This window comes from Leopardus geoffroyi, chromosome A2 (assembly GCF_018350155.1).
Source record: "Leopardus geoffroyi isolate Oge1 chromosome A2, O.geoffroyi_Oge1_pat1.0, whole genome shotgun sequence".
Lineage (NCBI taxonomy): Eukaryota > Metazoa > Chordata > Mammalia > Carnivora > Felidae > Leopardus > Leopardus geoffroyi.
Genome location: NC_059331.1, coordinates 167,270,430 through 167,341,937, shown reverse-complemented (window position 1 = coordinate 167,341,937; position 71,508 = coordinate 167,270,430).

The window sequence follows — 71,508 nt, the reverse complement described above, 5'->3', positions numbered from 1 at the left end:
AACATTCTAGAATATATGTCCTTACATGCCAAATAATTTATTCCGTGAGAAGTTTTCAGGGGAGAATTTACAGGTTGAAGACTCAGTGTGTTTTTATATTTAAAAAAAATTATTTAATGTTTATTTATTTTTGACAGAGAGAGAGCGGGGGAGGGGCAGAGAGAGAGGGAGACACAGAATCCCAAGCAGGCTCCGGGCTCTGAGCTGTCAGCACAGAGCCTGACATGGGACTCAAACTCATGAACTGTGAGATCATGACCTGAGCCAAAGTCGGATGCTTAACCAACTGAGCCACTCAGGCACCCCAAAGAGTAAATGTGTTTTTAATTTTAATAGCTTTTGCCATAGTTTCTCCTCTTCCTCCCAAAATCTGTAACACTTTATAATAATCCCTCTAACAATGTATGAGTACTCTTTTTCACTGCTAATTCTTTTTAAGTTGGTGCTAGCCTAGTGGACATAAAGTAATATTTATTGTCATTTTAATCAATATTTTTTCACCATTGATAAATGTAGATATCTTTTCATATTTTTTGACCACTGTTCTGTGAATGGCCTATTTACACCTTTAAACATTTTTCCACTGGTTATTCTTTGTTATTTATTCAACTTTAAATTTTTATTTTTATTTAACTGTCTTCATCACCGTTTATTTTACCTTACAGGGATTACCTCATTGTCACCTGAGGCACAAATACATATGTTTTCAGATCTATCGCTTGTTCTGCATAGACTACATTTTGAGCTTGTGTTATTACGTATGTAATCAATTATGTGTATGTTTTCTTAAGTCTTGGATTTCCACTCTTTCCAATACGTTTCCAGGGCCCGAACCCTAGATGTTACGTGTTGTGGCCTGGATTTCCTAAGCAACTTATTTCCTACACTTCGTTTCCTGATTCTTCTAGAGTTTCTTTGTTGTAGGGGATGAAACTTCATTGTCTGATTCCTCCATCGGGAGGGCCAGCTGTGTCAGGATCACTTATTGGTCTCTTTGTCAATGGACATGAGCTGTCAACTCTGTCCTGCACTGAGTTCTTATGGGCACTGTGACGAGTTTCTGAGCTCGCCATTCACTCGGCTGTCCCCCTTGCCCATCACACACCGGTGTCTTGGTCGCTTCACGTCGGGGCCGTGGGTTACACTCTGATCCCTGCAATGAGAGCCGGTCCTTCTCCCCATCAGCTTCTTGACTCTTCTTGGCACTGGCTCTTTTATACAAATATTAACATCGTTTCAGCCTATTAAAAACTTGGCGTTCTATCTGCAGTTCCTTTAAATTTGCATTACATTAATTTGGGGAGAATTGCCACTTTGATGACAATAATTCTTTTCATCTGGGAACATGGCTGTTGTTTTATTGGTCCAGATTCTGTTTTATGTCCTTAGAAAAGATTTCCCAGATTTTATCTTGTAGATATTGTGCCTTTCGTATTAACTTTATTTCTACATATGTGACAGTGTTTGTCACTGTTGTGAATATAATTTTTTTTCTCTTATTCTCATTTTACATTCTTATTGTGAGGGTGGAGAAAGTTATTAATTTCATACATTTGCATAAATATGACAAGTTACTAAGCTTTCCAGTGAATTGTAGTTTTTTGTTTTGATATAAGTTCTTTGGGTTCCCATTACCCAATCAATCCTCAGCAACTGGATATGGTTTCACTTCTATTTTTTCTCTGTTTATACAAGTTAAGTCATTTTCTTGTCTTACTGAATTCACTAAAAATCTGAGACAGTGTCAAAGTATAATGCTATTATAGACCTCCCTTTCTAGTTCCTGATTTTAATTTAAATGATTGTAAGATTTTACCATTTAGGAAAATATTTGCCATTGGGTTTTGTTAAGTAACCTATATTTATTTTTCTCTCTTTTCTGTGTCACAGAAAGTTTTTATTAGGAAGTTTTGCTGCATTTCTCAAACACTTTTTAAATCTCCATTTATGATAATTTGTTGAAGCAATGGACTGTATTGAGAGCCTTCTCCATATTGATCAATTCTTGTGTTCTACATGGCCGTGCTGTGTTATTCTCTTAATTCAATGTTAATATTTTATTTATAATGTCTGCATTTATGTTTTTAAGTGAGATTAGCCCATAATTTTGTCTTATCTTTATTGAGTTTTTATATTAAAGTTATGTTGACTTTATGAGTTTTCTATGCTCTGAGTTTAAGTAACATTGATATCACACATTGGTCGGATCTTGATTCAACCCTTTATGGTAGTTTATTCCTGCTTCTTAATTCTGTAATGAAAATATGACCCGGAGTCAGCTAAGATGAAATTATAACCATTGGCACAAAGACAAATAATTTAATAGCCTCTGTCTTAAATTAGGCCTGATTTTTGCAATGGGATGCCTCGTTTAAAAAAATCATAACCCACTTCATAAACCATTTCTTCAGCCACTGTGCATTTTTCGTGTGTGGTCTGGAGCAGGGGACAGACGCTCTTTGCTGGCACCGACGTTCCCCGCCACAACATCGCGGCCTTCAGCCCTGGTCTTGCGGAAGTAAGAGGGGATGAGAAAGCCACCTTACACACCTCCTCCGAGGGCCACAGGAGGGAGTGCACAAGTGACTGTTAACTGTCCCCAAACACCATCATAAAACGAAGCAGAACTTGGGTCCAGTGAAACTTATTTTTTTTAAATGAGATTTCCCGGCACCCCCGGGAAAATGCTGTGAAGGCAACTGCTGGTTTGCAACCCAGGTGTCCATCCATGTCTCCTGGGAGTGTCACGTACTCAGGCCGCGTTCCCTGATGGTGATGTGCACAAGACAGGTAATCAGGGAGACAAGGAAAAGCATCTGTCCTTATTCCTGTTCCATGTCTAACATCTGCATTTTTAAGGTGGTTTTAAATCTGAAGGTCAGCTCCACAGCGATAGTCTTATTCAAATGTTCCCTAGTCTGTATTTCAATTCCAGAGATTCCTATTTTGCCTTCCCTTGGGTTTTAAGTGCTCTGGATCTCCTCTTCCGACTCAGCGGGGTGAGGGCGAGCGTCCTATAGACTTCCAGTGAGCTGCACTGTCTTTGTTGCATACACAGCGGACCCTGCCACTCCCTCAGCGGGGACCTGCCGCTCCCTCTAAGGACACTTTTCAACTCCACTCTGTCTCATGCTCACCCCAGCCCCGTCAAGGCTGGTGCTCCGAAAATGGCTCACTTAGAACCACCTCTCAGGGTCGTCAGTGGATGGAGAGGCTTTCTTCACCTCAACAAAGCTCACATATAATTGTGATGAGTGATTCTCTCTTAAAATTGGACACAAAGAAGGGATCCTAATGAGCTGCCAATGGTTAGGTATTGCCCTCGCTAAGGCAGAAGGGCATAACGACGCGGTAAAGAACAGACACAGAAATTCTGGAAACAGGCATGTGTTGTGCACTAAGCCGACTTTCCCTCTGGAGGAAACACACGGTCTGAGGTCACATGGTCAGAAGATGATGGGGAGCATTGGTGTAGAGGCATGGAATCGAGATTGGTGTCTGTGTGTGTTAAAACAGGTTATCTCTTTGGGGCGCCTGGGTGGCGCAGTCGGTTAAGCGTCCGACTTCAGCCAGGTCACGATCTCGCGGTCCGGGAGTTCGAGCCCCGCGTCAGGCTCTGGGCTGATGGCTCAGAGCCTGGAGCCGGTTTCGATTCTGTGTCTCCCTCTCTCTCTGCCCCTCCCCCATTCATGCTCTGTCTCTCTCTGTCCCAAAAATAAAAAAAAATAAACGTTAAAAAAACAAAACAAAACAAAACAGGTTATCTCTTTGGGGGACCCTGTCTTCTCACCTCCTAGCTCTAAATGCAAAATTTGTATTTAATCTATAAGCGCGATGCTCTGCGTCATGAATGGTGGGCCACTGACCGCCTTTCTCCACTGCACCGCCGGCCACCCCCAGCCTTCCTGGGCTGGGGGTAGGCGTGGATTCCAGTGAGGCTCTGGATCCAAGAGGCTGATCCCTCCCTCCTCACTGCCTGCCTGGGGATGGTCATGTCTGCCATTCAGATGCCCCCGCCTCTGTTCTGGGCCCCCGCGTCATTCTGAACCGCTCTGCATCTCCCACTGCCACCTGTGTCCTTCAAGTGACCTCCTGCCCCTTGTTTTCGCCCCGAGTGGACGTGTTCCGAGGCTAGGCAGAGCTGTCACCACCTCCAGGGACTATTTCCAAACAGGCTTGGACTGCAGGCTGTCCACCGGGCCGTGTGGTCCAGTCTTGGTGCCTCATAACCCCAAGAGCCCCATTCCACTGACCTGCATTGCACGCCGGACTATGTAGTAACAATGAGGGGGTTCTGGCCAACACACGAGAACCTTCCACCCCGGTGAGGACCCTGCCCGGCTGAGGGGCTGTCGCCTCACTCAAATACCGCTTCTCTGCTCACAGTACATTCTGCAAGTTTTTTTTTTTTTAACATTTATTCATTTTTGAGAGTGAGAGAGACAAAGCGTGAGCAGGAGGGGGTAGAGAGAGAGAGAGACAGAATCAGAAGCAGGCTTCAGGCTCCGAGCTGTCAGCACAGAGCCCGACGCGGAGCTCAAACTCACGGACCGCGAGATCATGACCTGAGCTGAAGTCGGACGCCCAACCGACTGAGCCCCCCAGGCGTCCCTGGATGCCTTTTTATGATGCCGGCCTCAGTGATAGCACCTTCTTTTGAATATCTTCATGGTGGTTGGGGCGCCTGGGGGCTCAGCAGGAGCCTGCTTCTGATTCTGTGCCTCCCTCTCTCTCTGCCCCTAACCCACTCGCATTCTGTCTCTGTCTCTCTCAAATATAAATAAACATTAAAAAAAAAAAACATTGAATATCTTCACGGTGGAAAATGTCAATTCTTTAAGCCCAGGTTTGACTTTGGAAAACAGTGAACAATCATTAAGAGACGAGTTTCATGAAGACGGTCAGTGAATGAGCTGTGGCTTTGTTTGGGTTAAAGGCTGGGCATTGGGGCGCCTGGGTGGCGCAGTCGGTTAAGCGTCCGACTTCAGCCAGGTCACGATCTCGAGGTCCGTGAGTTCGAGCCCCGCGTCGGGCTCTGGGCTGATGGCTCAGAGCCTGGAGCCTGTTTCCGATTCTGTGTCTCCCTCTCTCTCTGCCCCTCCCCCGTTCATGCTGTGTCTCTCTCTGTCCCAAAAATAAATAAACGTTGAAAAAAAAAAAATTAAAAAAAAAAAAAAAAAAGGCTGGGCACGACCGTAAACTGTCTCTGACGATGATCCTGGAGGGCGATTCCGACCACCGAGGAGGTCACTGAGACAAGAGCACCGCATTGTGGGGCACACTCCCTGTCGTTAAAAATTGAGATACTTTGGGCTAAAGCCTTGCCTGTCGAGCCGCCTCGTGACCAGGCCTGCCTGTCGTCACTCAAGGAAAGTGCGGGGTGTCGTGGGGGCTGGGGACTCTGCACGTCTGCCCGCGTCCCCTCTGGTGAAGACAGACAGACCCCAGGAGCAGCTCAGCCCCCTCGTGAGAGCGTTGTGCTCCTACCTGTGACGGAGCAAAGTCCTTGTGCCCAAACCAGGGGGCGAGCAGCGTCTCCTCTGAGGCTGACGTGACAAAACGCTGACTCCCGTGCCCGTAGAGGGAGGCCCAAGGATCAGCGCCCTTGGTGTTGCCAGCTGGCGACTTCAGGCATGCGGCTTGCCCGCTCGGATCGTCCATGCACCAGTCTCCTGCTACCCCTCCTTCCCTTGCCCTGCATGCCTGGCTGCGGTCTACACCCGAGGGAGCCACGCTACCCGGTGTCTTTGCCCCCTGGCCTCTGGCGGTGTGGCCAGCGGCTGGCACAGGTCAGGTGGAGAGCAGAGGTGAGGGTATGGGGAAGGTGGAGGCCTGTGCGCGCCCTCCTGTCTGCTCCCGCGGCTCCCCGGGCTCCCCTTCCTCCGGCCAACCCCGACTCTGGTCTCTGGGCCATCCTGCTGCATAAGCCTGGTGTTCAGGTTCCTGGTCTGGCACCAACTTCACAAACAGCTTTCTGTATTAAGGTGTTTTTGTTTTCGTGTTTATTTATTTTTGAGAGAGAGAGAAAGAGAGAGAGAGAGAGAGAGCATGAGCAAGGGAGGGTAAGAGAGAGAGACGGAGACACAGAATCCAAAGCAGGCTCCAGGCTCCGAGCTGTCAGCACAGAACCCGACGCGGGGCTCGAACTCACGAACTGCGAGATCATGACCTGAGCCGAAGTCGGACACTTAGCCGACTGAGCCATGCAGGTGCCCCCTACTTTCCGTGTTAAGTTCGTGTGTGTCGAAACACCTAGAATGCTTCTTGTGTGCAGAGGGGAGACCAAAACTGTCCTACTCCCAGGTTTTTACAGAGACCCACCAACTGAGGGATGTGAACACTTCTGCTGAGTAAAAACTCGTGTGAGGTGCGGACCACGAGAGACACCATGGGTGTTGCCCTCATTAGTTGAGATAGTCCTATGGCCGGGTTAGGTGTTCTGATGCTTCCGTCTTGAGGCTGGGCAGCATCCGTGGTGGGGGGGTGGGGGGGCGGAATGTAGAAGGAAGGGTCCACACGCCTGGTTTCCCTCTTGAGAATTCAGAACACTTGCCCAGCTGCCCAGAGGGACCTCAGCCTTTCTTCCACCCCTCCCTTCCCCTCCCACCCCTGCCTCCCCTTCCCGGAGGAGCTCCGGGTGGCCGGTGTGTAGGACGCGCTGAGGGCCAACAGAGGAAGGCGTGTCTTCACCGGCCAGGGCCCCGAGCTCACTGTTCGGCTCACGCACCTCCGGGCAGGGCCTTGCCCGTGAAATGCAGACATCCATTAACTGGCCTCCATGTATGCCTGGGTATACATGCATCCTCTTTCTCCCTCTTCTCTCTCTCCCTCTCTCTCTCTCTCTCTCTCTCTGCTTCTCTCCTCCTTCCTCCCCTCCTCTCCCGTGACCCCCGCATTCCAAACCAACACCAGTCGCGACAAGGAACAAAATGACTGCCGTCTCCCCAGCCCTTTCTCCAAGTGGGGATAAGGGCATGTCTGAAATCCCCTGTCTGCTAACAAAGGGAAAGGTAGTAACAGCTCTTCTCTTTCAAGAAACCTGGCCACCGCCGTCCTCCTCGTGTGTTGGAATTAGGCATCCCAAACAAAACCAGCAAATCCAGCGCCGTCCATGAAATACGCACTCCCTAATTGCTAATGTTTCCTTTTTGATAACTAAAAAGACTGCGCATTAAATAGAAGGAGATTTAATTTCTAGTTTAAATACAGCTGCTGTGATTCTTACGCTCCACACAGCTGTTCCGAGGCTGGCACGGGGCCACGGCGCAGAGGCTCCATCACGTCTGTCCTCATTGTCTTTCTGACACACGCACACAGAGCATCTTGGAGTGTTTGGGAAACATTGTATTCACTCGCAGGTCTGCTCTGCACAGCAGAGGGACGAGCCTCGCCGGCCGCACCTCCAAGCTCTTTGCACCTGCCAGGCCGTTTCTTCCCCCCCCTCTGGCAACGTCCTTTCTGTGGAGGAAAATAATCTGTTTTACCATCTTTCTTCCCATTCTGGGCAGGGACGGACCCAAAAGAGCACAGGATTTCTTAGACTTGCTAAAAAAAAAAAAAAAAAAAAAGGGACTGATCACATGTTTTTATTTTGAAACCCACGAGAGCAACGTTTCGGGTTGGAGTCTTAAAGGGACGTTGTCAATCTGTGTCTGCGTCTTGGGGGTGGAGAGGAAAAGAAATTGCTGCCAAATGCTGTGTCGTTCGCAATTCATTTCAGAAGGAAAATAATCTTAGAAGATATAGGAGGAAATTAGAAAGATTAAAGTCTTCAAGGACGTTCCGACCACTTGCTTCAGTTTCGGAGCTGCCCTCCGGGGGGGACTGGAGCGGCTCACGCTCGCTCGGTGCAGGGCAAGGATTGCGGTCAGGTTCACGCGGCGGGAGCCCAGCCCCGCCGCGTCCCGACGCCCCAACACTCTTCTTTCGGGGATTTACCCTTGGCAGTGCCCTCAGCTGCCCCGGGCTCACACGGCTGTGCACCACCACACCGGGGGGCACTCCCAGGCCCCAGGTGCAGCCCGCCGCCCTCCCGCCACGTTCTGCACACGCGTGCCGCTGGGGCGGGTCTCTGACCCGTCTCCTTGACCATGGATCGGCCCTCTCGAGGCTTGCAGGGTAGCGGACTGGGGACCGGCGGCCTGACCGGAAGCCAAGAGAACTGTCTGCGTCCGGTAAACATCCAGACCTGGCCTCGCTTCCTCTGAGGAAGGTCATCAGCCCCATCAAGTCCCCGCAGGCTAGTGCCCCAGCGTCCGGGATGGCCATCACCAGGGGCCACAGACGGGGTACGTTAAATAGCAGTTTATCTTCTCCCAGTTCTGGAGGCTGAGAGTCTGAGATCACAGTGTGGGCAGAGCTGCGTTCTCCCGGGGCCTCTCTCCCCGCCTCGTGGACACTGTCTTCTCCCCGTGTCCTCGCAGGGTTGTCCCTCTGTGTCTGCATCCTGACGTCCTCTTCTTCTAAGGACACTGGTCACACTGGATCAGGGCCACCTACCTGACTGCCTTAATGACCTCTTTAAAGCCTGTCCCAAACACAGTCACTTCCTGAGGTCCTGGGGTTAGGACTTCACTTAACCTAATGAATCTGGGGGGCACAGCCCAGCCCCTAACAAAGGCTGGGCCCATAGGGAGCTGAGTGGAATGGTAAGCCGCCAGCCAGAGTGTGGGTCCAGTCTCCCCAAGAGCAATAAACATGTGTGTCACTTGTCCCAGGTCATCAGGACATAGCTTCACTGACTCTCAGCGTGACCTGCTTTCCCGCTGACTGGATTTAACAAACGGCAAGAGGAGAGAGGAGGGAATGACTGAGGAGAGCCCTGCGCGTGTGTGTACCTTTGACCCAGAGCAGTCATTCACCAACTAATTGAGCCCTTGGGGAAATGACCGTCTCTCCATAAAAAGGAAGGGGTGGGCTGAGTGGCCTTGGAGGTCTTCAATACCCCCATGGTGACCAAGTCGACTACAAGTCAACTGTAGCAAACTACAGTCCGAGGGCCCTGGCCCCCCACTTGTCTTTGTAAATAAAGTTTTATTGGAAGACAGCCACACTTAAAGTCAACTGTAGCAAACTACAGTCCGAGGGCCCTGGCCCCCCACTTGTCTTTGTAAATAAAGTTTTATTGGAAGACAGCCACACTTAAAGTCAACTGTAGCAAACTACAGTCCGAGGGCCCTGGCCCCCCACTTGTCTTTGTAAATAAAGTTTTATTGGAAGACAGCCACACTTAAAGTCAACTGTAGCAAACTACAGTCCGAGGGCCCTGGCCCCCCACTTGTCTTTGTAAATAAAGTTTTATTGGAAGACAGCCACACTTAAAGTCAACTGTAGCAAACTACAGTCCGAGGGCCCTGGCCCCCCACTTGTCTTTGTAAATAAAGCTTTATGGGAATACAGCCACACTTAAAGTCAACTGTAGCAAACTACAGTCCGAGGGCCCTGGCCCCCCACTTGTCTTTATAAATAAAGTTTTATTGGAATACAGCCACACTTAAAGTCAACTGTAGCAAACTACAGTCCGAGGGCCCTGGCCCCCCACTTGTCTTTGTAAATAAAGCTTTATGGGAATACAGCCACACTTATTCACGTACAGACTATGTCCCTGCCGTCATGCAGACTTGAGTAACCAAACGGAGACCACATTGACCACAGAGCCTAAAACATGCACTACTGGCCCCTCACAGAAGCGTCTGGACTTCGAGCCCTGGGATCGGTCAATGACTGGTGTTTGTTGGGAGGGTGGCCGACAGCAAAACCAACTTACAAGTGTCAGCGGAATGTGCGTTCATTTGCTCCAACGTGCGGTATTTGTTTCCAGTCTGTGTGGGTGAAAGTTGAAACTTCGGGGCCACGGCCTACCGGGTGTGTGCTCAGAGATTCACAGCCATGCGTGACCTCCCCCGTCCGGGCCACCAGACCAGCCGTGGAGTCCCTGGAGCCTGGGTGCCTCTTCGGGAGGGACGTGAGCCCCCGCCCAGCCTCTGCCCAGCCTCTGCAGAGCTCGTCTCCCATGGAATCGCCAGCTGAATTCGGTGACCGCAGGGGGCAAAACCGAGCCTTTATTTTACTTCCTGTGTCATCAACAAGCTAAAACTTTTTAATAAAACCATCTGTTCTTCTGAAATACTAAATAAGAAAATGTCAACAAAAATTGCTGAATAGAGTTCCCCTTTCATTCCTGTCCTGGTCCCACGGCTGCATGTTGGGAAAGAGAAGCCCCAGGGGGCCGGGGCGGGGAGGGGGAGGGTCCGAGCTGTCCCTCCGCTCCCACAGGGCCCTCTGGGATGGGGGGAGGCGGCCAGAGCTGGTGCAGCAGCTCCTTGGGGCGGAAGGACGTGTGCAGAGGTGACTGAGCGTGTCACTTCTCCTGTCTATACCGAGCCCATCTTCGTCCAGGAGCAAACGTGGCCTACGGGGTGCCTACAGTGTCCTTGGCAAATGCCTTAAGGCAACGCTTCGCCTGTCGTAAGCCACCGAATGCCAGTGGCTCAGGCTCTGCTGCGACATTTTCAGCCCGCCCCCCTCCCCACCTCACCCCGCCCCCCGGGGCTCGAAGCACTTTCTCCCAGTCTCCCGCCCCGTGCAGACCACGCTGGCCAGGCGTCTCGGTTCTGCCGCCTCCGTCCCAGGCCCTGGTGCTTGTGGTCAGGAGCGGGTGTCACTCAGCCGTGTGTCCCCAGAGTGGCCGCTCGGTGCCCTGGCCAGCCCGGGCCTGCGGGTGCGCGCCCCCACCCTGGAGGTCGGGAAGACCGGGGCAGTGGGTGCCTTGTTCCCACTGCGTCCCCCGAGGCCCAGAGAATGTGCGGCGCGTAAGCGGTGGTGAACGCTAGCACTGATTGAGCGCCTACTGTGTGCACTGCAGCCCCTCACCTCAGCCCCACAGACCCCTTCCAGAGGGGCCTTCCGGGATTCGAGCCAGGCGGGGCCCAGCGCACTGCACACGTCCTGACGCGTGAGCCTCGACGCGCAGGGGGGCAGCCACGGCCTGCCTTCGCCGTGGCAGAGCGACCGTCCTGCAGGAGACGAGACCCCGTGGGAGGAACTTGCTAGAAGTTCAGCAGGATGTTGTGGCAGAGAGGACGGGGTGAGCCCCCAACATTCGAGGGCTCAGAACACTCACGGAAAGGAAGGGGACTCCTGCACCCCAGATCTGCACCCAGCCACTCCCGCCTCTGCGCCCAGCCTCAGGGGCACAAGTGCCTTGAGGGACGTGAGGCCGCACCGGCCGGGCAGGACCCTGAGGGGCAGAGGCTGCCGGTGCGCTGCGTGGTCGCTCAGGGAGGGGGTCTGACGTTCTCCTCACGAGGAGAGTTTCTTTCCATCCGTCTGATTGTGTCTACGGGACGTGGGCGTCAGTGACCCTGCAGAGGCGACGATCGCACAATGCATGGGTCACACCATCGCACCGGACGCCCCGAACTCTCTCGGAGATGTGTGTCAGTCACAGCTCAACAGGGGTGGGGGAGACAGACCGCCGCGTCGGCACATCCCAGGCAGCACAGGGCAGTGGCCCAGGGGACCGTCGCGGGGCCGCGGGGCCGCGGGGCCAGACGGCTGACAAGGCAGGAAGCGTGCGGGCATCTGGCACCCGTTCTGTGTCCTCGGTGCACGTGTGCGGACCTGAAGCGGGACCAGCTGGGAGCATCTGGGGCCCGTTTGGCACAGAGGGGACACGGTGCCCAGCCTCCTGCCTCCACCCTGCTCTCCCTGTCCCCAAGTCCCCTCCCTTCAAGGAGCAGCACTTCTAAGAGCGTCTCCCAGACGTTGAGATTTCCCTGTGGCTTCGGGGGTTATTGTTTCCCTTCAAGGTGAGGAAGGAACTTACCCCCCCAGGGGAAGACGACGCCTCCAGGGCCGCGTGGCCGGGCACCAATGGGCTTCGCGCTCGGCCCCGGCGCTCCGGATTTCTGCCAGCACCTGCTCCCGGCTCCGGAGAACCCGGGTCCAGCTGCCCCACCCAGCTCCTTGCCGGGTGTTTGTGGCGCTGGGGCAGACGTTCCTGAGCTCCGCCAGGATTTTCAGCGGAAGAGCAGCCTCGGGTGAGAGGACCTTCTGGGACCGGCTCTCAGGGGCCGGTCTGGCCCATAGTGTTGCCGCCACAACACTCGGTGGCTTTGGATGCTGCGTCTCGACACGACCTGCCACGCAGTCCCCTCCGTCACACCAAGTGCCCAAGGGCTTGCATCCGGCAACGGGGCGGGGGGAGGAAGGCTGAGCTGAAGCAGGGGGCGCCCCACCCCGGGGTGGGTGGCCCACGCGGGTGCATCCGTCTGTCGTTGGCGGAGGCCCCGGACTCATGCACGAGGTGCACGTTCGGTCTTCGTTCTGCAGAATCGCTCTACGGTTTTCCATCCGTCCGACACGTATTTACCGAGTCCCGCTAGTGAGCACTCTTCTCGTTCTGCGGACACCAGCCCCACGGGAAGGCGGGATTGGCACACTCACAGCGGACACACAGCACACACGCTCACACCCACAGGAAACACGGAGCGAGGAGGGGGAGAGAGGAGGCGGGTGCACCGGTCATCGCGCAGCCACCCACGGGTGTCCCCGCCCGGGGCACCCCGCACACGGCCTTCTGGCATCCTCGCCGCCCCCTCCCATCGTCAGACGTGTCCCCTGGACGCCGAACCGTGGTACGTGTGCTCAGGACCGTGGACGTTTGCAACGGGGAGCTCACATCCACGGAAAGACAGCATTTCCTCTGCGCCCATAATTCAGCTGCAGAATCGGTTCTATTTCTGGCCGCAAGAGGCTCCGTAGCCAGAATTGAGGCGTTCTGGCAGACCCTCCCCTAACCACAACGGCCTGACCCAGGGCTCAGAGACGCCACGTTATTGCTGCTTTGGGTTAACCCTGGCTGGCGGAGCAGAGGGGAGTCACTTCATTATTGTCAGCCGTTGGCATCTGGCCCTGAGTCACTTTTCTCAGGTAAACGTCAACACGGTGAAGGCCCTCAGAGGAGAAAGGCGGACGGGGGTCCAAGCAGGTTTAGGCTCTCGGGTGCCTGCAGTGAACAGGTGTAGACGGAGGGAGGCACGGGGAGTGGGGGGAGCGGATGCCGAATAACACGTGACGCTGCAGTCCGGCCCGAACCCTCCAGCCTGTCCTGTCCCGCGGCTGAGGGCGGGCGAGAGACGAACTCGGGTTCGCCACGCATAGTGATCTCCGGCCCCCGTCCTGCCCTGGTGTGGGCGGGAACCTCTGCCCGGCCCCCCAGAAACTCTGATGAAGGGCCGCGCGCTGGGTCCCCTTCCTGCAGGGTCAGAACAAATCTCCTAGGAGTCTCAGTTCTTTCGGGAGTTGCTTTTTCCTGACACGCCTGGCGTCTTAGTTAGGCGGAAGCGTGGGCTTGTCCCCACCGAGGGCGAGGGCCCATTTGTCCTGCCGTCTGCCGGCGAGGGAGGACACCGCTCCTTCTTGAGGCTTTGCTCCCACAGCAGACCCGCAGGGGCCCAGACACAGCCGTTGGTCACCTGCCCCACCCCACAGGTGTTTTCCTGAGGGGCGCAGCCTCCCTGCGCCTGGGGGTCCCAGCCGTGGTGCCGACCCACAGCACCACTTCCTGGCCGACATCAGCTCTATCTAAAATATCAGTTGCATTTCATGAATTTGGTTCTCTTGCCCCTGAATCGATCATAAGGACTGAGTTATGCCTCAGTTATGCGTGTTGTGAGGCTCTGAGCCGTGCCTGGTGTCGCGTAAGGACACTCCCCCGGGACAGGCCTTTGGCGTGAGGGGACAGGCATCCCAGGGGCCGCGCGTGGAGAAAGAGACAGAAACCGGCCGGTGGCTATGGTGCCCATCTTCGACGTCTTTCCGCTGCCCTTTTTCGATTCCCTTCCCTTTTCCCTCGAAACGCGACAATCTGTTTCAATGCTCAGGATCCTGGGAAATCACCTCCTTGGGAGGCACAAGGCGACAGCCCATGGGAGCTTCCCCGGAGCCCCGCCAAGGCCCCCCAGCCCCACCGGGAAGGGGCGTCCTCGCCCACAGGAGCCGCTTGCAGTTCCCGGGGGGCTAAGGACAGTGCAGGGTTGGGGGAACGTACTTTGTTTCGGTGGACGGGACGCCCACGACTACGTCTGTTTGCTGAGTTCTCAGATGTCCTCATCCTCCCGCATCCCTTCTGGGACTGGGTCAGCCTCTGCCGTTTCCACCTGGCGGGTGGCTCTGCGGCTCGGGCCCCAGTCAGGCATGTTTCCCAGCTCCAACCACTCGCCCCCACGGACTTCACAGAGCACAAGCCCCCCGACCCCCCAACCCACGGCTCAAAGGGCCAGGGTGCCCCCCCCCATTCCCTCTTCTTCCCCAGCCCTCTGGCCCCGTGCGCCGTGGCGGGATGGGGGTCTTCTGTGGCCTGTGGAGCGGCCTTCACCGACACCCCCTCCAGCAGGCGGTGGGACAAGAAGCTGTATGCAGCCCGGGCTCTGGGCCTGCTTCCTATTCTGAGTCTTTAGACCTTTGGGGCTCGCTTCCTCCTGCCCTGAACCCACCTTCCCGAGTTCCAGCAAGTGGTGCTGGCCCCTCCCTGCTGTGTGCTTGCCCCCACTTCTGTTTTGAGAGAGAGAGAGCAAGCGCGAGTGGGGGACGGGCAGAGAAAGGGACAGAATCCCCAGCGGGCTCCTCACTGTCACTGATGTGGGGCTCAGACCCACAAACCGTGAGATCATGACCTAAGCCGAGATCAAGAGTCCGATGTTTAACCGACTGAGCCCCCCAGGCGCCCCCGGTGTGTTCATCCTTTAGACCGTGGGGGAGGGGAAGGGGGGGAAAAGCGTACAGAGAGGGAGGGAGGCAAACTACGAGAGACTCTCAGCTACAGAGAACAGACTGAGGGTTGATGGGGGGGAGGGAGGGGAAAGTGGGTTGTGGGCATCGAGGGGGGCACTGGGCTGGGATGAGTGCTGGGTGTTGTAGGGAAGCCAATGTGACAATAATTTATATTTAAAAAAAAGTAAAATAACAAAAGAACCCCCAGACCACCAACGTTAGGGCCGGAGAACACAGTGGGTGTCCGAGCCCTCGCCGTGCCCAGGGCCTCTCTCCCACCGAGTGTTCCTCCAGCTTGGAGGTCTCAGCCGCCTGTCTCTCTGCCCGGCGAGGGCATCGGCAGGACAGGCCCTCGCGGGCGGGCATCCTCCGTGCGCGGCTGTTGCCACGGCTTATGGGAAATCCGTCTCGATGTCTTACTCAGCCCCACTGCCCGTGTCGGATGACCGAAGAGGCGCCACCGGCCCCCCTTTTGCCTTTGACGTGTTCCATTTGTGGGGACCACTCGGCTCTGTGCCGACGGGGTGTTTTGTGCTTCAGTCTGTGTAGGGCCTTCCTGGGGCCTCTCGCCAGTCCTCAGACGGCGGGGCAGGGGAGAAGGGCGATGGGGGCACAGCGGCCACCCTGGGGGTCGTTCAGCCGCTCCAGAGGAGGGGCGGCAGGTGGAAGAGGCCCCCCGGGCCCCAGAGGGGAGGGAGCATGGGGCTCACCGGACACAGGGACGCGAGCGTGCGCAGCTCTGGCCCGCTGGGGGGTGAGCCCTTGGCGTGAGCTGTGCCATCCACCCACCAGCGGGGACTCCTGCCCCTTCTGAAAGGTGGGGGAAGGGAGCGTGGAGAGATGGAACTTTCTGGGCGGGTCTTCCTTCCGGTCCTCAGGTCGATACTCCCTGAACACTGCCGGCCTCGTACTTCGGTCCTTTTCCAGAAGGTACGGCGGCTACACCCCGCGTACGGGGTAAGACCCCCCCTCCTCATTAGCGTGTCGCCCGAAGCCTGACCCCGTTTTCCTGTGCCAGCCTCGTCCTCTGCAGCTGGCCCTGCCTCCGATGCTCCCACCGCCCGTCCTCTGGGCTCCCAGTCACACCGCCTCCCTGCCCGGAGCCCTCGGGGCCGCAGCGAGCCGGCCGCCCTCCTCCCGGGCGGTTCATCGAGCACAGGCTGGGGGACGTGCTCCCGGGGTATCAGCCACCGCCTGCCAGAGGCTGAGTTTGGGCCAGCTCACCTTCGACCACAGCTCCAGGTCGTTCAGGGGTAATTGGCCCACAGCATTTCCTCGGCCAGCAGGCTGCTGCTCCCGTCCGTTTTTCCAACCAGCTTTCCTGCCTTTGGGGTGCTGGGCAGAGCTGCTTCTCGGGGGGGGCCGTGCTGGAGTCAGGCACCCCCGTCCACCTGCGTGGGGAGCCGCCGTCCGCACCTGCCAGGCCTGTCCTGAGCAGGGTCTCTACGTTCATTAGCTCTCCCTGCCTTTTGCTGGCCGCTTCCTCGGGGTGGGGGGCACTAGAATCTCCCCCGAGCCCTGTGACCCCCGAAAAGAGCCAGGTGGAGAAGCCACCTCCTTAGGGCCCGGGAGACAGCCCCTGCAGGAAACCACCCCCGTGTGACCTGAAGAAGACCCGTGTACCCCCGCTCACCCAGGACAAGGGCAGACCCGGGCCCTCCGAGCTCCTATTCTTGGCCTCATCAGTGAATAGCTGAACCGTGTGTCCCGCTGATCGATCGGAATCCGTGACGCTCTGATCCGGGGTGATGCTCTCTCTGCCCCCCAGACCCCGACCTTGGCAAACCCTGACCCCAGCCTGAGACGCCACTCGCCCTCTCTAAGGCCCCGGCTGGAAAACAGGCCCGAGGGCGCAACTTCCCCTGACCTGCTGTCCCATCCAGTCGCCTCGTCCACCCTGCCCGCCCGCAGTCCGTGGAGGGAGGAGCCTTCAGCCTGGCCGAGAGCCAGCAGACCCGAGGTCAGGGCGCTCTGCAGGGCAAGGGTGTCCCTCCCTAGTGTGTCCGGATGTCTTCACGTGCTGGGCGGGACGATGGGGACGAGCAGGGAGGGTGTTCCTCTCTCTATTCCCTGGGCATCTGCTCCTTGCACACAGCAGGACGTGCAGGGAACAGCTCGCTGCTGGGCTCAGCCTGGGGGAACAGCAGGAAGTGAAGCACCTTCACCAGACCCGCTGCCCCAGAGGTGAGCCCCCCACAGGAACTGGGAACTCCCGGCCACCGTGAGCCCGGAGCCAGCCTGAACATCAGCGATGCAGGAAGGTGAGTCCCGGACACCTCCCCCCGAGACACCGTGGGGGAAGCAGGCACTGCCCGGCCAGCCTGCAGGGAGGGGCGGGAGGCGGTGAGGCTGCACGGTGACCGTGGGGAGAGGCCGTGGGGCGCACCCCTCCCGTGTCCACACGCGTGTCTGCTGGGCACAGGGTCTCTGCCCTCCAGGTCGACACGGACCGTCGTGCCCCAAACCGCTCGTCACAGTCGCTTCCGTCCCTCTTCGCGCCCACACCCTGCACGCGCCACGCCCGACCGGGGCTGCTCACGGTGGTGTGTCAAGGCAGGCCGTGGTCTCCCCTCCTAAGGCCAAGGCAGAGGCGGAGCCCTCTGTTTATAATTTGGGGGATTTTTGAGATCATAAGTCTTTCATTATGAAATGCCTGGAGGCTTCAGACGCGGCAAACACGGCGATATCCGGGGTCGCTCGAGAGGGACCTGTGTATTTTTAAAAACATTATCAAAGAGATCAAGTCTAAGTGATGTTCACCGAAAGGGTGTGTTGACAATATTTATGGCTAAGAGGTGCGCGTTCACTTCCCAATAGGAACGCACCAAAGCGTTTCACGGCCCTGGCTTACTTCGTGTTTCCAATATCAGAGGCCTCCTTGATGTGATACTATTTTTTTAACACGCGTTTATAGATGTGTTTTAATGCCTCTGGTATAACCAACAATTTGCAAATCAACCAGACATCTTCTCTATGGGGCAATTCAGGATTTTTGCCTTTGAAACCCCCTCGGGAGACTTGAAAAGCCGGTCGGTTGCGTCTGTCTTCACAACTTCAGATAAACGTCCACGGGACTGAAACACGGGGTGGGGGGAGAGTAATTTGCATCTTCTTCTGCGAGATGAGTTTCTGCGTTGCGCTCACCAACGACACGGCTTTGGCCCTTCACCGATGGAAAAATATTCCAAAGTTTCAAACCCAGTGGTTATAATCGTGGCTGCTCGGGACCGACGTGTCCTAAGCTGCGGTGAATGGCGTCCTCTCTGTCACGCGGGTCCCCGGGGAGAGGAGGCTGCCTGTCACGCACCGAGCCCCGCCCACCCCGCCCCTGCTCTGTCACCACGTTCACCTCTGGGTTCACACTTGTGCAGGAGAGCAGTCTGGTGCTTTAGAGGCTCAGGTGACGCTTACAGGTGGTGTGGGGACCGGCCAGTGAGGCAGGAAACACTCCGGGTTGCTCGGAGTCCAAATGCAGGACTCTGAAGCAGACGAGGCGATCGCCAGGATTTGATGCGTGCTCGAGTTTTAACAGCATCCCTGGAAATCGGTGCCAGAAAGCATAATCTCTGAAGTGGCACAAATTGCTGCGGGTCACGCAAATGTATGACAAAGTACTTCATGAGGAATCCATCACGTTAAAAAAAAAAAGTTGAGGGGCGCCTGGGTGGCTCAGTGGGTTGAGCGCCCAACTTCGGCTCAGGTGGTGATCTCGCGGTTCGTGGGTTCGAGCCCCGCGTCGGGCTCTGTGCTGACGGCTCGGAGCCTGGAGCCTGGTTCGGATTCTGTGTCTCCCTCTCTCTCTGACCCTCCCCTGCTCATGCTCTGTGTCTCTCTGTCTCTGAAAAATAAATAAAAGTAAAAAAAATTAAAAAAAAAAAAAAAACAAGGGGGCGCCTGGGTGGCTCAGTCGGTTAAGCGTCTGACTTTGGGCTCAAGTCATGATCGCACAGTTTGTGAGTTCGAGCCCCGCATCGGGCTCTGTGCTGACAGCTCAGACCGTGGAGCCTGCTTCGGGTTCTGCGTCTCCCTCTCTTCCTGCCCCTTCCCCACTTGTCTTCACTCTCTCCCTCAAAAAGAAATATTAAAACATTAAAAAAAATTACTTGCACCTGTTTCTTTTTACTTCTAGAAAGGGGGCTACTAGGAATACATATGGCAATAGCGGCTTGTGTTTGCATCCCCTCCCTCATTTCCACTGGACGACGTTGACGTAGCGTACAGAGAAGTCCAACAGATACGCACAGATGGCGGTCTGTCAGTGGTCCCGCCAGGACTAGAGTCGAGCGGTGTTCTAGGATTCCGCAGAGCAACAGAACACGGGGGACCAGGTGGGCAGAGCCAACCTCCCAGGGAAGAGATTTGTTTGCAGCTGTAAGAGTGACAATAATTTCAGAACAACGGCCTGGAAGTGGAGAGGTTTCCAGGCCGGGATCCGCACGAGAGTCCCAAGCCCAGCAGGGAACGGTGCAGATGTGCTCACGACCAAGTGTCCCTCCTCGCTGTTGGGGTCTCCCTGGGGACCCGCCAGGCACTGCGCTCACGTAGTCCCTGCCATTCTAAGGGTAAGGAGACCGAGGCTCACCAGAGGCAGTACCTTGCTGCACAAAGTCTCATTCCGAGAGAAAGCGGGACGTGACCAGCCGTGTGACTCTGAAGCCGAGGCGCTTACCGCTAAACTCTGGGACACTCATCGCTGATGACTCCGCACTCCCCGGGGCAAGACACGTGTAACTCCCCGCTCCGCAAGGACCGCCAAGTCCGGGTTTCTGTGTTACAGCCCCAGGTGCGGCCACGCGGGCCAGGCGCCTGCCCAGCAGAGGAGCTGGAGGGACCCGCCAGAGGGACCTGCCTCGCTGGGTTCTGGCCGCCATGATGTCCAGGTACCATTTCTGTCCCCACGGTCAGTCCCTCCTCCTGGCAGGGACCGTTGGCCGTGTCTCGGTGTGCCGGGCAGAGTCCTAGCCCTCACGTCCAGCCTGGAAGCCATCAGGGCCTCGGGCAGGTGTGTGAGGAAGGATTACAAGGCGGGAGTGTGTCCTCTTACGGTGCCCACCCTGGGCAGGGGCCGTGCGCAGTGGGGTCCTAGTGAGGCAGCATGTTTGAGGACCTGCCTGTCCTTTGCAGCTGACAACAGCGTAAGGCCGTGTAGGAAGTGGAGGGGAGGAGTCGTCCCCTCTGGCCCTTCGGCCCGGGGGGCCCAGGGACACGCAGACCTCGCTCTTCCCCCCAGACGCCTGTGCACCTGCCAGCCCCTGCCAGAAAAAAGAGCTCGTCAGGAAAGGGATGTCGCAGGGCACAGCCGAGCTGTGCCCCCACTTTCCCGAAAGGCGTTTTGAAAGTGACAAGTGGAGGCAGCGATTCGCAGCGAGCAGGGATCTCCGCGGCGTGAGGCGCGTCCGGGGCCAGACCGCGCGGCGTACGACCCACGATCTGGGGTCTTCCCCAGCACCCACAGGAGCTGGAAACGGCAGGGATGGACACAGAGGAGCTGAGCCCCTCCCCAGACACCTCTGCGGGACAGGGGAGACGGGCCTCGGGACGCCGGCCGGTCCAGGCTCGTGTCCGAAACCGAGGACGCCGTGGACGAATGTGTCAGTGACCCCCTGAAGGACACGCGCTGATGATGGGGGTGGAGGAAACGGAACTCAGGTCTCTGACTTCCAGCCACGCTTCTCTCCCCCCAGGACTGTGCGCCCGTAAGACCCCCCACCCCCCACCCCAGACAGGTTGCAGATGGAGTCTGACCCCGCAGGCGGCCTGACGAGGGAAAGTGCAAAGCCACTCGGACCTTTTCAGTTTCGTCTCCTTCCCCTCCGACCACCGCCTGTGTGGCCACTGAGCCGCTGAGTCCCGGAGGAGCCTCCGTGAATGTTCTCGCCTCCCCCCCTCCCCATGTGCCGTCTGGGAAGTGCGTTCTCCCCGTGCTCTGTTTTGTTCGTTCCTTGTCACCGCAAGGCCCCTATCAGGATGGCAAAGGCCACCCGGCTTTGGGGACACGCTGTGCCGGTTCCATCCGCGAGGGCCGTGTCTTTGATTAACTAACCCAGTGAGTTCGCGCTTCCCTGGGTGAAACCCGCGGGGGCGCGGACGGGACGGTCACCGGCGCAAGAGCCTTTCAGAAAAACTCCAAAGCGGAGTCTGCAGCGTGGGGGGGTGGGGGGGGGGGGCAGGGGAGAGGGCGGGGCTCCCGCAGGTGAGGGACAGCGGGGCCGGAGGTGGCGCTGCCCTCTGCGGGGACCTCTGCCAGGCTTCACCCCCACCCCCACCCGCCCCGTGCCCCCAGCGCGGTCACCGCCCGGAGTCCCATCCGCCACACCTGGCGGACGGGGAGAGTGGGTGCCGGTGAAGGCGGGTAACGTGGAAGGCCACAGCCGGGCAGCGGCAGAACTGGACTGAGTCCGCCTGCCTCCCCCGCGGACGTCCTGGGGACTCGGGCGCAGAGGGAGCCGGAGGCCGCCTCCAGACCGTTCGGTCCGGAGCGAGCTCCCAGCGGCGCCTCCGCGATCCCGGGCTGTGCCCGCGGGTTCCCGGCTCGCTCACCGCCACAGCCTCTGCCAAGTTGCTTCCTCTTGATGGGCTCCCTTCGCCCAGCTGTGGAAGGAGGGCGATAGTATCTACCCAGAGGGCATGTGGCAACTCACCGTGTGACTGCACACAACTGATGAAAGACGGCGCACACGTTCAAAGGCTCCAGAACTGTGTAATTACTCTTTTAAGCCAAACACTTTTCAGAAGCCCTGAATTAGCTTTCTCTCTGAAATGTTTATTTCCCCTCAGATGTGTGCTCTCGGTATAATAGGAGAGTGGAAGTTGGCATTCGCTCCAGTGGCAAATGCAAGATCCTCAAGGGATTCTAGAAGTTGGCTCCGGTCTCGGGGAGAACCGAGAGCACAAGCCACGGCCGACGTGTATGGTGCTTTCTGGTTCTGGGACACCCGAGGGTTACAGATGAGCGGTGATCCGGACTCACGATGGACCCGGGACAGATCGCGTCTTGCTTTCGGCCCTTACCCTCGTCAGCTGAGGAACAGGGAGGGGCTGTGGCCCCGGGGGTCCCCGTCCTGAGGCCTCGGCGGCCCTCGGCCTGGGGTCTGGGGCTCCACGGTAGCCCGTGGCACTGCCCACGTCTCCCTGCTCTTCCTCCGTGAATAGGCCACAGTCAGGCAAAGAACTGCAAAGCGATAAATCTTTCCTTTAGAATCGAGACACCCACCGGGGATAATTTCACTCAGCCCCTCAATGTTCCTGGTGGAAACAGAGCTGCCGGGAAAGTTCCCGGTGGAGGCAGCCTGCACGGCCACCCGGTCAGCACCGGCCTTCTGGTCTGCACCCTGCTCCGTCACGGTCGCTGGCATAACGTGGCCAGCGACGCAGGACAAAACCAGAGTAGGTCTTTGCCTTGTCTTGAGCCAGCATCATAAGGAGGGTAGGCAGAGGGGCCGGGACACAGACTTATCCGAGGCAGAGAACCCCCAACACCTACATGCCCCGCTCTTCCTTAATGTTCTAGCTCCTGGTTTTACGAGCAAACTCTCCTCCTCTCCTCCTCTGCCCTGTCTGGGGCAGGGGTGGGGAGCCAGGGGAATGAGGGAGGTGACTTCCCCTGCAGCGGCACAGCCAGAGTCCCAACAGAGGACGCAGCACTGAAGAGTCGCAAGCTCACGGTCCGACGGTGGTGGTGTCAGATCCTGCGTCGCGTTTGTCCGCGTCGTCTTGGCGTCCCTGGGGAGACGTCTCCAGTTTCCTTCGGCTGCATGGGGTCCTCGGACAGTCCACAGACGGGGCTGAGGCACTGGCCAACCGGCCCGCCAACCAGCCACTCAGCCGGCTTTGCCGGCCCTTCCCGTGTTAGTCTGCGCCCCGGGCGACTGGCGGAGACCCACTGACGGTGTGAGCCCGGGGTTCTGCCCCGGGGGGCAGGGGTGAGCGCAGTTCAGGGATGTTGGCGAGTTTGCTCTTGCTGCCTGGATAAGGGAAGGCTCCGGAAGGAACGGCCATCTGAGGCGGGCCTTGAAGGAAGAATCGGGGTTTTCCGGGCGGACGGGTAAGCCTGGGTCTCTCACCCCAGTCCCCATCACCGACTGTGCACTCAGTACCGCGGGGAGCGCGGGAGTGTCCAAGGCAGGCGTCCGTCCGGAGGCAGGCGGAGTCCCCCACGGAGAGCCGATGACGTGCACCCCGTGGGCGACCCAGGCAGCAAGCGTCCCGGGGCAGGGACCACACAGTTCAGGCCCACGTCGCGAGGAGGCCAGGGAGGTGACAAAAGCTCGACGCAAATCACGGATAAGACCCGCCTGGAGAGACCAGGCTAAGACCCCTGCAGACCCGGGGGCGTCACGGGCCACCAGCAGAGGCCTGGGATGGCCCGGTGCAGTTTGCCGGGATGACGTCGGGATTGGCTGCGTTTGTGGAAGAAAGAAAGAAATCGGAGACGAGCTGGAGTCCCGGAGACGGTGGCCTTCCGAGCCGGTGGGTAACGTGGCCCTGCTTTCCCGCAGACTGCAGCCCCTGGGGGGCCGTTGGTGCAAACGTGGCTGCGTGGAGGCAGCCGGGCGTGCAGAGGGTTTTAACTCCGGTCCATACCCGGGGCCAGATTATATGACGGAAGCCCAAGGTCGGAGCTGGGACATCTAACTTTTCATGACAGGCACTGACTGTTGACCGTTTTCTACGCGTCAGACGTCACGCGGAGCCTGACAGGTGCAGACGGTGCTAACAACACGTATAAGGGACTGAAGACGCTCAGGCACCACTAGCAGCATTTTCACGCATTAGCTCATTTATGAAGCGGGTCCTATGATCACCTCTGCCTTATAGGTGGCAGGGCCGAGGCACAGAAGGGTGAAAGGCTCTCCCACTGCCCCTCATCCTCGAGTGGCCGGGCCACACTGACACCCAGGCTGTGTGATACACGGCCTGCGTGTCCCCGAGCTGGGGCCCCGTGTGTCTCCCTAGGGGGTGCTACAATCGGATGCGTGACTTGCCTCTGTCACCGCCTGGCAAGGTGGCCGCCGTGATCCCAGCCTTTCAGGTGAGCAGAACGAGTCCCAGAGAGGTGGCCTGGGGGGCAGGACAAGCTGACGGCTGCTGGCAAGGCTGCAGGGTTCCGCCTCAGCGTGACCCACCCGCGGCCCAGGGTCCTCCCCCTCGGGCGCCCTCTCGGATTGTGCTGCGGGAACCACTGGCGATTTCTGGAGTAAGATGTCCAGAGCAACACCGTGGACGTCCTCTGCCTGCAGACGCGTCCTCTCCCTCCCCTGTGACATCTGCGCAACCCTGGGGTAAACAATACGGGAAATCAGCACACGGCCTCCGCCCCCCGGCCCCCAGCCCGGGGTCAAAGGTGCCCAGGGTCACGTGGCAAGAGCCTGCAACAACGCTCTGATTATTATTATTATTATTGGAGTAATAATAATGTCTATAAACAACAGCAATGACTATAATGACAGATTCACAAATGTTGATGATGGTTTGCTTGCTGGATCTCCTTTCATCTCAGGATATCAAAGCACCTTGAAAATATTAATTAAGCCCTGGGAAATAAATATCATTATGCCAATGTTAAGGACGGGGAAACTGAGGTACCGTGAAGTTAGGTGCTTTGTGGTGGACCACCCAGAGGCAAAAATCTAATGAAGAGGGTATTCCACCGCCCCCCCCCCAACCCCATACGCTATGTTTTCTTCAAAGTCTCTGGCTCAGAATATTTGTATCTAATTTCTCGGAGCATCTATTTTGCGTCGAGAACTGGACTAGGTTATGTGAGCTTCCTAAAATAAATTTTTTCAGACGTATGCCTCCCGCCTTCTAATTGGGGGAAGACGCATGCGTATACCCAGTGGAGGTGATACGTGAGCCATGGGATCCCTATTCAAAACTGTTGTCAAACAAGCCAGAGAGGGGCGCCTGGGTGGCGCAGTCGGTTAAGCGTCCGACTTCAGCCAGGTCACGATCTCGCGGTCCGTGAGTTCAAGCCCCGCGTCGGGCTCTGGGCTGATGGCTCAGAGCCTGGAGCCTGTTTCCGATTCTGTGTCTCCCTCTCTCTCTGCCCCTCCCCCGTTCATGCTCTGTCTCTCTCTGTCCCAAAAATAAATAAACGTTGAAAAAAAAAAAATTAAAAAAAAAAAAAAAAAAAAACAAGCCAGAGAACGGGACTCCATGGGGAGGACTGAGAGATGGTCGCTTCAGACAGGTGGAATTTGGGTCAGAGAGGAAAGGGCTTTTCGGGTGAAGAGTACAATAAGCCCACGGGCAGGAGGCTCCAAACAAGCTTGCCCGGGAATGATGTGCACCAAGCAGGGATCTCAGGACGCTCGTCTCTGAGCTGAGAAATCTGGAGGGGATATGGCAGGTGCTGGCCCTTGTGGCTTCCCAGCGTGCAGAGAGGAGCTCCTGGAGAGGAGCACGCGTGGGCCAGGGCAGGGGACGCAGTGGCCACCGAAGTGCCCCCCCCCCGCCAGCATTGTCTGATGCAAACGAGGGAGTCTGCCTTCTGATTTCACCGTGCACCTGACACTCGAAAGGACGCCAGAGCGTAAAACAGACCTCCCTGAAAAAAAACATCTTTTGTTGTAGACAGTGGCTTACTGCTCATTCTTAAATACGTAGGCAAGCTTCAGATGAGCACGTTTGTATCATTTATTCTTCGTTAAGCATTTTGTTTACGTGGAAGGTAACTTGGAGAAGCCGCACCTAGACTCTGCTCACACCTTCGTTTCATTTGCAGAGCAGGTTTGCAGTGGCCCAGGGTCCTTTGAGCAAAGCCCACGTCTCCAAATCCTGCAATTAAAAGAACAAATTCGGAGTAAGCAGTCATCAGGACGAAGACACGGAACCTGAGTTTCTGTATTTCTTTTTTTTATTTTTTTTTTTAATGTTTATATATTCTTGAGAGAGAGACAGAGCACAAGCAGGGGAGGGACAGAGAGAGAGAGGGAGACCCAGAATCCAAAGCAGGCTCCAGGCTCCGAGCAGTCAGCACAGAGCCCGATGCGGGGCTCCAACTCACGGACTGTGAGATCGTGACCTGAGCCGAAGTTGGACCCTCAACTGACTGAGCACCCCAGGCACCCCGAGCTTCTGTATTTCTATGTGACTACTTGGAGTTTTTAAATTTCTATTTAAAATTCAAAGCAGTGAAACAGATTGCAAACTGCGGAGGGGTAAGATTTTTGTTGGGTAAGTACAACATTTTGTTCATACGTGACAAATGCACCACTGCATTTGAATAATATGCTCAAAGTTGAAATTCATTCTTTGACAAATGTGGCTTGCTTTGACTCTAAAGAACAAATCAAGAAAATGATCATTATCGTTTGATGTGTTACGCGATTATTTCTGGAAATCGCTTGTTGTCCAGAGGAGGAAGGTGTTAGAAACGATACTCTCTGGAGCTCACGATGCGCAACATGTGTGGCTGGTGAGGTGGAAATAAGGCATGGCGTTCATGAGGGGCGGGCGGAGTGAGGGGCGCGAAGTCAAGGCCACAAGGAAGGAGGGGAGGCTAATCCATTGGCTTTCTGAATGAGACATACCCGGAGACGGCAAAGCAGAGAGAAAGGCTTTTCTCAGCACTTTCACGAGCAGCTCGGCAAGTACGTTCCGAGATGCGCTGTCCCGTGATTGTTCTTGCTTTGTTCGTGAGCCTCTATCTGTCCGCAACTAGAAGCTCCACCACGGAAGCTGCACCATAAAGTTTGTGTCTCCGCCGTGCCCAGCACAGTGCCGGGTGTGGTGAGCTGGTGCCCGCCAGGCGTTCCCCAGAAGATTCTTGGCAAACCACGGCTGTCCCCGTCAAGGCCGTTTCCTTCTCCCCAGGGACAGCCTTCTCAGCTTGAGGTGGGGACTCACTGAACTGGGTCCCTCAAGCCCTTCTTCAGGTGTCCGATGCCCCGCCAGGCGCATTGTACCAACACGCTGAGTGCGAAAGCAAAGTACGACGTGGCCCCAGTGAGGATGGGTTTGCGGTAGGGTCGCAAGGTGACTCCAGCAACGCGGAGGGGGGGGGGGGGGGTCCAGATGCGATCCTCAGTAAGTCAGGCTTCGGGAGGACAGCGAGTTCCCGGTTGCGTCTTGAGGAGAGGGTCGGGTTGGGACAGGTGCCTGGAGGGGGATGGGCGCAGTGCAGAGGAATGTCATGGCCTCTGGCCTCTTTGAAAACTCTAGGGGTCAGAAGCTGGTCCTCGAGCACCCCAGGCCCCACCGTTCATGTCAGTGACCCGGGGGAGTCCTCACCGAAGAGGCCCGGGGGGACTCTGAGGTTCCCGAAAGTGCCGGAAACGTGGAGGCGTGTCTTAGCTCACTGGTAACCCCTCTGTCTCCACGGCCCGCGGTGCAGGTTGTGTGCTTGTTCCTGTGGCTCTTCAAGCCGGCTCTCGATGCCAGGCTGGGTGCTGGAAGGCCAGGGTGGGGGCAGGGTGGGGGCCTCCCTGTTCCTCCCCGTAACCCCCACCACGCCGGGGCTCCCGGAAGCGTGTGTGCTAAGTCCTGGGGCGTCGATCCCCCCCTTAGAGCCAGCTCCACGCAGAAACCCCGCAGTCTGGGGCAACACTGAGCCGCATACTCGTTTAGCTGCTGTCAGAGCCTGTCACCCCCCCGGGCCGCGTTCCTCGGTCCCGGCCCTGTCCGCCCCCTCCGGGCTGTCGCCCACATCCAGGCCCAGAGCTATCCCGCTCAGCTGTGCTTTCAAAGCAGCCCAGCAAGTGTGCCCGGGATGTTAGCTAACAGCTCAACATTAGGGGCTTTCTGCACTTTGGAAGGAAATTCTTTGCCATCAAAGAGTGCCCTGGACCACAAGAAAAAGGTGGGGTGAGGGTGAGCCACTGGCTGGAGGGGGCTTTCCTCCCCCCACTCCAGCAGTGCACACGCCCACCCAGGCACACAAGGCCCCCCTCCGCTCTGCTTGCCAAGAGCCGGCGGGACTGGGGACGCCGCCCGCGCTCCACACACCTGGGAGGGGCTGTGGGGCCCACGAGGCCGGCTGGATGTCCGACGAAGGGCGGCCTTCGTCCCAGAGACGGGGTCCTTCCCGGCTCACCGTCCTTCTGCGCACCCAGCTGGGCCCCTGGCTGGCTCGCCAACAGCTTCTATAGCGTTTGTTTTCCCGATGTGATAAGCGGTTGTTAGGGGTCAGCATCAGCAGCGTAAAGACACCGAGCATCTCAGGACGAGACCCAGGGTGACAAATAAGTTCACCGTTTGTCAGCATCTGGAGCCAGCTGTCGTCTGCCCCCCCCAACCCTGCCCGAGCAGCCCCGAGGACCCACCGAGTTCTTGGCCCAAAGCTTCTGGTGTTTGGAGATGAGGGCTCGGGAGACAGTAGATTTTCCCGAGGTTGCGGGAACCACACACGACAGGTGCCGGGGGGCCGGGGCCCGGGGAGCCGGCCTGTCGCAAGCCCGCTCTGGGGGGGCAGTGGCGTTGGCAGTCGGGGCAGAAGCACCCTAGCTGGGGACGGGGCAAGGGGAAGGGCGTGCGCGTTCTCCCAAAGAGGAACCGGAGTTTACCTTTGACGCTTTGCTTCTGCCCCATGTGGCAGGCACTACGAAGCTGGGCATCCGGATCAGGGAGTCCCGTGTGGCCCCCGTGTGGCCCCCGTGTGGTCCCCTGGGCAAACCCGCTGGGTTTCCTGTCGGTGGTGGTGCCTGCACCCGGGAGCAGAGGCAGGACCGACGTAATGCACAAGGAGGCTTTCGTGAGGAACTTCAGCTTCAGGAGCCGCTGGGTGTTTCACGAGGGAAGACGGGATTTTCATTAGCAGGGAAACACGGGTTTTGCAAAATCTACGGCTACAGTAGCTGTTGCACGTGTGTAAACATGTCCATGTTACTTGGTGTGGCCACACCGCTGACCAGATGCAGCCACAGTTTCCCGTCCCACTGTGCACCTGGCACGAGGGGAGGGTGGCCCTCAGCGCTGGCCGTAGCTTGCAGACAGAGTCCCGGGTGGGCAGCTCGTCCACGCCCCGTCGTGGTAGCTGCTGGCCCGTGGATGCCTCTGATGTTAAAACTGCATCCGTGTCCCTGCGACTGTGCCCGGAGACAGGAGGGCCGGCGGTTCAGGAGGTCTGGGGACGAACATCAGCAATTAAGAGGAGTTCTGCCCCCTGCCAGACCCAAGCATCTGTTCTCGGTCGCCCGGCAAGCCGTGTCCGCAGTGCAGCCGTCCTTCCCGAGAGGTCCTGCCCCTCTGCCGGGCCACCCCCTCCCGCGGTGGGTGCCGTGGGGCGCCCCGTGCGCCGGCCTTGTCTCTGTGTCACGCCCTCTCGACTCTGCCCTCCCCTCCTTCTGAGTCTGCAGCAGCCGCCAAGTTGCCCGTGGGGCTCCCTTCTCACATTCTTCCCTCCCCGTTTGCTTCTGGCATTGGGCCCGAAGCCTGACACGCACGCGCGCTGGCCAGGCAGGTGGATGTGTCACTGCGGTCGGCAGGACCACATGTCACCGTCACTCACCCGTCAAAGGGGAGACGTGTCCTGGGGCTCGAGCACCTCGACGCTTCCCCATTTCTCTCCGGTGCCACCGCCGTGTGTTCAAAGCATCTGGTGAGTGATGGCACCAGAAGCAGGTATGTCCTTATTCCTGGAGCTGAGCGGGCTGCCGCCACCCCATGGGGTGTGAAGGGGCACCGGTGAGCCACCCTTCCTCCCCTGGCCCCACCACGTATCCGAGGGGTCTCAGCCAAGGCCACACGAGTCCTCTGGCAAATCGGAAACACTGCCTGGTGGGGGGGACCTCCTTCGGCCATAATCAGCCCATGACGAACTGGAACCAACCTCCCAGAGCGGTTGGTGCCGGGAGGAGCAGGGCAGGGAAGAGGAGAGACAAGTCCGGGGCAAGGGCCGCAGCCCCGGAGGAGAGACCCCAGGTGCGTAACGGCAGTGGCACAGGGGTCCCTGGTCCAGGGGCCAGCAAGTGGAGAGCACCCCAGAGGCGAGGGCGGCCACAGATGAGCCGCCCAACCCCCAGGGCGTCCAGACCGTCTGGGAGCGCGGGACAAATTGCTTCACGGGGAGCCCAAATGAGGCGCACTTTAGAGTTTGTGCTCTCAAGAAATCAGTTGATTTCTCCTCCGTTTAAATCAATCAGAGACACCTACAAACGGCAATCTACAAGCCCTGCGTCTCCTTCCCGTCTGGCTTTCCGCCCGGCCTGCGCTCGTCTGCACCCTAATCCGAGGCCACTCACCATCCGCGCCCGAGTGGCGCATCTCTGATCCCGAGAGTCATGCTCACCTTGCACACATTCCCTCCCACGTGCCTCTGCCAGGCCACAGGCAGTGCGGTCTGTGTATGTTGTGTCCACACCTCCAGCTTCGGGACGGCCGTCCACACACACGCAGGTCTCGGAGCAGAAGAGGGAGGAAGGCGGGAATGACCCGTCTTCTGCCTCCGTGGGATGCAGGTCACAGACCCTTCAATGCCGAGGGCGTGTGGACAGCCTCAGTCGGTCCCGTGTAACCGCACAAGCAACTGCACACCGGCACTGTCCTCACCTGCACTGTGTTCACGCCCGCACAGCCCACACCCTCACGGGGCTCTCCCCTGTACTGTCTGCATCTGCTCCGTCCACACATGACCTGTCCTCACCTGCGCTGGGCGAGGTGTTGCAGGGCCCACCCTCGAGGGGCGCAGTCTTTGGAGGATACGAAAATTACACGTCTCCACCCCGTCTTCGGGAATTTTTTATGATTGATATGCTAAGAATGGTTCCCCATTTTTATTTTTTTTTTATTTTCTATTTATTTTTTTTTTAACGTTTTTATTCATTTTTGAGACAGAGAGACAGAGCATGAACGGGGGAGGGGCAGAGAGAGAGGGAGACACAGAATCGGAAACAGGCTCCGGGCTCTGAGCCATCAGCCCGGAGCCCGACGCGGGGCTCGAACTCACGGACCGTGAGATTGTGACCTGAGCCGAAGTCGGACGCTCAACCGACTGAGCCACCCAGGCGCCCCTAGTTCCCCATTTTTAAATGGTTGGGAAAACCAAGAGAAAAATTACTTCATGATACGTAAAAATCACGTGAAGGTCAATCTTCAGATTCACAGAGAAAGTGTAATTGTAACACAGCCCTGGTTGGTCACTCAGGAATGGCGTCCAGCTGCCTGGCCTACTGTGGGAGAAGCGGTGGCACAGACCACATGCCCACGGAGCCTGAAGCGTTGATCACTGTGCCCTTTATGGAAAAGTTTTCAGACCCCTAGTCTGGACCCTCAAATTCATGAAGGCAGGGGCCATGACTTTCTAGCCAACACGTGTCCATTGCTTCCCCAGGACTTGGCATAAGAGGGCATTTTTAATTTTTTTTTTTCAACGTTTATTTATTTTTGGGACAGACAGAGACAGAGCATGAACAGGGGAGGGGCAGAGAGAGAGGGAGACACAGAATCGGAAACAGGCTCCAGGCCCTGAGCCATCAGCCCAGAGCCCGACGCGGGGCTCGAACTCACGGACCGCGAGATCGTGACCTGGCTGAAGTCGGACGCTTAACCGATTGCACCACCCAGGCGCCCCAAGAGGGCATTTTTAATATGATGGCTGAATAGATGAATGAATGAATACTGAAGCCCATTTACTGAAAAATCTTAAACTATTTTTTTATTTCTTATTTTAGGGAGAGAGAGAGAACAGGGGAGAGGAGCAGAGGGAGAGAAAGAACCTCAATCTGCAGACAGAACCTCAAGCAGGTGCCGCACCAACCTGGTACCCCGACCTGGTGCCTTGAGGCGCCAACCTCGAGCAGGTCTCAGTGCAGAGACCGACGGCCCTGGGGTCATGACCAGACCCGAAATCAAGAGTCGGACGGTCAACCGACTGAGCCACCCAGGCGGGCGCCCCAATCAATCTTAAACGTTTAATAACTCTCTTCTCTAGGAGAGTATCTTTCACGATGGAAGATTCCTATGGTCCAATTGCAGATTTTTCCCCCGTCAATTTAATTTAAAAGTGTTTCCCGTTAGTGGTTTCATACCCAAAAGCTCTGGGACAGCCCCTCCTCCGGGAGGCATCTCTGAGTTGCATCTTTCATTCGTCTCTCTGGCCTCCGTCCCACTCGCTTGTGTGCTGTCTTCCATGCCTGGATTTCGGCAGAGAGCAGCTCTGCAAGACACCCGCCCCCCCCCCCCCACTACAGGATTGACACTCTAGCGTCTCCTGGTCAAGCCCTGGGTGGACCTGAGTGGGTGAAGTATATGAAACTCCCCTCTGGTGCCTTGTCCCCTCTTGTTGAATGGACCGTCTTTACACAACATCTGAGACACTGGCACGATGCTGTGCTGGACATCGAAAATCTTGAAGTTTCGGGGCGCCTGGGTGGCTCAGTCGGTTAAGCGTCCGACTTCAGCTCAGGTCACGATCTCGCGGTTCGTGGGTTCGAGCCCTGCGTTGGGCTCTGTGCTGAGAGCTCGGAGCCTGGAGCCTGCTTCGGATTCTGTGTCTCCCTCTGTCTCTGCCCCTCCCCTGCCGGTGCTCTATTTCTCTCTCTCTTTCTCTCTGTGTCTCTCAGAAATAAATAAACATAAAACAACAAAAATAAAAATAAAAAAAAGAATTACTGAAAAAAATGTATGTAAAGTGCAAGATCTCCAGCTCTTGTGGCTGTGCAGTGAGAGTTCTGCCCCAGGCTCCACAAGGCAGAAATTAGGGTCCTCCTTTTATGTCTTATCCTCGATAGCTCCCAGGGCAGGGTTGTGTGGTTCAAGAACTGTTGCCAAATGACCGTCAGTGATGATAGACCGGGGACAGCTATCGCCCTGAAATCTGTCGATTGGCCCCTCTGAAATGCACCAACAATGGAAAAGGGGTGGTCAGATTTTGCAGCTAAACACAGAGGCTATGCAGTAAAATTCGAATTTCACATTAACAACGAATTCTTTTTTAGTATTAAGTATGTCCCATAAAATACTTGTCATTGATCCGAAATTCGGATTTAAGTGGACATCCTCTGCTTCTCTGGAAACCCGAGAAGGAAGGGATTTCAGAATCCCATTTCTGGGAGAACAGAAGTCAAGAGTGGATGTGGCAGGTCTGCATTTCTTCCCATCAGAAGGTCCCGGGATGGCGCTGTCTGACGTGCAGTCTCGGTTCCCCCAGAGCATTCCTAGCAGAACTTGGAAACAATAGATGCTTGTCCTTCAAGGCAGTTGAAGGCAAACAGAACTCAACTTCAGATGTCATTTTCTTCCTCAAACGTGAGACCTCTTATCAATATGATAATAACATTTCTCATCACAGGCCTGATCTGATCCGAAATTGCACCTTATCCAAAATGCACAAATACATCTTCCAAGTCTTTGTGAAAGTAAACATCGGGTTGTTTTTTCTGCGGTGACACTTTAAGGAATACTTTCGAAGCCCTTGTTCTGTCTCCCCCTCGTTGACAGATGATGCTTTTCTTGTTCTCCTAGGGGTTCTTAAGGCTTCTTGATAAACCGGCAAAATGTTTGTGATTGCTATTTATGGTCTGCCTCATTACTCCTCACACTACTTTGTACACGGCTAACACGCTCGAAGATGGCACCTCCAGTCCAAGGAAAATGAGCCTAAGGGGCCCTTTCTTTGTAATAAGTAATCCATTAAGCACCGCGGAAGCTGTTCCTGCTATAAAACGTATGTCAACATAATCTCAAATACTTTCTATAAAGTACTAGTAGTAAGACATTAAAAATGGCAAAAATGTCTTTAATCTATTAAAAAATGTAATCACCTGAGATCGTTTGCTGTACAATAAAATAAATATTGCCCAGACTTGTCTCTCCAGCTGGCAGGGACTCTGTGGGGCAGGAAGACCATTGCTTTTGAGCAGCTCATCAATAAAAGTTCGTCAATTCTCTCCTCCCCATGAAGGGGAAGGCTCTTCTCGTGATTCATCACACCCGAAGGATGTGCAGGGGTGTCCCCTTCTTCTTTGGGGGAAAACAAAGGCAGCGTGTTTTAGAAGTTGAAATATATCCATTAATCAGTCTGTAATCACTACTGAAAAGAGCCAGAGAGAAGGAGAGAGAGTGAGCTTTACAGTTTGGAAGTCTGAGTCTCCCTCTGTGGCGATCGTTGACTTGGCTCAACAATCCTGCAGAGACAGCCTCAGACCCCCGGACAGGCAGCCTGTCCCTTTACAGGTCCTCGCCCAACACGTGGGAGGAGTGACGCGGGCACAGGAAACCGGAACGGTCAGGAATGTGCTGGGCAGCACGGGCAAGTGCAGCGCGTGGAGGGAGGGGGAGGGAAGGGTCAGGTTGACGTCGAGCAGGGCGCCGAGGATAAACAGCTCTCCGGTCTCTCTTATCTCCATGCACGGTGGGTGGGCAGGTACAGTAAACAATTTTGGACATTTTCAGTTTAAAGTGGGGTCAACACCACATATCCTGCTTATCATCATAACTCTTTTCAAGTGCACAGTCCAGGTCCCCCGGGACCCTCACCTCCTGCAAATCTGAAACTCCCTGCCCCATAAACAACAGCCCCCCGGTCCCTCCCCGCTCCCAGCCACGGGGGCTCACTGCCTGGTGGCCAAGGAGGGACCTGAGAAGGCGTCCTTTGCAAACGCCTTCCCGGTGCCCCAGGTGACTCTGATGCCCCCTCCGCGCCGCAGCCCCGCTTTCTGCGGCGACCTGAAGGAGCGCGTGTTTGTACACACGGAACACAAGTGTGGCGCAGGTGCGAGGCTGGGGACAGCGAGGCGGCCTGGCCCTTCCAGGCGGCTGGTGCCTTGGGTCTGCTCGACCCCACCAGCATCATCAGGCAGGCCACTTAGACACGCCGGGCCTCATTTTCCTCGGCTGTCGGAGGAACGTAACACGGAGTGTAAGCGAGACCGTGTATGGGCCACTCAGCACCCCATGTGGCTCACAGTCGAGGCTCAGAAAACACGACTTGCTCCTACGTCACGTGCGGGGAACCACCTTGGCTGAACTCGTAGGCGATAAATTTGGGTTATGCCACCACCCAGCTGCGGTATGTAAATGACACCACCTGAAGACGTGGGAGGACATTTGGTGTCTCTAGTTCGGTGGCTTTGAGTCTTGCTTGCGAATTAGAATCATCCAAAAGAGCGATTTAAAAATACCAAGGCCTGGGCCTCAACCAGGTAGAATAAATCAGGGTCTGCGGGCAGGGGGAACCGGTCCGAGCGTTTCCCAAAAGTCCCCACGTGTGTTTGTGGAGCCACCGCTGTGGGTCATCGGAGCTGTGGAACCGTCCCATCAAACCAGGGAGGAGGGGCTTTGCTCCAAAAGGGGGATTTGCTTTGCTGGGGACATTTGCGCAGGTGGTTCTGGGGGGAGAGGTTGGCCACTGCGTGCCCCTCGGAAGCAGTGCAGACCGGGGGGCTCGAGAACGTGGGGTTCTGGGAGGAAGAGGCATGGGCACGGGCTTTGAGCACAAAGAAAGAACGAGGTGGGGCCACGCGCCCGTGCCTCTAGTGGCCTCGGCTCCCATTTGCGTGTTCGCGCCGAGCAGCCAGAAGCAGCTGTGTGTGTGTTACCAGGTGACGAGGGGGCGCCCAGACCCGGCCCCTCACCCGCTGCATTCGTGGATTAAATGAGACAATACGTCCCTGCGCTGGGATAAAGCCGCCTCTGAGACCTGAGAGTCGTGGCCCCAACCCAGGCCCCCCCCATCCAGGAGCCCAGGGAGTGCGCTGTGCCCATGTGCTGGGATGACCTTCCTGTTGCTCTGTCTTTCGTATCAGTGTCCAACCATGAAGCGTTTCTACATCTCTGGTCTAACCAGGGCCTTCACTCCTGCCTCATCCAGCCCGTCCTCTGCCTGCCTCCTGCCCACCCCACCCCCCCCCCGCCCCCACCCTGGTCCAGACGGGGTCTGTGTGCCTGGGCCAGGCCACAGGGGCTCTCGGCTTTGTTGTAGTTTCGCTAAGTGAAGCTTTATTTAACTTTATTTTTTTTTTTAAGATTACACTTTTTTAAAGTTTATTTGTTTATTTTTGAGAGAGAGAGAGAGAGAGAGAGAGAGGGGGAGGGTCAGAGTGAGAGGGAGACACAGAATCTGAAGAAGGCTCCAGGCTCCGAGCTGTCAGCACAGAGCCCAATGCAGGGCTCGAACTCACAAACTGCGGGATCATGACCTGAGCTGAAGTCAGACGCTTAACCGACTGAGCCACCCAGGTGCCCTGAAGCTTCGTTTAACTTTAAAAGTTTTGATCTCTCTCTTTTTTTTTTTTTTTTAATTTTATTTTTGAGGGACAGAGAGAGAGAGCACGAGCAGGGGAGGTGCAGAGAGAGGGAGACACAGAATCCAAAGTAGGCTCCGGGCTCCAAGCTGCCAGCACAGAGCCCAATGCAGGGCTCGAACCCACAAACTGCGGGATCATGACCTGAGCCGAAGTCAGACGCTTAACCGACTGAGCCCCCCAGGCGCCCCCATTTCAGTCTCTTTTGTAGCCACTTTTTCAGTGGGTTGTACAGATGCTGGGAAAGTTAAGAGGCTGAAACATAACAGAAATGATGATTTATGTTTTATCTTGGAGTTTCACGTGTGTTTAAACACACATTTCTCGACTTCTTTCAAACTAAGGAAAACACCCATATCCGTGGAGGGTGGTCGGAGGGTGACCCACGTGGAAGGAGGCGTCTGGGTCTCTGAAGCTCTCGTGTTCGGATTAGTAGTGTGGCCCGATCATGCTCCTAATTTCTTGTTTTCTTTAAGACCTACTCCCGGAGGCAAAGCTCAGCCAGGACGGACACCGACAGACGAGAGGCCAGAGCACGGCTCCCGCGAGGGGTCCCAGCTGGATAGTGCCCTCTCCCAATGAGCCCCTAGTCTCCCACATCCAGACCCAGCACAACCTCGGATCTACCCCCCCCCCATCCCCACCCTCCCAGAGCCCCATTTGTGAGTCCTCACTGCCTCAAACCTTCACTGGGACAATTAATAACACGGGAGAACAGCCGGGGGTGTCCCCTGCAGGCCTTCTGCTTCTCATCTCCGTGGTCTCCCCAGAGGAAAGGGCCCCAGTCCCGTGTCCAGGCCACAGTCTATGGCAGAACCTCCAATGAGGCCACAGAACCCGGCCTCTCTCCCAAGCCCGGCCCCGCTTGTGCCTGCGTAGAGGCCCCTGTCGATGGGTTCCCGCCACCCCGGCGTATCCACAGTCCTCCCTCGAGGGCCAGCCTGGACCACCCCTTCCACAGGGGCCTCTCCCACAGCGCTGCCCAGACCAGAGACACAGCCCTGGGCCTGGACACCCTTGTGAGGCTAGTGACTCCTTCAAAGCTAGAGTTCACGCATGTTGGCTGCTTTGGGGAGGGGAGGGTGTTCTCCCAGGCCGGAGTCGGAGGGTGCTCTCCATCAAAATGTGCTTCTGGAAAGGTCAGTCAAGTGTGGCACATTATTGATGCAGGAAATACCTGTACACACGAGACTATTCTGACAAACTCCCGTGACCTTATGGGCACCACGAGCAGGCAGCCGGGAGCCCAGGTGCAAACATCGACTGCCTGTGTGGATTGGAACAGTGACATTTTCCAAGAAGTAGAAGAAATTTGAAGCGGCATTTAACCCCCACTGTTGGCAGCCCAGAAATAGAATTAAACCAAGAGCATTATTGAGGATGTACAATAATACCCATTTTATGTAATACCTTATCTCTCTGTCCTACAGACGTTTGCTTCTAGATTAACTCCTAAATAGCATCATGGAAATCCATTAGGAAAAGTGTGAAGCAAGGGGCGCCTGGCAGGGGGCTCAGTCGGTTAAACATCTGACTTCGGCTCAGGTCATGATCCCACAGCCCGTGGGTTCGAGCCCCGCTTCGGGCTCTGGGCTGGCAGCTCGGAGCCTGGAGCCTGCTTCCGATGTGTCTCCCCCCTCTCTCTGCCCCTCCCCCGCTCGCACTGTCTCGGTCTCTCAAAAAATGAACAAACATTAAGAAAAATATTTAAAAAAAGAAAAGAAAAAGCGGGAGGCAAAATATCACAGGCTTAACATAATGGGATGTAAAAAGCTAAATATTTGTTTTCGGGTCTTCGTGATCGGAGTGGGCATTTTATAAACTTGAGGTGAGCTTTGAGGGCTCTAGGTGAAAAGGAAGCACCCCACTGCAAAGAGCGCGGTGACCAACCGCGCTGGGGGCGCCTGGGGGCTCAGTGGGTTAAGGTTCTGAGTCTTCATTTCGGCTCAGGTCATGATCTCCCAGTTTGTGAGTTCAAGCCCTGCATCAGGCTCTACCATGAGTGTGCGCAGCCTGCTTGGGATTCTCTGTCTCTCCGTCTGCCCCTCCCCTGCTCCCCCTCCGTCTTTCTCTCTCTGCCCCTCCCCTGCTTCACCCTTTGCCAGTCAGACAACTCCTACCGTGTGGCATTCAGTTTGCAGTGTTACATTTTAAGAGGTTCTTAATAAACTGGAATGCCCCCGGGGGGAGGCCGGTGACAAGGCCGTGGACCATGTCACATGTGAATGGGTTCAAAGGACGAATGGACTGTATCTGTCCCGATGAAAAGCAGGTAACAGGTGTCTTCAGAAGGCTGGTCAGAATGTCCCGAGCCGCCTCCAGGTTGGACCAAGGGGACCCAGAGCCCGCTGTCAGCAGGGCGTCACGAGAATGGAGATTCAGAGACTCAGCGACTGGGGGGGGGGGGGGCGGGAGTCTCACGAGGGAGGCGGTTCCATGTCCCAGGAGCCCTGAGCTGCAGCTGGGCCACCCGGGAAGGGAGACGTGGTAGGAGAGAGCCCAGGGCTGGGCCGACCCCAAGAGCACACAACGCAGGGGCCGCGTAGACGCAGGAGGTGGGGACAGGCGCTCCCGCCACTCCGCTGCCAGAGATGCTTGTTCTCCAAGGGACTCACCCCCCACAGGAAAGCATCAAGGACAAGGGCAGGTCTCCAGGCAGCGGTCGGGGTGGGGCTCTTGCTCCCCTGGGTGGAGACCAGCACCGCCCCATCTGCCCCCGTATTGTTTTCCCCTTCCTGCACCGGCTCAGCCCGCTCTGCACATCCGCGTCCTGCCCCTGGGGCCCGCGTGTGACAGGACGGGTGGCAGAGTGCTCCAGACGGGATGCTTCAGGCAGACCGGAAAGCCTGCTGCTGGCCTTGTGGACACTGCCCGGCCTTTCCCGAGGTGGACGTCAGTTGAAATCACTGTAGAAAGTGGGGTCTTTCCCAGGAGGGAGCGCCTTCCAGGTGACTGGAGGTGGCCTTGGGCACCTGCTGGGCCAAGGTGGGAATGAGAGCAGGACCCAGAAGGGGGGTGAAGTGCCCCTCAAGGGCATCTTCACTTCACCAGCACCGGGGCTGAGAGCGTCTCCCCGCGGGACCAGCCCGCTCTGCCCACCGCGGGGAGCCTGGGTAGGAGGACTGTGGGTGAAGGGGTGTGAGTCCCAGCTTGGAGCTCAACAGCCGGGGCATGAGATGACAAGGAAGGGGATGGAGACCAGACTGGGCATCAGCACACTTGGGCTCTCCCGTTAGGGCGTCCGCCAACTAGATCCGCAGTCTTGAGCAAGTCGGTCCCCAGAATTATAAAATCCTAGAAAACCATCCAGTTCTTAAATTTCCTGTGTACATATTTGGTCTGTATTTGTACTGCTGGAAAATACCAGTGTAGTACCTAGAATCATCGAAGCCAAGGGCTGGGAGAATCTAATTGTGAAATGCTATGGCCGGAAAGCCATGAAAAGTCTTTTCCAGTAAGGGTAAGAAGCAACATGTCATCACATTTTAATTTTCTATTAAAAAACTGTGGTCAGGATGGATGAGTTAATGTAACTCATTTGTGAAATAAGGCAATGGCCCCGGGGAGGGCGTTGTCTCTTTATTCTATATTCTCTGGATTCCTCCAAGTCTAGAAACCATTATTTTTAAAATACATAGGAAAACAAGTTGAGCTTTTTACATCACATTATTCCAAGCCCATAATATTTTGTCTGCAACATATTCTAATTTTCTTTAGCTGTATTTCCGTCGTCCGCTTACAAAGCAAGATGTGCCTGCGACTTAAATAGATCCAGTGTTTATATAAAACGTGCGTCGCTGGATAATCAATGCATACTCTAGAATGCGGGCACATTTTTAATAGCACTTTTGTTTTAGTTGAGTCTCTAAGCTGATTAGTGAGGACGGTGGGATTCTAATTGGGGTCCCCATTTTCTTTTAGTCTTTGGAAGACATCCCCTTTTTTTTTTTTTTTTTTTCATCCCACATAGTTAATCAGTCATGAAAATCTTCCCAGGAAGAGTTTTGTTCTTACTTTATTCATAGAGAGAATTATCCGGTTCTGGTCGAGGCAGGTTGGCATTCTGTACAAAAGATATCTTAATGATGTCAAAATGATGTGTGCGTTTCTCACCTTTGGACCAGAGAAAATGGAAGAGTATCTTTTTTTTTTTTCCTTCCTAATAGCCAATCTTTCCAAAGTACTCAGCCCTAACTTCATTGTGAGCTGGATTCACACAAATCCTTACAAGTGTGGACGCCTTTGCAGACCTTCCCGCCTGGGCCTCCGCCCGGCAGTGTGAACAGGGCTCTCCCTCACAGCAGGAATGCATTTATGATCATGCATTAAGTCTGTTTTTATTTCTCGTTTTATGGAAAATGCAGTGGTAATCCCTTTAGAATGCCCCTCAGCTTAAATCTCAGAGACCGTTCACGGCCGCCTCTTAATGTCTCAAGAGTGCTTCAAGTTGTATAAGCCCCATATTCAACAGGTAAAGCCCACTTTGTTCTATAGACATGGCTGGAAATAATGTGAAATTAAAGATTTAATCTTCTGGGGGCAACTCAGCCTTCCCTTAGTCCGTCACAAAGAAACTAAAAAGTCTAGCACCTTTTCAGTGAGTAGAAAAGTCTTTGATTGGCAGGGCCTGCTGCATTGATTCCCAAAACTATGTTGCTAAAAATTTTATTAATACAATTAGGCAAAGAGCCCGCTGCACAGTCCTACGTGTTGGGGGAGATTTCATTTCATGATGAAGTTTGCTTCTATTATTAACCTAATTGACAGGATTTATGTGCGGGAGAAAAAAGGAATCCAGCTTTGGTGACAAATTAAGTACCTTTTTCTCTGCTCACAAGAAAACCCCGACTCCACCAACACAAATGATAAGTGGCAGTCAAAGCAACAGTGATACGAGAGGACGGGTCAGATGAGCAGAGATTGTGTGGAGCTGAATGTCCTCTTTGTGAGTCCCACCGCCGTGCACTCCGAGACTTTCCAGCTGAGTGTTCCCTGTCTGGCCTGTAATTTGAATTAATTTCCCGTACTGAACACCTTCTGGAAACATGGTAGAAAACACCTGCCTCTTTGGTTCTGGAACCCTGACGGACAAATGCACCTGTTAGAGCTTTGTCCTGGAGTCCTGACAGTGAGTGCTGGGGTGGGCTGGGGCTCCGGCATCTCCTTCTCCCATTCCTTCCTTGTCAACTCCCTGCCTCCCTCTGCTTCCTGCTGCAGGAGAAGGTCTGCCTCTGTGCTCTCCTTTGGGACCCCAGGAACAAACATTTCTCTCTTTTCGCACACACACAATTTGGAGAGTAGTAGGGTGGTTGATGTATGGACGTTCGGTGAGGTGGAAGAAATTTCAAGGACAGAGTCCCATGGAGGTCCAGCCAGGCAGGGTAGCCCCGGGCAGAGGACTTCACAAGTGGACTCGTATTTAACACGTGCTAAGGACGGGGCACCTTCCTGTTGAAAATGGAAAAATTGGCCCACACCAATTACAATGTCTCATTTACACATGTCATTAGAAAATAAGTTGACAGTTAAGTAAGTTCCCTAGGTAATTGCAATTTGCCCATCTGCAAAGAGGAGAGTGTGTATGTGGTAGGTGGATGTGTGTCAGCTGGGGACGTAAGACTCAGATGCACCAGGATAATTTCCTTGGAGTTTTCTGGAAAGATATCTTGACCTCAGCATCTTCTTCTTTCCTCACCATCTTTTCCAACAGATTTCTTACCAGTATATAGCAAGTAACAAATGAGGATGAGAGTTTTGCATCATTTGGCTAAATAAAAGCTATCCCTGTGATAAAATGATCTCCTCCCCCCCGCCTCAGAAAAATAAAAAGGGGAACTTCCTCCACTTGATAAAGAGCATCTACAAGAACCCTACAGCTTATCTTATACTTCATGATAAAAGACCAAATGCTTTCTCCCTAAGACCTGGAACAAGGCAGAGATGTTGCGCTCACCACTTTTATTTAACACAGCGTGAAAGTCCCAGCCACTGTAATAAGGCAAGAGAAGGAAATGGACAGCATACAGGTTGGGAGAGAGGACCCTGTCCCTACTTAGAGATGACATGGTTACAGACACAGAAAACCCAAGGAATCTGCAAACAGCTCTTCCTGCTAATAAGTGAGGTCAGCAAGTTCACAAGAGACAAGATAGGCGTTCAAAAATCAATTGTATCTCTACACGCTGGCAGTGAGTCCATGGACATCGATAGCGAAGATATAGCACCACTTACGGTTGCTCAAAAAATGAAATATTTATGAGTAAATCCAACAAAACGTGCAGAGGACTTGGGTGCTGAGAGGCGTATCGTGTTCTTGGACTGGAAGAGTCAACACAGCAAAGATGTCAAATTTTCCCCACACCGATACAAGGTTTTTACACAATTCCTATCAGAACCCGGCGAGATTTTTTTTGTAGCTACAAGCAAGATTATTCTCAAGTTTATATGAAAAATGCAAATGACCTGGAATAGCCAAAAAATTTTTTTGTAAAGGGAGACTAAAGCGGAAAGAGCGGTCTCCTGATTCCGGGACTTACTGCACGACGACAGTAACCAAGACCGTGTGGCCCTGGCACGGAAAGAGATGTGTAGACCATGGAGCGGAACAGAGAGCCCAGAAATAGACCCACACAAATGTGCCTAACTCGTTTTTGACAAAGGTGCAAACACGATTGAGTGGAGGAGGGATGGCTTTTCCTAAAAATGGTGCCGGAGCAGTCGGATATTCATCTGCAAAGAAATAAGAGTCAGCCTAATTCTCACACTTTCCACAAAAATGGATCCTGGACTCAAATGTAAACGATTAAACTGTAAAACTTTCAGAAAAAGTATGGGAGATCTGCAGGATCTGAGCCAGGGCAAAGTGTTCTCAGATTTGACATCAAAAGCATCGTAAAAACAAAAACAAAATGATAAACCGAACTTGACGTAAGTGAAAAACTTGTGCCAAGAAATGCCACGGGGAGGAGAACACACTTGCAAAGCCCCGATCTGACAGAGGACTGGTATCTAGAATGTTCTCCTGGGGATGAGTTGAGCAGCGTGGAGATCGCGGTTAGGACTACTCCATTATATACTTGAAAGTTACTAAGAGAGTAGTTCTTGAACGTTCTCATCACACAAAACACCTGTAGCTATGCACGATGAGGGGTGTGAAGTAGATTCTCTGTGGCGATCGTCCCAAAATATCTGCAAATGTTGAATCATTACGTTGTACCCCCAAAACTAACATAATGTTGTATGTCAATTTTACTGCAATTTTAAAAGTGAGAAAAAGTAGACTCTTTAAAAAAAGTGAAAGCCCGACAGTGAAAAACAACAAGAGGAAAGAAACAACAAAGCTAAACGAAACAAAAGCAAACAACCCAATTAGAAAATGGGCCTGTGAGAAGGCGCTCAGCGTCATCAGCCATTGGGAAAGCCACAGTCAGAGACCAGCGCGTGCGTGCTGGAATGCGTAACATAAAAAATGGTGACAACAGCAAGGATGTGAAGAACCCAGATTGCCCTTCCACTTCTCAAGGAGGGTAGAATTTTACGCCACCCCGGAAAACAGTTGGCAGTGTCTTTAAAAACTAATCACACAGGGGCGCCTGGTGGCTCAGACGGTTAAGCATCTGACTCTTGATTTCAGCTCAGGTCATGAGCTCACGGTTCCTGAGTTCGAGCTCCAGGCTTCCCACAGATATCATGGAACCCGTTTAGGATTCTCTCTCTCCCTCTCTCTCTGCCCCTCCCTTGCTCACACTCTCCCTCTCAAAATAAATAAATAAACTTTAAAAAATTCTTATTAAAAACACTAATCATGCAACCACCACAGAACCTGGCAATTGCACTTCTGGGCTTTTACCGCAGAGGGATGAAAACCTATGTTCACACAGACACCCGTGCACAAGTGTTTATAGCAGCTGTATTCGTAATAATCCCAGACTGGAAACAACCCTCTGTCCTTCAGAAGGTAAACAACTGTGGCCCATCCATACTGTGGAATAAACTCAGCAACAAAAAGGAGTTGACGACACATACAAACACCTAAGTGAATCTTCAGAGAATTATGCTAGGTGAAAAAAAAGTCAACCCCAAAAGGCTACACATTGTATAATTCTGTTTACATAACCTTCCCGAAGTGACTGAATTACAGAGATGGAAAACAGGTGAGTGGGCACGAGGGGTAAGGAGAAGGTGGGGAGGGAAAGAAGGCAGTTTGGCAACACCAGCATTGTGTGGTGATGGAAATGTTCTGAGTCTTGGCTGCATCGGGGACAACACCCGGTTGTGATATGTGCCGAAGTGTTTTGTAAGATGTCACCGCTGGGGGAGTCTGGGCAAAGGCACCTGCGATCTTTGTATTACATCTGCATTGTCTCTCAAACAAAGTTCGATAGAAACAAAGTCTCTGTGGCATAGTGATGGACAAAACTTCAAAGTTCTTGAGGTTCGGAAGTGGGCAGAGGCATCCTGCAACTGAGCTCCTGGCAATAACAGAGTTCTGTTCTCTAAGGCAATGTCATGGACCCGATCTGGGCTTATCACTTAAACCATGGCCCAGGGACTGAAGGCTAAGCTCCTGTGAGCCCTGTGCTGGGTTATGGCTTACACAAAGTCACAGGCCTGGGGACACGGGAATACAGACACAGCTGTGGACCAGAACCCAAGACCGGCCACCTGATTCCCAAGAGCTGGTTCTTTGATGCCCACAGGGTCAGCACAGGGGCCGCAGTCCTGGGCTAGGCCCCTTGGAGGCTGGGGTCAAGAAACGGAAATGCGGGAGGACTGGGAGGGGTGAATGTGGAGGGGAAAGGAGAGAGCATCCCACTCACGATGAGAATGTGAGCACAAACCATCACACATAAGAAGACAGAGACAGAAACGGAGAGCACAGCCAATTGTTGGAACATGAATTCACTCCAGAGGAAAGGAAAATAATGCAATTTCAGAACGGCTGTGAGCAAATTAAGCAATAACAGGCTGAAATTACACAATGAAAGGTGACTATGAAAAGAAATCTTGGGAATGAACAATATGGCTCAAAAGAAGGGACCTGTAGGTAGGACGCCCTGAGACTGAGCACAGAGAGCAGAGGGTTTGCGTTCTCGGCCACAGCACAGGGCAGAGACCACAAACTGATGCTTATGAGAAGCACTGAGAACATGTAGGGGGAGAATTTCCAACTTGGATCAAATAGGAATTCTGGAAGAGAAGAAGAAATTGTGAAGAAGGAATATGTGAAAAAAAAAAGAATGGCTGGGAATTTCCAGAATCGAAAGACATTAATTCCCGCGTCAAAAATGCACTCGGAAAACAAAGAGACTTAAATAAAAGTCCATATGGAAAGATACCACAATGACACTATAAAGAGTCAACAGTAAAGAATGAACGTGGTATAAACAGTATACAATGTTCAGTACATGGATGCAGAGTATAGAGCATACGTTTAGAATAAAGAATACAGCGTATTAAAAGCACTAGAGAGAAAGCAGAACAATAATTGTCTGGGAACAAACAGCCACCAAAAGGCACCAGAAGACCATGACCCATATCTTCAAAATGCTGATGGAAACGATTCTTCACCTCAAATTCTGCCCCAGAAAATCCAGCAACGCTGAACCACACAGGCTGATTGCTGATGAATCTGGGCGGCCCCAGTCCCTCAGCCACAGTGCCCCTGGCCATGGGGAGTGTGTGCCCATCCTGCCCCAGTACAGGTGACCAGCCCGAGCCCAGAATGATCCACTGATCAGCCCGAACTGGCATCGTTAAGACCACCCATATGCCCACTTGGTGCATATCCCAGGAAACTGTCAGTGTCCTAAGTGTCTCGTTCCTTCCGGCTCTCCTTCAGCGTCCCTACCCAGATATTCCTGGCGCTCATGGTCTGGATGTCAGGCGTCCATCTAGAGTGATTATGTGAGCTCAGGGACAGCCATTGTTGCTCTGAAGTTAGGGAGGAGGTGACCATAGAGATGACGCCTGGCTGGCGACGCTCTCCCCGTGTGTCCTCCTTGGATGCTTTCCCAGGTGGTGACTCTTGTTCACACACCCCGAGTGTGGTTACGGGACAGTTTCCTTTGCCAGATTTCCCCGTACTGTTGTTTCTCTTTGGAGGGATTTTTAAGACAGTGGTTGGTTTATCTTCATTTGCTATCAAGACTTGGACCTGAACACAAAACCATGAAAGGTGCATAGGGAGCTGTCCTGATGTAGAGACTCAGACAAGTGCTAAGTATTAAGTGCTTGCCATTAACATTCAACCTGCCCATTAATTTTCCGATTCAAGATTAAATCAGGCGAGTAAAGAGCATGGAAAACTCCAATTTGTTTTTTTTTTTTTAAGTTTATTTGTTTATTTTGAGAGAGAGACAGAGAGAGATCATGAGCAGGGGAGGGGCAGAGGGAGAGAGGGAATCCCAAGCAGGCTGCACACTGTCAGCACAGAGCCCGATGTGGGGCTCGAACTCATGAACCCTGAGATCATGACCTGAGCCGAAATCAAGAGTCGACGCTCAACCGACTGAGCCATCCAGGCGCCCCGGGAAAGTCCAATTCTTAGAACCAGTGTCCTTAGAAAGCAGTTAACACAAAAACCAGTTAACCCACCAGTTCACCAGTTAACACAAAAACATTGCAAATAACAAAAACATGAACTGCAGTCCTCACTGTTTTGAGGTGGGGGGAGGGACCATTCGGTAGCATTCTTTGCGACAGCAGGTGAGAACAGAGCACCTTCAAACCCCAAAATAGTGTTTGAAAAAAATAATCGGGCTTTCGGGCTAACCACGAATATCTATTAAACCACAGACTAGCAGAAATTATTTCTGTATTCACCTCTACAGTGACACGAAGGTATTTAAAGGTAAACTATGAACATAAAGTGCTCTATTCGGATTTATTAGTTCACTTCAAGTGAGGTAGCCTGGGAACCTACCCAGAGCTAACAGTTCCCATTAGAAAGAAAACGTTTCCTTAATTACAAACAGCTGATGTGCAAATAAATATTTAGAGCCTAACAGATTTATAATTTGGAGATTTGTGTGACCGTTTTGCTCACAAAGTCCTTGATGGGTACGAAGAGTAGAAACCATCTGACCCCCCGGTGTCCACTCAGCCTGGGGCGAGGAGTCTCCAACTCGTTTGGGGTCCCCGGCCACAGGCCTTTACCCCAAGACCATTGTCATCCTGCCCTAAGGGTCCAGCCTCCCGTCCTGGTTTCGTTCCGTTTGGCCGAGCAGCAGTTGGTCACCCGGGTGCGGTGCGTACGCGATGGATGTCAGGCCTGAGCCCGGACTTTATCGATGAGGACAAGTTTCCAGGGTCAGCGGTGCAGGGCTAGACTTGGAAATGGCTCCCGTGTGGGGAGATGGGACTTTCGGGGGTGACTTGGAGGGAAGTAAGTCTATCTGAAGAGTAAAGGCAGAGGCAAACGGGAAAGCCAAGCAATGAGACGTGCCCTTTGGAAAGGGCTCTCGGAGGGGAGACTGGCCCCCGATAACATTTAAATAGACACAGGGTGACCCTACCGCTCCCTCTCCGGCCCCCTCCCAGCCTCCCCGCTCGGGCCTCCCTGCATTGTTCCTTCCCTCTGCCTTTCCTCTTGTCGGCTCCCTTCCTCCCTCAGACCTGCTTCCTCTCCCACAGAACCCCCAGCTTCCCATCATTTCCAGAGCCCAGCCTCACGCCAAGTGATCTTGGCACTTGCCGTGTTACTTACCCCCCAAACATTTTAATTTTAAAAAAAGAACGCAAGGGGCGCCTGGGAGTGCTCAGTCGGTTGAGCGTCCGACTTTGGCTCAGGTCATGACCTTGCGGTTCATGAGTTCGAGCCCCACATGGGGCTCTGTGCCGACAGTTCGGAGCCCGGAACCTGCTTCGGATTCTGTGTCTCCCTCTCTCTTTCTCTGCCCCTCCCCTGCTTGCACTTGGTCTCTCTGTCTCTTTCTCAAAAATAAATAAACATTAAAGTAAATAAACAAACAAAAATTTAAAATTTAAAAAAAAAATGAGGAACACAGAAGAAAAGCAAAGGAGTATGTCACTAATGGTGAAATGTTAAGACTCGACAGGCGGGTATCACCAGTCTCCCCGTGACACACCCCTTTCTGGGGCGTACGTTAACAAACACCTCCGGTCTCTGACACATCGTGAACCGAAAATGGGGTCCACCGTGAAGTCACTGTTTAGGTCACCGCTCACTCCTTCTCTGGCGGCAGACAGCCGAGGGACCCACCAGCGGTCTCAGCGAGAGGTGGGCAGCTACAGTTACGTTTCTGCCGAGGTGGCCGGGGCTCTGGCCACTGTCACACACACACTCCTGACGCCACCCTGCAAAGCACAGGGCCCGGGTGCCCCACGCACAGTGACGTGGTCATTGTAATTCCTGGCGTCGAACGGAACAGCCTGCAAGAACTTTCCTGGGGTCTTCTCACTGGATCCCATTTGATCCTCTGAAATACTGGGGGGGGGGGGGCGGTAAGCAGGAAAGGCTTTCTTGTCCCCTTTCTTCCATGAGAAGTGGGGCACAGGGGGGCTGTGACCTGCCCAAGGTCACGCAGCTCGATGCCGCTCTTCACCGGCATTTAAACAAGTCCTCTTTCTCACCGTGGGGCCAAAGCTGCCCGCCTCCCACTGATTTTTCTGAATTAAAGTAATTGCTAACTCGAGGCTCTGGTGATTGAAAACTGATACTGGAGAATAGATTTCTGGTTGTCAAGGTACAACTGAGGCACAGCAGCGATAAAGAGGCTTTGCCAAGATCCCCCCAAGTGGAAGACAGAGTCCCAGAGGCTCCTGGGAGTCTCCCAGCCCCCGTGAAGGCAGGAGAGGGGAGGGAGGACGGGGGACGCATTTACTGACCTACCACGTTTTAGAGGAAAACAGATTTTCCAGAAGTCAGACATTTAAAAATCAAATGCCGCTAAGGTAGCAAGAGCTCAGGAGTCAGGCGGGTAACATGTATGCGCATTCGTTAACAAATGATCCCCACGTGGGGCCAAGTCGTGGGTGCCCGGGACTCAGGATGAAGCAGTGTGGTCCCTGTGGCCGGACATGCTATTTGGGCAGGAACTTCTGTCTGTCTGTGAGCAGCATGCAGACTCCAGGCGCAGGCGGGTGTGTGTGGGCTCAGCTGGGGCCCTGTGACATCTGGGGAGCTGGTCACAAGCCCGCGCTCTGGGCTGGCGTGGACCCCGCCCTCGGAATCGCTGTCGCAGCTCGGTGGCCCGGAGAAGGCCGAGGGCATTCTGTCTCCAGCTCCCAGCAGCCACAGGGCCTTGGACCGAATCTCCCACTCTGGCCGTTAGCGAAAGCCACACTTCCTGTGTACCTACAGAAGGGACGTGGGACGTGTGGGGCAGGTGTCACTGACCTACTGAGAAGCTCGGCTCTCCGCCGGGGCCTCCCGCACGCCCGTGGTGCCCGAGCCGCGGGGACTCAGGTCCGAAGGGCTCGGCCTCCCCCGTGAGGGGGTCAGGAGGGAGGTCTGGATCCACAGCCCAGTCCCGGTCGTGATTGTGTTGTGGGGCCTGAGGGGTGTTGAGGTCACTCCACGACTCCCTACTCATCCCTGATCCACCGAGAGCGATGAGGTCTTGTCTAGGGGACTGCCCGTGCCAGTGCCGTCCCTGCACGCGGGGGTGCCAGCTGTCAGGACGCAGAGCACACGCGGGGCGCCAAGGAACAGGCAGGGAGCAGGCCGGCCGCCGGGACACGCACGCCAGCCAGAGACTCGTGCTGGGGTCTCGGGGCGCTGGGGCGGCTCAGGGGGACTGGCCGTGGAGGAAGGGGGGCGGGGAGATGTCAGGAGTGCTGGGTGTGGCTGGCAAACCAGTCCCCTCTCCTCCACCGGGAGATGCCTGTCCGGGCCTGGGCCTCTTCTGCCCAGCGAGGACATCACTTGCTCTTGGAGGAGGACATTAAACTGCCCACACACAGGAGCAGATCCCTTCTAACCTCTTCTTCAAACATCGGCACGGACAGCGGGGCTCTGACTTGCAAAATTCTTCCGGCTGCTGCAAAGAGACAAAGGGCCGGCCTTCGTGTCAAAGAGAACCTTTGCAAACACGCGTGTGAGACAAGACGCCTGTTTCCCTCACCAGAGTGGATGCGGTCGTGACCCTCGAAATGCACGTCAAGGAAATTGTGTGGCGCAGGACAGATTATAAAAGGCAGCAGTGGCACGGTGGTTTGGGAGGAGGGCCCCAGCTCTCTGATGACACTGTCCCGGCCACAGGTGACGCCCTCCAGCCCGAGAGACCCGGGGGGCAGAAAGGAGGACTTGCCTGTTACCAGTAGCACAGCCAGCAAAGCTGCTGCCTGGTGACACGTGGGGTCTATCGTAAGTGTCTTAATCACTGGTGCCCTCCTGTCGGGGCCCTGACAGGCGTTCCCCTCCGCCAGCAACTCCTCTCGGATGGATAAGTCCTGGGTTCAGACTGTTCAATGCCCGGTGCGTGTTTCCCTGCACACACACAGCCACGGAGACAGGGAGTCATCGGGCCCCGCGCTCTGCACGTTGGCAGAGTCCCCAGAGCTCACCTGCGGGAGCACAGGAGCAGAGAACCGTGGGAACCACTTCTCTTGGGTCCTCTGCTTCAGCCCACCCCACCCTCTGGTCCTGGAGTCACCCCCCCCCCCCCACACACACACACAGCAGAGCAGAAGTGACTTCAGATCGAGTGGGAGGAGCCGCTGGGACTCAGGCCTGAATGTGCACCGGGTGTCCCTCCTGACCCGGCTTCCCAGGCGGGCGCCTGACCTGGGCCTGCAGCTCTGGGTTTCCGTGAAGCAGAGCCCCACGGGGGTGCAAGGGCGGGCGCGTGTGTCTTTTCTCAAACAGACACAGGTGCCGAGGGCAACTGAGAAGCAGCACACCGGGGCCACGGAGAGTAACCACGTGCACCGGGGGAGACCCAGTCCCCTAACGCCCAGCTCCAGCTGTGCCCGCAGCCGCCTTCCTCCGCCGCAGAGCCTGGGCCGGGCGGAGCTGCCCCGGGACCAGGAAAATGTGGCTCAAACACGCGACAACCCCACCACCCCTTGAATGTCCTTTCTGAAGCCTCCGCATCTGGTGACAAGCAGACTGAAGTGTGCAGGGCTCAGACCTGGTGCCGCTCCCCTCGGCCCGGGCGCCCCGCGTCACCAGTGGACACAGACCCCCTTCAGAAATCACTGAGCCGCCTGCATTTCTGGGTGTAGATTAGGAGTCAGACGCGATGCAGCCACATCCCAGAGGCTCCTGCTGACGCCCTTCCGGGTACGGATGCCCCCAGATGGTCCGAGTGTGGTTTGGACCTCACTGTGGAGTCCGGGATGCGTGTCAGGCTCAGTGCGGTCTCCCCGTGGCCCCCGGGAAGGTGGGTTCCCGGAGAGCAGAGCCCTCGCCTCTTGTCCCCCTGGGGTAGTGCCGACCGCGCACTCGGCAGGGCTCGGAGCGCGTTGCCAGAGGGAAGATCGGACGAGCAGAGAGGAGCGGGCTCCCCTGGTCTGCGGTTGGGAGCAGGAACCCTCCCCGGAGGACATGTCCCACCCAGGAGCCCGGTGACATAGAACTGCCTGCGCCTCCCCGCTCAGACCAGGAGGAGCCCCGGGTGTGTGGCCGTTCTTTCTGATTCTGTTTGTCCCCTTCGGTTCTGTTTGGAGGCCCAGGGCCAATCTCTCTGTCCCCCTGCTCGCTGCGCTGGCTCCCCCGTCCCCGGGGTTCACACCCCACCCTCTCCGCCCACCTGCTCGCTCCCCGAGAGCCATTCCGGGTCCTTCCGCAGCGGTGTCCCCGCACCCCTCCGCCCTCCCCAGCCCAGGACCCCTGTCGTTTCCCTAGCTTACGAGGCAGACCGTCGGGATCGAGTTAGGAAAGCAGAACCCGAGTCAGACCGCGAACGCCCCGTGGGCATCCCTGCTGCCCCCTTGCTCCGGCATCCAGGGGGCCTTCTAGGCTCGTGCAAGGCCGAGGGAGGTCCCAGGGACGGGACGCCCATCCCGTGTCCTCTGAGGCTCAGCGGACGGTCCTCGGGCAGGACCGTTTACACAGCTCCTCTGAGAGCCTCCACGGGGGCCAGCCCTGTGTCTCCCTTCCCCCGTCTCACGTCCTTCGCTTGTGTTTCCCGCGGCCTGCTCCCAAACCACTCCTGAGCCATCCTTCCTCAGGGCCGGCTCCGCGGGGACCCGAGCTGAGATGTGTTCCCCTGGGCCCAGCATCAGGAGCACACGGCACAGACGAGCAGCCTGCTCGGAGGCTGTTCCGGTGGTATTTGCTCACCAGTCTTATTTCAAGGTCGAGGGGCTAGGGGAACGGCTGCATTGACAGTTGCGGCTGGTGCAAAGTCACGGTTCTGAAGCGAGCTGCTCCCTGCTCCTGTCTGCAGACTCACCACACCGGCGAGAAGCCAGTCTCAGCATCCCCCGGGGCCAGGATCCACCTAACGCAGGAGCGAAAGTGGGAACAGATCGGGAAACTGGTCAGGACCCTGTATTTTCCCTCCAGACCTTCCCACCAGACGTTTGTTTCTTTGAAGTCCACTTCTCCCCGCATCCCAACACCCCCGCCCCTGAATGAACCCACATCCACGACTCCTCGGCAGCTCTCGGCCAAGCTGTCAGGACGTTCCTTCATGGAGAGGGGCCGCACCGGCTCCCATAGGTAAGGACAAACGTACACCTGAGCCCAGGCTGAGTGTGTGTCTGAGGTGACGAGCTCACCTTGCTTCCCCAAAACAGCTCCGCTGTGTTTCCTCCACTGGCTGGAGGCAGTTGTGTGCCTTGGGGGCAGAAGTCTCACGAGACACGAAACAGATAAAAGCGCCTTCCCTCTTTCAAAGCCTGACGCTTTCCCGGAGAAGGGAAGACCGTCCCATTCGCTTGTTGCATCTCGGTAAGGAGGCATCGGTGTGAAGAGGAAGGTTCTGGACAAGAGAATCCGTAAGGACAGTCCGTGTCTTCCCTGCAGTGCATAGACGTGTCCGGGCAGCTCATCTGTGCGGTAAAGGCTGGTGGCCCCGGAGGCCAGGCATCTGGCAATCCCACCACCGATGGAGAGCGGACGGAGTAAGGAGGCGCCTACCTCAGGATGGCGTGAGTGAGCAGAGACACACGGGAGCCAGTCTCCAGTGCCCGCAAATGACACGTGCTGAGCGTCCCCCCCGATCGGGACAAGGACAGGGAGGACATTAGAGGGACACAGATCCTGGCTCACAGCAGCTGGAGCTAGAAATGGAATTTCTAGCAGGTGCTTCCGTAACGGCCTCTGACTCTGGACAGGTTGGACCCCAGGTCACATCTCCAAGGACCCCCCTAACTCCCTCCCGCCTCTGATGGGACCGATGCGTTTTGGGTCCATCATCCAGAATCTGACCCCCATGGACCTCAACAGTTTTGCTTAGCATCTTACTCCATCGTACGGGCTTGGGAACTGAGTATGTTTTTATGTTCTCAGTGGTTCTTCAGCTAGAGTAATTTTAAAAAAAATTCGAAGTCACAGGACAATTACCATTTTTTAGACTTTCCTTAGATTTTCTAGTGTCACATCCAAATCCCCTTGAAATCTCAAAGGTAACTAATGGGCCTAATGGTTTTCCTAAGTGTGGGGTTTATTGAATTATATTTTTATAATATGCCCATTATGGAACCTTATGTAAGAGTTACATGCACTGAATTCGCTTTGGAATTTAAATATATTTTGAACTCATGACATGGGACTCTTGCCAAAGGGAATCGTAGGAAAGGGGCTCGGGACAGAGGACTTGTTGCACGCTTTCTAAGCACTTGCAGCCCATGGGGAAGGAGTCTAGGGAGGGGAGCGAGACATCTGGCACATCACCGTAGGTCAGCCCCGCATGGTGACCAGGAAGGCTAACCGTCCAAAACCAGAGGTTGAAAAAAGATCGGGGATACGTGCAGTTCTGTGATACAGAATCAGCTGCCCGTCTTTCCATATTTGTCTTTTATTTAGTGTAGGGCGAAAGAAAACGGAGGATAATTGGCTGCTTGGATTTATTGGTTTTCTCTTAATGGAAACTCTATACAAGAGATAGTAGTCTTTATTTTCAAAGATGAAGAGAGAAGGCATAATCTGTGCGTGCTGAAATAGACAAGTGGACAATGGTGACCATTTCCAGCTACGTAGCTGTGTGTGAGGTCCGCTAGCTTGCAACACCGGCTGCCATGGGACCACACAGACCGTAACTCTCCGTCCACCATTCCTTCTGCTTTCTCTTCCGTCTCTTCCTCCGGCAGGAATGACCTTGAGCCTTGTGTCCTCCCTTGTACAGAAGGCCTGATGCCAGTCATTGTTCTGAGTATAAATCATCATGTTCCCCGTGGTGGAGAGTTTGTATATTGTGCCTTTGGTCGTGTCGTGGAAAAGAGGGCTCAGTTGGGAAAATGTGGGCACCAGAGAGCGAAAAGGGGGAGGCATTTGTTTTAGGGTGCAAGGCTGAACAGGGATGTCCCTGGAGTCACATGGTCTCTTTGCAAGTCTGCCTCAGCGCCCGCCTGTTAAGGCCTTCCGAGCATTGCAAGAATACTCTCTATTTCCTGCTGGCTGAGAATCTAGCTCCCAACTGCAAGGTCACTGTTTTGAAGTTGAGTTTCATCTGTGCTGTGATGAATGGACGTATCTGAGTGAACAGAACGTTCTGTCCCGCTGCTAAAGATAAAGTATAGACATGGCATTTTTAAAGGCTGCAGAGCAGAGACCCTACCAACAAAGACATTTAGTTTGCTTTAATTGTGGCTGTTTTAATGCATATTGGTGGTTCAAATCTATAAAGGCTCCAAGACATAATGCAATTGTGTTTTTTTAAAAAAACTTTCCAGCTTTATAAATTGGAGAAATTAATCAAATTAAAATAGTCTCGAGAAAGCTCTCAGTGGGATTCCATCCAAGTGGTGGACGAGATCTCGGCCCCCCAGATGGCAGGGCGCCCGAACCCTTCCTCCCGACGGTCTTTGTGACTGCAGAGCAGAGCTGCCCTGCCAGGTCCGGCAAAGCTACCTCGGCGTCTTCTTGGGAAGTGGCCGGTGATTGTAATAATATGAATAATGCTGATCTGAATGGGGCTCACGATTAAAGAGCAGCTGTGTTAACATTAAATCATCTCCTGATAATAGATCTGACTTTTAGAAACAGCCAGGAGTTGTAACCGATGGAAAGAATTTGGTTTCCCTTACCAGTGTTACAGAACGAAACGGAAACTCATTGTCTGCTGCCTCTCTTTTGTTGCTCTTGAGGCTAAGGACTTTTGTCCTCCGGACTTTGTTGGCTGTTGTTGTTTTGTGTATGTGAATTGTCTTTTCATGTCTTTTGACTCTTAATGACTCATAATGTCCTTTGTATATGGAGGCTCTTAAACTTTTTTCATGTATGTTTCAGTTGCTCAAGTGGTTTTGTTCCATGTGTTTCCCTTTCTCCAAAGGAAAACATCATTGTCTTCATGGACCATAACAATTGTTCAGTTTCATCACGGAAAAAGGGAAGATTCAAACATAACAGAAAAATAGCAGGAAGAAGACAAAAATCCTCCAAAACCACATCACCAGAGAAAGCCACTGTTGGTTTATATGTTGGTGAATAGTTTTCCAGACATTCTTGTGCAAATTAGGATTTTACGCCAAGGCATTATTGTAGGCGTTTTGTGATGTAACCTCTTATTCGCTAAAGTATTTATCACGGGTCTTCTGGTCAATAACAGTGAGGGTAGACATATATCATCAACTTGGGCTTTCCAATATTTCAGTGAATTAACTAGTTTGTAGGATTTAGTGTGTGCTATTTTTTGCGGTTAATTTTTGAGCGTTTAAAATACACCAAGAAATGCGCTAAGTAATATTGAATGCACCATATTACTTAATCCTCGTATTTTCTCCCACTTTTTTAAAAAGATTAAATTACTTTCTTGACGGTAAAACTGGTCAATGCAACTTTCTTCCTTGTTATCACTTACCATCATTTTTTTTATAATCTAAAAAAATTTTTTTTAATGTTTATTTTTTATTGAGAGAGAGAGAGAGAGAGAGAGAGAGACTCAGAAGAGAGGGGCAGAGAGAGAGGGAGACACAGAATCAGAAGCAGGCCCCAGGCTCTGAGCTGTCAGTACAGAGCCCGACGCGGGGCTCGAACTCATAGACTGCGAGATCATGACCTGAGCCGAAGTTGGACGCTTAACCAACACGGCCACCCAGGCACCCGACTTACCATCATTTTTTAAACTTTCTCTCCTCCCCCCCTCCCTTCTTATTCTCTTTTTGTGTCTGCATATCATGGTCTACACATTCTGCTTTTGACCGTTTGGGATTTTATTGACGGTACTTTCCCTGATACATGTTAGCCAATTTTCTACAGACATCAAAAAAGGTTTTATTTTCTCTAGATTATTAATTTCTATATTACATCATTTGTAAGGTTATTTCTTCATTCTCTCTCTGTCTTTCTTTAAAATCTGTTTCATCGGTCAAGGCTGAATATCGGGTCTCCTACTACATTTTGTTTTGGGTGATGTCTTTCGAATCGCTAAAAGTTCATAACAGTCATACATCTGTGTTGCGAATCGGACCCTTTAAAATACAAAGTTATTGTCTTCGTCCTTCTGATATCTTTACTTGCGTGTCTACAGTGCATGATTATCATTCTATGATCTCTCTTTCTGTATGCACACGCACAATTCATCTTTTGAATCCTTTCCCGTCACTTCATTTTATGAGCTTGTAAATAGCGTGTAGTGGGTTTATCACTAAGTGTAGGAGCTGTTGTGTAAGTGAAAGTCTGGAGTTCTTTATGCAGGACGGGCCCCCCGCATGCTGGCCTCCTAGAGAAGGAGCCTTTGCAAATGCTCCGTTCAAAGGCTCCTGTGACCAGAGGCCTGGATGCTGGCCCCATCACACCGGCAAGAGACACACGCCACAGAGCCGCACTGCCCACGGGGTGGACATGGCTCCAGGTCGTGGCTAGGGCACCCCCATCCTGGATAATACAAGAGAGGGGCCAGGAATTCTAATGCATGCAGCTTCTGAGCCCCACAGTCCAAGGGTCAGAATCTCTCCTGGAGTAGAAAATCAGGTTCTGCTGGATTGCTGCCCGATGGCCTGAGTGTTGCTGTGACTGCCTTTGCAAAAGACGAAGCCCCAGCCTACCCGACCGGGTGTGTGGCCTGCCTGGTCACCTGGTCTGCCCAGCAATCACCTGCTTGTTGTTTTACCTGAGAGTTTCAGCCTGGCCTCTATCACACTCGGCCTTCTGTCCCATCTTAGCTACCTGGAGCCCAGAGACGGTCTCATCTGTCAAGATGTGACCCCAAATCAAGAAACAAGTGGGAGGAGAGGCAGCTGAGGGCCCAATACCATGTGGGCATCAAGCAGGCATCCCAGACAGCAGCCTCAGGGATCCCAAGGGCCGGGTGAGATCCAGAACGGTAGCCTGGGAGCAGAATTCTCTGTGGCTCAGACCTCACGTCCCTTCTGGGTTTTTTAAATAATTATTGTCCCGTTAGCTAACATACAGCGCATACAATGTAGTCTTGGCTTCAGTGTAGATTCCCATGATTCATCGCTTCCATACAACACCCAGTGCTCATCCCCACAAGTGCCTCCTCTATGCCCATCCCCCACTTTCCCTTCTACCCCCCATCCACCCTCAGTTTGTTCTCTGTATTTAAGAGCCTCTTATGGTTTGCCTCCCTCCCTCTCTGTTTGAGACTATTTTCCCCCTTCCCTTCCCCCATGGTCTTCTGTTAAGTTTCTCAAGATCCACATATGAGTGGAAACATGATATCTGTCCTTCTCTGACTGACTTATTTCACTCAGCATAATACCTTCCAGTTCCATCCACGTTGTTGCAAATGGCAAGATTTATTCCTTCTCATCACCAAATAGTATTCCTTTGTATACATAAGCCACACCTTCTTTATCCATTCGTCAGTTGATGGACATTTGGGCTCTTTCCATACTTTGGCTATTGTTGAAATTGCTGCTATAAACATGGGGTTACAAGTGCCCCTATGCATCGGTACTCCTGTATCCTTTGGATAAATTCCTAGCAGTGCTATTGCTGGGTCGTAGGGTAGTTCTATTTTTAATTTTCTTGGGAACCTCCACACTGTTTTCCAGAGCGGCTGCCCCAGTTTGCATTCCCACCAACAGTGCAAGAGGGTTCCCATTTCTTTGCATCCCCACCAACATCTGTTGTTGGCTGAGTTGTTAATGTTAGCCATTCTGACAGGTGTGAGGCAGTATTTCATTGTGGTTTTGATTTGTATTTCCCTCATCAGGGAAATGAGTGAGTGACGTTGAGCATCTTTTCATGTGTCTGTTGGCCATCTGGGTGTCTTCCTCGAAGAAGTGTCTGTTCATGTCTTTTGCCCATTTCTTCACTGGATCATTTGTTTTTTGGGTATTGAGTTTGGTAAGTTCTTTATAGATTTCTGATACTCACCTCAGCTGTAGTAACTTCTTACTCGACATGTCTCTGGAGGCAAGGGAAACAAAGGCAAACATGAACTGTTGGGACCTCATCAAGGTAAAAAGCTTCTGCACAGCATAACTAAAGGCAACCAACGGGATGGGAGAAGTCATTTGCAAATGACATATCTGATGAAGGGTTAGTACCTCACATCCCTTCTGACTTCCTCCACCCTGTTCCTCTCCTTTCCAGAACGGCCAGTTAGGCTGCCTGACTTTGGGTGTCAGATGCTCCATGGACTTCCCTTCCTGTGGCCTCTGCATGAGCTGCCCTCCAACCGCAATGCTCCTACTCTGGGTTTCATCATGAAAGACCCCCTCCTACCGTCCAGACTTGAAAGCCTGCCGCAGTGGTAGTTCCGTGGCCGCACCATCTGAAGGGGCCCCACTCCCCTCACATTCCGTTACCCCACGCCAGTTCTCTGTGTTGACCTGCTGGCAGTTTCCTCGTTCTTTGATTTGTTTACTCACTGACTGTCAGACTCCTTTCAGGCTGGACTGGGCTGTGCAGTCGTAACCCATGGAGGCTTAATTCGATCTACGTTCATTGTTCACCCACACTGTGTTCCACAGCACAGGCCCCTCCATTTTGTGCCGATCCGGGCTCACCAGATGGAAAAGAAAGAAGATGTGATGAGGTCTCTCCTTCCGGAGACTATGGTCTACTGAGAAGCACGGGGAACGCATGGGTAAGCACGAGAGGCTTCCTGATGGAGGTGACGTGGTGCAAGGCTAGGAGTTGGCCTGGGGGTGGGTCTGGGGAGCCAGACACAGGAGATGAACTCCTCGCTGAGTCTCATAAGAGGAGAAGTAATTCAGCAGGCCAACAGGGACAGAGCACACTCCAGGCAGAGGGTGTCAAAACAGAGCCCGACATGGGGCTTGAACTCACAAACCGTGAGATCATGACCTGAGCCAAAGTCAGACGCTTAACTGATGAAGCCACACAGGCGCCCCGGCCTTCTGGTTTCTAAACGTACAGCAGAAATATTTTTATTCATTTGGCTCAATATTTTCTAATGGTGGGTAAAGAAACGCACACTCCCTCCACTAGTCAGAGGACTCATTCTTTCAAGTTCTGTAGAACTAAGTTGTCGTCATGTAAATTCTGGTTTATTTGTCTGAAATGAAGACATTGTTACTTTATGGCTATATGTCCTGGCCCATAGCCTGAATTAAAATTTTCTGAGTCTAGGAGTTCCTGGAACCTGTTTGGCAGATGGGAGCCCAGGTCTGGATGCCTCATTTCTAGAGTGCTGAGTAACCACCAGCTTGATCCAAAGTGGCTTGGATCCCACGTCAGTGATGTCCCTCGCTGACCCGTCTCATCCCGTGAGCCGCAGTGACATAGCAGAAGCCCATCCTTAGGCCCCCGAGAAAGAATGAGGGAAGGCAGAAGGGAGGGAAGAGAGAGGGACACCATGCACTAGCCACCCTATCACGTCCACAAACGAGGGTTGAGGGCTGCAGGTAGAGGCTGTGGAAAAACCAGAATTCTGTGAGACCTAAGACAAACCCAGGGAGGTTGTGTCCCCGCTGGGATGCCCCTGAGACCCCCTAGCTCGTGCCGCTCACTTTTGGCCAGCCCTCCTCAATGAAAGCAGCTGGGGTCTTGGCGGTCACTGGGTTCCCCAACAGGGAGCTGAGGCAACTGCTAACCGCATCCACAGCAGGTCACGTTAATTAAAGAAGTGAATTAACCCTAAAAGATATCCCACTCCATCTTACAACTTACAGCACTGAAGGGGGCTGAGGGGGGCAAGCCCAAAGGAAAGAAGGGATTGACAAGCAGGTAGGGTCCTAAATGCACTCTGGGAAGGCGTTCCGGGGAGCAGGGTGCCTGTGCCAGTCGGAGGCTGTGGTGTCTTCAGGGCACTATGTCCTCGATATCATCACTCACCGGTTATCACGTCCCAGAGCCTAACAGCGACCTCCCCAGAGTGATTTGTGACAAGAGCCCTGTCCCAGAGCCGGTGAGACCCGAGAGCAGGACGCAGGCCCCAGGATTCTCGCCCTGCTCGGTTGCCATCAGTGTCTCACTACCTACCAGAAAGGTGACTTACTGCCCGCATTTCCCGCATTCATACCATACTTAGATTTTTGAAAGGTGTCCCTAAAACGATCCCATTTTCTGAGTTCATCAAAGGATAAAACCTGAGGCCATTTGGTACAGCCACAGGTAAAGTTCCTCCCTGCTTCTCCACTTCTCTACCTCTCTATAATTTAATATATTTTAACGAAGGCTTTTTCAGGCTGCGGCATTTGCACCTGGGGGAATTATGGCTTTAACTTTCTTTGTAAAAAGAAGATCAAGGATTGTTGCCAAAATAAATTCTTCTCTATTCTTCTTTCCCTCCGTTGTCTCCAAAGAGAAATTAGCAGCCACATTCTCTACCTCTACATTATCCTCCAAAAATACTATTGTGTTTGCTCCCGAATTAAGGGTAGCACAATGCGGGCCTCTGCTTTCTTGTGGTCGTCTGTGGAGGAGCCCCCGGCTTTGCGCTGAGACAAATCTCTCAAGCGTTTATTAATGTTCGAAGACCCCGGAATCTCTCCTTCATTCTGCTCACCGTTGGCAGCCCACATTCATTCAGGGGCGATCAGCCGGCTGCAGGCACCCACCAAAGCGAGACCCGGCTTCCCACCCGTCCATGCGCACACCGGGGCCATCCCTCCCTCCCCTTTCCAAAGGGTCCCACGAGAACAACCCAAATAAATCACGGTGAGTCGTAGCGCAGACAGAAGTCACCAATGAGGAGGCGGCCATTTGCTGTCTGCCTTAAATTTCTCATCTCTGGCTTGCAGGCACCCCCACCCCCTCACCGGTCACTCAGTTCCTTCCTGCCTCAGTGTCCTCGTCTGTCAGATGACAGACGTCTCGTCTTCCACCACACTGGTGGAAGGTGCTGGAGCTTGAATCATTCCTGAGGCCTCACCGAGCTCTGCAATATCCTGATTTTTCCTTATAATTCTGTCAGTGAAAGGGTGTAATAGAAACACCCCCCCCCCCGCCTTTTAAACTGTTATAATAAAAGGAGAAGTGAAAAAAAATAAAAAATAAAAATAAATAAATAAATAAATAAAAGGAGAAGTGAATCAGGGATCAAAATCTTGGTCTTTGTCCCTTTTCTGACTGACGTGCCCAAGACTGCATGGCTTCTCTTCCTCTTTGGGCCTCAGTTTCCCCATCAGAATGAGAGCACAAGCTCAGAGAGCCTCCCCCAGACCCCTCCAACCTGGAAATATCGTGACTCATGCTAAGAAAATAGTCTCCCCATAGTGCTCGCTTCGGCAGCACATATACTAAAATTAGAAAATAGTCTCCCCGTGTCCTCAGCACAGGGAACACCTGCCGGGGGATGAGGACACTTTCTTGGGTCTGCAGCGGGTGTGGATTTATGGTTGCCAGAGACACTTCCAGAACAGGTACTGTAGAGCCTAATACATGGTCTTTTTCCTTTCAGAGCTGGCTCAGTGAGGGGCAGAGGGGGCAATGGCCTGCATTTTTATGGTAATTCTCCTAAAGAAAATTCTCCTTGGGGTGATGCTCCAGCCACCCCTGTGGCCAATTCAGGACCCCTTAAATTCCTCTGGGTTCCAAACCTCCGTCCTTAAGGTTTTCATCCTTATGAAAGGCACTTTTGGGAGATAAGATGGTGGGTAGGATGCTTTAAAATTTCTCATCAGCCAGAAAAAATAGACTTTTCCTTTGAGAAGTTTTGACACAGGGGAGGCCATGCCCATAGGACATTGGGACATAGGACATAAGACATAGAAAATTGAGATGAAAGACATAGGACATCGGGACATAGGAGATAGGACATAGGACATCAGGACATAAGACATTGAGACATAGGACATCGGACATTGGGACATCAGAGATAGGACATAGGATATTGGGACATAAGAGATAGGACATAGGACATAAGACATCTGGACATAAGACATCGGGACATTGGGACATAGGACATCAGGACATAGGCCATAAGACATCGGGACATAAGACATAGGACATCAGGACATAAGACATCAAGACATAAGACATCGGACATTGGGACATTGGAGATAGGACATAGGATATTGGGACATAAGAGATAGGACATAGGACATAAGACATCTGGACATAAGACATAGGACATCAAGACATAGGACATAAGACATCGGGACATAAGACATAGGACATCAGGACATAAGACATCAAGACATAGGACATCGGACATTGGGACATTGGAGATAGGACATAGGATATTGGGACATAAGAGATAGGACATAGGACATAAGACATCTGGACATGAGACATAGGACATCAAGACATAGGACATAAGACATCGGGACATTGGGACATAGGACATCAGGACATAGGCCATAAGACATCGGGACATAAGACATAGGACATCAGGACATAAGACATCAAGACATAGGACATCGGACATTGGGACATTGGAGATAGGACATAGGATATTGGGACATAAGAGATAGGACATAGGACATAAGACATCTGGACATAAGACATAGGACATCAAGACATAGGACATAAGACATTGGGACATAAGACATAGGACATCAGGACATAAGACATCAAGACATAGGACATCGGACATTGGGACATCAGAGATAGGACATAGGATATTGGGACATAAGAGATAGGACATAGGACATAAGACATCTGGACATAAGACATAGGACATCAAGACATAGGACATAAGACATCGGGACATAAGACATAGGACATCAGGACATAAGACATCAAGACATAGGACATCGGACATTGGGACATTGGAGATAGGACATAGGATATTGGGACATAAGAGATAGGACATAGGACGTAAGACATCAGGACATCGGGACATGGGACATCAGGACATAGGACATCAGGGCATAGGACATAGCACATCGGGACATGGGACATAGGACATTGAGAACCTTCCAGGAGCAACCAGAGGGCAGAACTTCACCTCTTACCCCTGCTCTCAGCTCCATACAGATGGTGTCAAACTCCCAGTGTGTGGGACGTCCGGCTGGTTGTCCCCTGGGCTGGGACTCCCCCGCGTACCTCAGGGCCCACCTCACTGCTCTCGGGCCTTCGCAGAGCCCCACACGGATGGCCCCACCAGAAACGTCAACCTGCAGATTGCTCTCCTCTGCGGTCTCTCCACGGGCTCGGCATGCACCGTGCTGTGCAATCCAGCTCTGTGTTTTGTCTCAGCAAAATGTGATTCCCGCGAGGGATGCACGTCCACACGGTCGAGAAGGGACCAGACGCCCCAGACGCCATCACAGGGATTGGTTACTGCATGAATTGTACCAAGAGAATCTATATAAACAAAGGGCCAAATCCCCATCCATACTCTGCAACTGACAAAGTACAAAATAAATGTCTTAGCTCGATATTCGACGTCAGGCAGGACCCTCCCCTCCCCTCTCAGCTTATTTCCCCGAAGGCCTCTGCTCTGCTGGGGCTCGGGGCCCCCGCCCCTCCGTCTCCAGCTGCAAAAGTCCTATGTGCCCTTTAGACGCGGCCCCACTGCGGGTCCCCCGTCAGCCCGGACCCACACAGCATCATGACCACAGCCACCTGAGCGACCAGCCCCGTTGGGCGGAACGCGGCACGGGGAGCGCACACCACAGGTGACTCACAAGTAAATTGAATTCTCCCTTTTTGCCCCAAATCGGGCCTGCTTGCGGCTCTGGGTGGGGTCAGAAAGACAAAAGGGTGCTTTGCAAGGTGCACACAGCTCACAAGCACCTCATGAGGACGACCCCCCGACACACAGAGCTTCTGAGGAACAGAACCGGGGGGATTGTGTTTTAAAAGCACGAGAAGTTTCCGAGGAAAAGCTGCGGCATCTCAGAAGCAGGACGGAGGGGTCCGTCCGGGGTGGGGTGGGAGCAGACTCCACTGTTTGGTTTGTGCAAGATCCGTTTAAGGGGAAAGCGTATTTAAAGAACCGATTTCTTTTTCAAGGGAGCAATTCCTGCCCAGCAGGCTCTCGAGAAACCAAAACAACAGTGAGTTTAGAGACGAGCCAGGTACAAGAAGGGGCTTCAAAGGCTGTTTGCACAAAGTGCTGACGATTTCAAAGGCCTGTGGCAGTGAAAGCCTGCGTGTTTTCTCGGAGAGCTTTTTAAGGCACGGCTTACCAACGGCAACAGTCAACTTTGTTGATTCAAGGGTGTGCAGGGGACACGGGCGGGGCGGGGGGGGGGGGGGGCGGAGATTGTGGCATCTGGCTTTGCTCTGAAGCCACGACCAGGGAATTGCGCAGGACCAGGCTGTAACTCTGTCCACGGTGGCAGGGGTGTGGCCACGACCCCTCCCTGGGCTCCACTCCCCAGCGAATATCACCGTGGACTCATGGCAGCCCAGTCACGCCCCCGTCATTGCCCTGCGTTCATGGGCACTGGCGGGGGCTCAGCATGGACCAGGGAAGGTACCAGGGGCATGAACCTGCTCGTGAGGACGCCAACACCCATCTGTGGATCTGCTTGGGGGCTGCCTTCCAGGGGCCCCTGTGCCCTGCCGCCCAGGGCACCCCGCAGTGGGCTTACCCCCGTGGTAGCTGGAGGAAAACCCACATAAGGGCAGGAAATGATCTGTGCCTGGAGGTAGAGGGTGGAAGGCCCTGGGTCTTGCCCTGACTCTTCCTTCCTGGGACTCCCTCCCGGGGTGTCCATACTGGACACGTGGGAGGTTAGGGGGTCCACCGCACAGTGTGCACTCGGGGTCCAGAAACAGCAGAGAGCCTCGGCCGCTACCCAGCTGGACGGAAAATTGGAGGGAACGTGTAGCTGGGCCAGAGAGCCTGGGATCAGGAGGTAGGAGCTGCAGCCCCAGCCAGCTGCCAAGGCCACATCCAGAGAGGGGCGGGGAGACGGACATTCCTGACCTCCCCCTCCTCCCCGGGGCCGGCGTCCCGGGGCACAGGGCAGGAGACCCAGCAGCGGCTTACCAGAGCCCAGGTGCATCTCCTGCCGCACCTTTCTGGATGCCTGGGCTCTGCCCGCCACCCGGCCAGCTCTGACCAGGTCTGCCAGCACCCTGCGGGCCACACGCCTGCTGCCTGCCTGTGTCTGGCACGTGGCCCCCTCGCGTGGACGCCACGCTCCACGCCAGCCGCCTCCTCACCCGACGCGTCACGGCACACCTTCCCGCTCAGTGGACATGGCGATCATCCGGGACGCAAATTCGGCCCGAGAAGTGCTGGCCACACGGTGGTCCGTTCGCAGTCAACTACTGTTCAGCCATCGGCTTCAAGGTGTTAACCTGAACGGCTTTTGTAGAGACATTTAGTGACCTCCGTCTCTGTTTCAGTTTTGAAAAATGTTGACAGGCCAGCAGTGTCCCGATCCTGTATTTACAAAAGCCACACACAAGGTAGAAATTGATTTAACTTATCTGGTAATTAGGTTCACGGCAGCTGTCCGATTCTTTGTTTAACATACTAATTTTAACACACGCTCTCTTGGAGATCTTTGACATAAGAGTTCCTGATATTATTGATTAATCTCATGCTGGCTGCTCTTCTTTGACTTTGCCCACGGCGACTCTTGTAACCGGCCGTCTCCTCTTGCTTTGCAACAAGAACAAATGAACGAGCCCCGATTTGCGACTCACCTTCAGCAGCTCCCCAGGATTTCACAGCACGTTTTTGTGTCTCAGTTCCACTGCTGGCTCCCTTACACATTATCTTACATTCATCTTAACCTCTTTACTGGTTTTACATTACGTATGCCTCATTTCACCGCCTCTAATCTTTTTTGGAATGAGTCAGTATTTTAATTAATTAATTGATTCCATTTTGGTATCATCCAGAAAGTGAAAGTGTGAGAACCTATTAAGCGTGCCAAACTATATCAGAGTTCATAAATTTCATTTCTGAGAAGTGGCAAAGTCACCCGTTAGTCACGCAGATTGAAAACGATAGGTCGAAGACCTTAAGACCCTCCGGTGGGGTGAAGGTGGGTGGCCAGTGGGTCACACATGCGTACTTATCTCCAGGGCCTTCCTCTGTCTTGCCTGACGGCCCCGTAGCTAAGGCACACGGCACTGTTTCCCACATCGTGGCGATTGCTCTCCTGGTTTAGACACAGCCTTCCCTTCCCTACACCTACCTCTCTCTTCAGTAAGTACGCTGTCCCTTATCCTCGGAAATCTTCTATCTCACCGTCAGGAGACTTCATGGTGTTGATTTAAATGTTTGCCACCTCAAAACCCTCAAATAAGCAATAAAAGAATGATTCCCTGAAAGTTGTAATAAAGTGCTCTTTATTAAGTGATTCCGAAGTCAGGGCCACTCATGGACTATCTGAGGAATAATGTGGTTTTCCCGGTCACCGTACACAGTTCCGCTGATATATTCAGGTAAAAAAATAAAATGAAATCAAGAAGTACAAACTCTCAATCAAGAGCTAACAAACTCAACCTTAAAAAGTCAAGCCTTTTGCCAAAGAATTTAGTCTCAACACAGAACACAGTTCACGCCATGCGGAGGGAAGTCCTATCCTGCAGAGGTGGAGGGAAGGAATCTTTCATTGTAAATGTTCAACTCGGTGATAATAAATTTCACAGATAGGGTGTATCCGATGGGAGATAAGGCAAATACTCTGAATTTCCTTCCACTCAGATGCTTCACTCTTACGAGTCGATGGGGTACTCTTGCAACAGTGCTCAACTCTTAGCACTTACACGTACCTGTCATGAACACAGAGATAAGTCGTGGTACCCGTCCAGGGCAGCTGGGCCTTCCCAGCCTTGGCGTGCCGCTATCTCAGGATGCTTACCCCTTCTTTGAGGGGTCGTCACGAGCATTGTAAGCAGTTCGGCGGCATCCCTGGCCCCCACCCAGTCTCACAGTGGCCGGTGAGATGACCAAAAATGTCACCAGACACTCCAGATGTCCCCTAGAAGAGTCGCTCCCAGCTGGTTCCCAAAGCCCCGGGTTAGGACAGCATCAAGTGCTGAGGGAGCACGCGGGAGGGACGCCCAATCCTGTGCGATGGACCGGGCGGGGCAGGAAGGCTGCCTTGGCTGGTGGTGCTGGCGTGGAACCCTGGAACACGTGGTCCGTGGAGGGTGTCAGAGTCCGAGTGAGGTCTCGGGGTGAGAGGGGACAAGGTCAGCTGTAACCTGGATCACCCTCGCCGAGATGATTGCAAAGAAGGAGGAGCAAGTCTGTATGTGGACCTTCTTTTCCAGTCCCTGTCACGTTCACGTGTGTGGATACACGTGCCCACACACGTACACGCGCACACGACAACCAGGGCTTCAGTGGAGGAGGACTCCGGTCAATCCGACAGATCCTGGCTCCTGTCACCTGGAGCACGTTTCATTTCCACGCGTCTTAAAGGGGGAACTCGAATCCCCGCCTCCCAGGTCTGCAGATGACAGGCCACGTGTGTGCAGCGTGGCCCTCAGCTACCACGCTTCCCCTTTGCTCTGAGCACCTGCAGTGATCGCTCGGTAGTTTTATTTCCTTCTACGCCTCCTCGTTACACAGAAACAAACAAGGATATACATGTGTTGGGGTGCCGCTTGGCTCAGTGAGTGGAACGCGCAACTCTTGATCTTGGCGCTGTGAGTTCGAGCCCCATGTGGGGTGTAGAGATTACTTAAAAAAAAATAAATTCTTAAAAATAAAGAAAGAAAAGGGGCGCTTGGGTGGCTCAGTCGGTTAAGCGTCCGACTTCAGCTCAGGTCACGATCTCGCACTCCGTGAGTTCGAGCCCCGCGTCGGGCTCTGGGCTGACGTCTCGGAGCCTGGAGCCTGCTTCCGATTCTGTCTCTCTCTCTCTCTCTGCCCCTCCCCTGTTCATGCGCTGTCTCTCTCTGTCTCAAAAAATAAATAAACGTTAAAAAAAATTAAAAAAAAAAAGAATGAAAGAAAAGAATATACAAGTTTTGAGGAGCTGAATTAGTGATGAAATTCAGGTGGAAACTACACAATACATGTGTCAGTGGGAGACTCAGCCCCCTGGGGTAGCCCACACTGGCACCTGTTCAGTGCATGGCCCTCAGTTACAAGGTGGGGTGGTGACCCCGTGGTCAAGGCTCTCATAACCCTATGGGATGGCAGGCACAGACAGAAGGAGGGAGCCAGGTGGCTGAGTACGTGTCCAGATGTTTCTTCCCCCAATGGTTAGAGTGATGGGCGCGGCTCCCACTCCCGCCTGGCTTTGCAGGTGTCCACGAGGAAGGTGTGTAAGGAAGTCAAGGTCCACAGAGACACCCCAAAATCAAAGTGACAGGGGCTTGGGCATGATCAAGAGCGTGCTCTACCCTAGTCCTGACGCGGCCAGGCCTGGCATTCAGAGCTTCCTGCACCAACAGATCCCTGCTTTCCAAACGTTATCGGTCCCAACACCTGCTTCCGCAGACACGAGTGTTACTCAAAACCTACTACACTTTCCACAGGGAAGACACTGCAAGATGCAATGTGGGAGCCTCGCCCGGATGGAGTCACCTCCTCTACTTTTGCTCGAGGTGAAGTGGATCCTTGTGTCAGTTGCAGAGAGTTATGGTCTGGATATTACATGAAAATCAAAAAGTGTAAAATGTCTCTTTCGTCTCAGATAAATGTTGGACCTCAGTCTCCCAACTGGGATCCAACCAGAGCAGATGCTGCGTCTCTGCCCCACTCTGGACTTCACGAGTGCCGCATTCGCACGGGGAGATGTTGGAAAGCGGCCGATATTTGACTCCTGCAAAGCTCACGTGAGAAGAGGCCAACGCAGAGCAGCAGCCCTCTCTACGTGTCACTTCCAAAGTTCAGGACACAGGCCAGCTGATCGCCTGGAGATGAACTGTCATTCAACGCAATAGAAGAGATCTCTCCTGTTGACACGTCTGAGAGGATCATTGGAGTCAAATTATGCCCCACACGGCTCAGTGGGTTGAGCGTCCAACTCTCGATTTCGGCTCAGGTCATGATCTTGCAGTTCATGAGTTTGAGCTTTGTGTCGAGCTGTAATAGTGGAGCTGCTTGGGATTCTCTCTCTCTTCCTCTCCCTCCATTCCTCCCCCACTCGTGCTCTCTCTCAAAATAAATAAAAACTAGGGGCGCCTGGGTGGCTCAGTCGGTTAAGCATCCGACTTCAGCTCAGGTCACAATCTCACGGTCCGTGAGTTCGAGCCCCGCGTCGGGCTCTGGGTTGATGGCTCAGAGCCTGGAGCCTGCTTCCGATTCTGTGTCTCCTTTCTCTGCCCCTCCCCCATTCATGCTCTGTCTCTCTCTGTCTCAAAAATAAATGAAAACGTTAAAAAAATTTTTTTAATTAAAAAAAATAAATAAAAACTTAAAAAAATTATGCTCCACATATCCTCAGTGTCCCCAAGGCTAAAACAAAAAGCATTTGCTAAACACAACCTCATTCCCATGAGGACTATCCCTAAATCACTATCTCTGGCCAGAGTGCCCACCGCACCCCCCGCCCCCCGCCCCGGGACATTCTACTCCTATTCTAATGGATACAAATTAAAGACTAGGTTTTTCTACAGGAGGAGAGGCAGTCTGCTGGAGAGGACAGGCTCAGGTGTGGGAGCAAAGGCCTGGCTTTTAGGTGTGCTGGCAGGGCTTTGGGCAGGTAGCTTTGTGAGTAGGACCACCTTGTCCTGGTCTAAGAAAATGGGCCTGAACTACACGTTCCTTCAGCTCTAAAGAGAGACGGGTCTGAGTCTTTGCCATCAGTCACTTTCATCTTACAAACACTGATATCTCCGCAGAAACTCATGCTAGGAGAGAAGGACCTGGAATTCACTAGATGAGAAGGGCTGCTCCCAAGAATGGGAGTGATTCAAGGAGGCTTGCCAGGAAAGGGATGCCACTGGTATCTGTGCCAGGTGGTTCTGCCTGGGTGATCCTTGTTGAAGCCATAGTTTCTCCTACCCCATATATATGGAGAGAGAGAGACATCTAAATGATAGATGGATGATGGATGATAGATAGATAGATGATAGATAGGTAGATAGATAGATAGATATCTACAGATGGAAGATAGATGATGGATGGATGGATGCATGGATGGATAGACGAATGGATAATAGATAGATAGATAGATGCTAGATACATAGATAATAGTTGGAAGGCAGATGATAGATGGATGGGTAGATGGAGGGATGGATGGATACATAGATACCTAGATAGATGATGGATGGAAGATGGATGGATGGATGAATAGGTATAGATAGACACAGAGATGGATTCATAGCTGGAGCTTAAATGAAGGGGCTCTCAGGAGTTGAGATGGGGCACGGATGGATGTTTCAGACCCTAATGGAGACTTTCCTGCTTCCTTTCATTTAACACCTGTCTCCAATAAAAGCAGGATTTATTTCATATCCTGGCAATAACTGTCAGAAACCAAGTATCCAGTTGCCAGCCTCCATCCATCTAGGGAGAGGGGAGTCAGCTAGAATCCAGTCGACGAGAGCTGTGAAGGGGGGGGCAGTTCATGCTGGCCATGCTCACGGTGGCCTTCCATCTGTCAGTGGGAAACTAAGTCCAGCGAGAGTGGGACGGGCAGACGACGGAGGGAGGTGGGTTTTCCTGACAGAGCTGCCCCGCAGTGAGCGTACTGCTTCCTGCAGTGGTGAATTTACGTGCAAGGACCGTCCTGGGGAGACTGAGGCATGGGAGGGAGTAGTGGACCACTTCTAAGAGCTCTTCTCAGACTGGGTTTTAGTATCTTAGTGCTTCTGTGGCTCCTCTGGTCAGCAAGGTCTTGATCACTAGCTATTGCTTCACACCCAAACAGGAGGGATCTAAACTACCCGTGGGAATGCATCTGAACAGAAACAAGGAAGTCACAAAAAAACCCACCTCAGAAATGAACTGGATGGATGCTGAGAAAAGAGCATTGCAGGGTCCTGTTATTCAGAAAAGGAAAAACAAAGCGATTGCATATTTTTGCTGGAGTCTGGAATGCGCGAGAACAAAGGTAATCTGGCCACTGTTGTCAACACTGGCCACTTGGGGCCTCTGCATGTCAGAGGCGGCTGCGGAAGAATCGTGAAGGTCCAGGAAACGGCTCCCTAGAATGAGGCCAAAGTGCATACAAGGCTCACCCAAGCAGTTTGGAACTTTGTGTCAGCAGAAGGGCCAGTTCAAGTAGA